Source organism: Narcine bancroftii, chromosome 9 (genome assembly GCF_036971445.1).
Source record: "Narcine bancroftii isolate sNarBan1 chromosome 9, sNarBan1.hap1, whole genome shotgun sequence".
NCBI lineage: Eukaryota > Metazoa > Chordata > Chondrichthyes > Torpediniformes > Narcinidae > Narcine > Narcine bancroftii.
Window position 1 is genome coordinate 98,683,150 of NC_091477.1, and position 72,089 is coordinate 98,755,238.

The following is a 72,089-nucleotide window of genomic DNA, read 5'->3' on the forward strand; positions in this document are numbered from 1 at the left end:
CTCTCCACACAAGCATGTTCCACATCACCACCATGGCTCAGTTGAGACAGGTCTTTGAACCCATTCGGATCATTCTTGGTATATTCCCCTTCAGCAACTTGAGATCAAAAAATAATGTTGTTATTTAAATACTACTGTGGGAGGACTTCAATGTTGGGGTCAACATCTTTTGGATGAGATATTAGTATGGTCTTAGATGGACATGAAAGTGGATGAATGAGTAGCTGAAGGGTTGGACATGAAGACCACAGCTATTAATCTCATCTTCTTGGCCCTTATTTATTAATCAACATTTTCAAACAAATGATGGGATCAGTATCTCACTGTCATCTAAACCTTTACTTCTATTATATCCTACAATGCAGTGCTGTAAAAAGCTTTAGAACCTTGTTCAGAAAGTCATTAGGCATGGAATCCATGGCAGCTTGGCTGTGGAAATAATGTGCTACAAAAATTCACATCATGTTTATCTTTCTTGCAAGATGTGAACTCTGACAGAATATCCAATCAATTACTCTAAACTAGTTTAAAGTCTGTTCCAAATAGGGTGGACTTTTAGCAGAAAAAATTCTGCAGTGTTTTGGGGTTTCCCTGAGCAATAAGCTGAATTTATACTCACCACATTCATTGGAGCGACTTCATCACCAACATCGAAGTACTCGAGATGGCAGAGGCCAACAGCATCGAATCCACGCTGTTGAAGATCCAACTGCGCTGGGTAGGTCACGTCTCCAGAATGGAGGACCTTCGCCTTCCCAAGATCGTGTTATATGGCGAGCTCTCCACTGGCCATCGTGTCAGAGGTGCACCAAAGAAGAGTTACAAGGACTGCCTAAAGAAATCTCTTGGTGCCTGCCACATTGACCACCGCCAGTGGGCTGATATCGCCTCAAATCATGCATCTTGGCACCTCACAGTTCGCCGGGCAGCAACCTCCTTTGAAGAAGACCACAGAGCCAACCTCACTGACAAAAGACAAAGGAGGAAAAACCCAACACCCAACCCCAACCAACAAATTTTCCCCTGCAACCATGTCTGCCTGTCCCGCATCGGACTTGTCAGCCACAAACGAGCCTGCAGCTGACGTGGACATTTTATCCCTCCATAAATCTTCGTCTGCGAAGCCAAGCCAAAGAGAGAAAAGAGAAGATACTCACCACAGCATCATTAAGGTAATAAAACAAGGCAATGTCATCCAACAAGATTTGCAACCAGACCATCCAAGGAAATGAGAGAATAAAGGGCAAAGTTTGGCTGAAAGATAGGTTTTAAAGCTGGAAAGTTCAGTCTTTGGCAGCCATGGGCAGTTGCCAGTATTTAAGCAATTAAAATCCAGGATGTTCAACAAGCCACAATTGGAGAAAAGTTGATGAATGAGGTGGTGGCAAGTTAACAGGAAGCTGTTGAGAGAGGATGGGGATAAGGCAATGGAGTGATTTGCAAACAAGGATGAGAATTTTAAAATCAAATCATTGCCAGTGAACTTGTATAAGCTGGGATCTGTTCTTTTACTTCTTTTGTTATCGGTCCAAAGGACCCCAAAACCCAGCAGCAATAGAAATTCACCAAAAAATTGTTACTTAAACAAAAGTTGCTTTTAATGATCTTTAAACGTGAAAACAGGATCAATATCTAACATTACTATTAACTTATCCCCCTTCTAATTCTAAGCACACGCGTATGTAATGCATATATATAGAAGATTCTTGTTGGTTTTCAGAGAGAGATTTGTCGTTCCTTCCGTTCAGCCATTTCAGTATCTTGCCAAAGAAACTTGCCCCATCAGGGTTTTCCAGATGATAACTTCTTTCTTTCAGGTCACCACAGAATTCCTTTTGGTTTCCCTTAGTTCAATGAAACATTATACAGCCAGTCATCTCCTCTTATATAGACCACAAGGGCTTTGAACAGGCTGAACTAAGAACTCACAACCCATCTTCAAAATGGAATTTTTTTTTCCACAAGCTTGCCAGCTTGTCATCTTCCAGTCCCTGCTGCTGACGCTGAACTGTAGAACTGAATTCATTCTCTCTCTCTCTCTCTCTCTCTCTCTCTCTCTCTCTCTCTCTCTCTCTCTCTCTCTCTCTCTCTCTCTCTCTCTCTCTCTCTCTCTCTCTCTCACACACACACAATGAAAACCTGTTTGATCTCTCTGCTTGCAAAACCACTTGACTTTCCTAGAACAGCAAATTGCATTCAGACAGACTGCGGCACCAGACCTAATCTCACGAGTCTGTTTATCTGTTGCTTTCCATTACCCCACAGCATGTCCAATTAACACCTACTTGTGAAGTCCTTATAGGCATTCTTCAAAGTTTTTGCAAAAGCACTTGGAGCCTGGACTGTCTGGCTTGAGCAGAGCTCTGGCATTTTAAATGAGATCTGTGTTGTGAAGTGTTTGTATCGTTTTGTGACCTAACTTTAAATTAACACAATTTATCTCCTTTAAAACATATTTATATAAAATATATCATAATCTGTCACACTTCCTCTATTAGTCTTGATCTGAAAACTAAATCATCAATAAAACCAAGAATTATCCACAGAATATGTGGACATTTTTGTTTGTTGTGGAGAGAATGAGATAAACAACTGGATGATTGATCCGGGGGCACAGTTGGAATCTCATGACAGCAGCTGGGGAATTTAAATTCAGGCAATTAAATAAATTTTGTATTGAAGCACAAGCTAGTCTCAGAAATTATAAGCATGAAACTGCTGGTTTGCCATAAAAATCCAATGGTTCACTTGTGTTCTTCAGTGAAGGAAGGTAGTTATCCTTAAGTCAACCCTACATGATTCCAGATCAATCAATGTAGCTGATTCTTATTGTTGTTCTCAATTCTGGTGTAATTAGAGAGGGGCAATAAATTGCCAGCATTGTCCATCTCCTATGAATGAATAAAAAACAATTCCATTGGATTTAGCAGATTAATCAGAGAGCAGAGGTATACTTATTTGGAAATATCTATCGCTCCATCAATGCTTAAAACACCAAAGTAGGCTTTGGTAATTTGCTTGCTCATTACACCCCAGAGCACTTTCTCTGCACCCTCCAAATTTTTCTCCAACACATCTGTTCCAAGTATCATTTGGCCAAATTGTTAGCAATGTGATTCTTAACATTTAATTGAGGGAAATCTGAAAGAATGCTTTAAATATTAAATCTGATGAAGTCCTTTTTCAATATTATTTACAACTTTGGATCAGAGAAAGCTTATTTTATATTACATTTTTCTGATGTTCGTGGCTATCCCTCGAGGTCAAGGATGATGGACTTTGTTCTTTTTTTCCACAGAGTGAAGATGCTTATCCATGTATTTGTTTCACATGTACTTAATGTTGCACTCCAAGAATCACATGATACTTCACAAATTAATCCACTAATTCCAGTGGCATGGAAACCACGACAATTGGAGATGATGGATTTGTTTCAGTCTTCCTCCGCCTTCACAGCCATTGAGTTTGAACCAACTTGGTCCCTCTGTTCCACCATTGAAGTCTTGGATGGGTTGTCCTCGGTCAGGGACCTCACCCTTGACCTTACTGCCATGGTTAGCCCTACCAGGAGCATAGCTCCAGACGACATTAGTCTTGGGATCTCAGGACCACACAAGCTTTTCCTCCACGACAAGGTGAGAATCCATGGATCTGATGTGAAAGGAAATTAATTTGGCAATTCTGACCATTTCCAGTGCATCTTATGTAACAATGTTTCTATGAGTTGTTTTCATTTGTTTCATATGTTAATTACATAACATTACTGTTAGAAGGTTCATGGAATTTAAAAAGTTTTAGATAGATGTCAGGCTTTATCCCATCAGCTCCCCATCTGGTTTATTTGGTTAGCATTCACCTCATGCTATCTATTTTTTTCATACAAAACTAAATCAATGACCTCATACTTGATTTTTAATTTACTCCACTGCATGTTGCAGGGAAAACAAAATGTGAGTACATGCATATGTGTGTGTGAATATTTTTACTTAGTTCATCTTGCAGGCAAAACTAAGTATTAATGCAAGAGAAAATATATTGCCCAGAAGCATTTCATTTCAATTACCTGCTATAATAGCACTTCAAATCAATTTGTATGTTTCAGTGGCAGGAGATTGATATTTATTGTTCCTAGGTACGACATTTGCCACTAGCCTAAAGCAAAGCATAAAGTGAACCACCTCTCTGCATAAAACAAGACAAGCTTGAATACTTTTCAAGGTTTTCACTGAGCTCAAGGTTCAGGTGACATTGATAAACTGCACAAGTTTCACTCTTGAAGTCAAAGCTTTTGATGTTCTATTTCCTTGTATCACATTCTCACAATGGGTTAATTGTCTCATTATTTGATACACTTGCAGTAACTTATTGTTAAAGCTATAAAAGCACGTGCACTCATGCTGCTATGTGATGTGATTGGTAGAAACAAAACATGCCATATTGACATGAGTTTAATTAACCTATATATGAGTAATGTATAAGATATTTATTTTAAAAAAAGGAAAACAATATATATGTGTAAAGATATATATATATATAGGTGTATTTATATATATATATATATATATATATGTGTGTGTGTGTGTGTGTGTGTGTGTGTGTGTGTGTGTGTGTGTATATATATATATATGTATACACTGCTTAGTGTCCATAATACATTCTGTGAAATTGAGTGTTATGTGATATGGACGTTGGGCGAACACCATGTTATATATGAGAAACTCTAAGGTACTTTGAACTTTTCATTTGTAAGTAGGAATCTGTGTGGGAACAGCCAAGGGGCTGTGGGGAGAGAGCAGGAAAGTGGAATCAGTGTGGGGACTGACACGGGGATGTGTGGAGAGCGTGGGGACCGATGCAGGGTAGTGGGGACAGCGTGGGGCAGTTGGATCAGTTTGGGTATACAGTACAGGTAGTTTTAACTTGCGACTTATGTGACCTATGCCATAGGTCAAAACATCAAAATTAAAAATATATATAAAAATATATAAAATTTACGTGGTTCATGTTGTATTTGACAATCTATAACAGGGATACAGAGCATGTAAGAGCCAAAATGTACGTACTTTACCTTGTTAGTCATCATTCTGAGGTCCTGGGGCTGGGTGCAGCCATCTTGATTACTGTGTGGATGCACAAGTCTATATGTATACTATTTTCTATAGCTAGCGATCAGTATTTCTAAATTGCTGTGGGCTTGCACAGATGAACATTAAGTGGCACATACGTGTGTGTGTGTGTGTGTGTGTGTGTGTGTGTATATAAATATAAAATTCAATACATATACTGTATATGTGCAATGTTATTTAAGATGCAACAAACCTCCATTATCTTGACAATTACCTTTCAAAACCAAATTATAATTAAATCAAAAATGAAAATTATAAAACTAATAACACAAGAAAGATATTCTGGTGTTAAAACAGATATTAGCACAGGAGTGAGGGCATTCCTTGCATCATTTCATTATTTAGCATTATCATATCTAATCCATTGGTTGGACTTCTGCCTTGTTCAAAGGAAGCTGGTTATGGTCAAGTGAAGTCAGTCATAACAGCTCCAAAACATCATACCATGCATCCCCAAGGGAAATCTCATAATCTCCAATTATTTTACATTAATGACCAATATATATTTTGCTTATCTGAGATGCAATGGACCAATATCCATTTGTACACTCATATTTAAGAATATTATTTTCTTCTTTACTTGCTGCTCTGGTTGGAGTTCTTCAGGACCGATAACAAAGTTACAATTAGAACCAAGATTTTTAAGGCTAGGTAATCAGAAGTTACCAGCTGCATGTACAACTACATTTCCTTTTCACTAGTAACATTTTGAGTGCCAGTGTTAATCTAAAGATAAATTAAATTTGTCATAAGTCATTCTCACTTCTACTCAATTTCACCCACACCTCCTCTCTCCACTCAGAGAAGAGTAACTGTGAAGAGTAATTTATTGAATCCTAAAGCTGGGTTGAGGTTCTATTGTTTTAAATATCAGTTCATTGGATTTTGCCAATTACGATTACATCTAAAGGCTCTGCCTAATAAAATAACACCTAATTTGAATAACATTAAAAATTGAACTTCTCAAGTCTTTGTTATTCATGTAATACTGGCAGTGTAACATTCTTGTAACCTGTGTCATGACCGAAAGATTTAGTTACATATAATTATAATCATTCTCTTTGAAAAGATTAAATAATTTTAAACTTTATTCAGAAGAATATGAAATTAAAATGATGAATATTGAATGTTATATCTCTAAATAAAGATTTAAGGAGTTTCAAGTTCAATTTCAAGTTTGTCAACCGATTTTTAACCAGTACAACCCAACGAAACAAGTTTCTCTGGTCCACAGTGTAGAAGAATGCAAAACACATACAGACATAGCACAACAGACAAACAATGCAAACATACAGTAAATGTGTACATACCTGGATAGTAAAATAAATGTTCTTGATAAATAGTGGGAAGGAGCAGTTCCTTATTGGGTGGTTCTGGTTCTGATGATTCTATGCTTTTTCCCCCACCATGAATAATTGAAAGATGCTGTGTTCGGGATGGTAGGGGTTCTCACTGATTTTGACAGCCCTCTTTAAACAACAATCCTGGGATATCCCAGAGATAGGGGTGGTGTGGAGGGGGAGGGGGAAACTCCAGTGATCTTGTCTGCTACTTTTACGGTCCTATGGATTGACCTCTGATCTAATGCTCTACAGAGATCATACATGTAGCTGGCCATATACTCTCAATAGAGCTCATGTAAAGAGCTGATAGAATGCTGACCAATAGCCTTGCCTGTCTCAGCCTTCTAAGGCAGTATGTGTCCAGAATAGGTCACTTCTTAAGTGGACTACAAGGAACTAGGTGCTCTCTACTTTCTCCACCACTGAGTTATTAATGTGCAGTGGAGGGTGGTTGACCCTGGTCCTCCTAAAGCCTACAATTATCTTATTTGCCTTGTCCACAGTGAGACTTCGGTTGTTATTCTTGCACCTTTTCACAAGATTTTCCACCTCTTCTCTGTATTTTGACTCAATGTTGTTGCTGATAAGGCCAACTACTGTCATGAACTCTGCAAACTTGAGGACTCTTGGAGCTGGTTCTCGTGGTGCAGCCATTGGTCAGTAGCATGAAGAGGAGCGGACTGAGCAAGCAGTCCTGAGGTGCACCAGTGTTCAGAGTGACGGTGCTCGATATTCTGCTGCCAACCCAAACAACTATGGACTTCCCATTAGTAACTCCAGAATTCAGATACAGAGATGGGTGTTGAGTCCAAGTGAGAACTGCTTCTCCACTAGTCTCTGGGGTATGATTGTACTAAATGGCAAGCTGGTCAATAATTAGCACCCTGGCATATGAAGCGCCATTCTCCAGGTAGGTCAGGATGGAGTGTAGGGTCAAAGCTATAGCATTGTTGGTGGAATGTTTCCATCTGTACGCAAATTGAAATGGATCCAATATTTTTGGGAGGAGGGCTTTGATATGTTCCATCACCAAACACTCAAAGGATTTCATAATGGTGGAGGTCAGTGCGACCAAGTGGTATTTACTAAGGCCTGGATTTCTCTTTCTACTTTTCCATTAAAATCACAAGTTCAAATTGTGTTTCCTTTTGAGACCTGAATGTGCTTTTCATTACGCAAACCTTTAATTGATTGGTTATGCAATGCTGCGTTGCTTGCCTGTTCACTCAGATCCGACTCACATAACCTTATATTTTTAACATAAAAGGCAAAAATGTAAAACTAAACTGTTAACAGCAGATTTAAATTGTGCCATTAGATTTACTCCAAAAGCAAACTTGGCCCACCAGTTTTATTAAGGTCCTGTGATATATGTACATCTGCATCAAGTTTTTGGATTTGAGTAGCAAGGTTGAATCCCACAGACTTTGCCAGGGATAAAAGATGAACAAATGAAGAGGAACACAGCAGGTCAGGCAACATCCATGAATAGATAGGGTTAGCTAATATTTTGGCTCAGGACTGAAGTAAAGAAGGTGAAATTACATATATGAAGGGGAAGGAAGCTGGTGGAGGCGCTGAGAGGTTATAGAAATGGGAAAGAAGGTGAGAGAGATGGCGAGGCAGGGAATGGGAGAGACTACTAGGAAGGGGGGAAGAACAGATGGAAGGAAAAGAAGTAAGTATAGGAGTAGGTGGAAAAGTTGAAAAGATGGGAGTGGCGGGTATCAAATTAGAAAACTCCAATAGGTTCAAGATTGTTCAGGAGGAAAATGATATGTTGTTCTTCAAGTTTATGTTTGGCTTCATCCTGACAACAGATGAGGTGAGCAGAGATGTACCTGTGTAGGAATGGCTGGAGAAGTAAAATGGTTTGCTCCAGGAAGTTCAAGTTCAGGATCATAAATGGAGTGAAGGTGTTGGGAAAACCTATTGAACATGCTGTTATGTCTCTTGCTTGATTAGCTCTGCCACCCTCACCACACGCACTGGGCAAACTATACATCACCAAATTGCTGATCAGGAAGAAGAGATCTGATGCTAAAAGTCACTTGGATTGTCATCAAAGACAATTATGTAACATGGCCACACTGCCTCCCACTTAACCAATGGAGTACATGTGTCTCAATTCCCTGTGAAAATAGGAAATATCAGTAATTGGTTCCCTGCCATATAGTTCAATGTTGATTAAAGGATCCTCATTTCATTGTATCATGCTAGAATTATTCCAGTGTCATCATGAATCCATAGGGATGGCTCAGCCACCACTCTAAGATTGATTTATTCAAATCTTTCACTGTGCCTGCAATCTAAATACCAGTGGTCTCAAGTGCACATGGATAATCTTCGAGCAATATTTTGTTATGCTTGAAGCAATGTATCTGTAAATGACATGTTAAAGTGGGCCCGCATCTTAAAGTGGGCCTGCAAATTAAGTTCCCATTGAAGGTGACGCACAGGGATTAATTATTTCCCACTGTCCTCATTTTCTATCCCCTTCAGCAGAGCTGAAAGAGGGAAAGCTTCAGCACTTAATTACCTTGTCTCTGATAAATTTTCTCTTGAACTTGTACAAATTCATTAAATTGAAATTAACCAGCAGATTAGAGTGTTTAATTACTGCAACATTGGGGGTGAACTTCCTTAAGAATTGTAACGTGACCAACTGCTCTCCTTGCTATTAATAGATTATTGGTGTAGAGCTTCCTCAAACTGAAGTCAGGCACGCTTTAAGACTCCAGATAGTTCTGGTCAACACTTTACATGGACAATGTGAATACACTGGAGAGAGTTCAAGGACAATTTATGACGATGTTGCCAGCATTAGAAATTTGAAGCTACAAAGGAAGACTGGATATGCTATCGCCTCCCTGTTTTCTTGGGAACAGAAGTTCAAAGTTCAGATTTATTGTCAGAGATTCTTTATCCTGCGGGTCAGGCAGAATTTCTACCTATCAGTTGTATATGAAAAAAAAAGTACTCAAGAAAGATACAGAATCAAAAGGTAAAAGTATAAAAGGAAGCACAAACTGATTACACAATTTAAAAAAAAATAGTGTGCAAAGAGAGAGTTCTTAAACGAGTCTCTGAGTTTGTCGTCAATTCTTATCTCTGAGCCTTTCCTGTAATTAATACCATAATAGTCAAAGAATTCAGATTTAGATTTATATTATTGTCATGTGTGTTGAGATACAGTGAAAATGCTAATGTACAGTGGCCATCCTGTGCGATTTTGCAAAATAAATATAAAGGATAAAAGGTCCAATTATTTTCTAGGTGTTGTCCTCAGGTAGACTTTAATGCTTCAAACTCCATCACAATTCCTTCCCACAGTCACCTTGGCTCCCATTGTCTTAGAGGCCTTGGCCTCTATTAGCTTCAAAACTGATCCCAACTTAACATCCCCTTATCTCACCGTGGCCTTCCAGATAGACACGTGGTATGAGCGATGAATGGTGCTGTGAGCCTGAGGCCCATGCCATGTTTCGTTCACCCCGCTGCTGCCATCCTATCATTAAGCATCTCTTAGAAGCAGGAGCATAACCATTATTCATGAAAGAAGCCTGTCTTTTTCACTTGGAATAGAGAGAAACCAGGAAAGTTAGTTGTCATTTCCAATGAGTGCAATTACATTTTCACAATGCAGTGACACTTTGCATGATTATTTATCAGATTGTATGCCAAAAATCAGACACAAAATATATCAATATTTCCATATGTAAAATCTTCACTGTATTTCAAGTGGGTCCTCACAGAAGTTCATTAATCTTCATCATGAATGCAGTCCAAAAAATTCTCCTCTATTGTTTAACTTCTTGATCATATCTTTGTTTGATTTAATCTTTCTATTTTCTGTTTGAATCCCTCCTCAAAGGAGGGTGCTGAACTCAGGATTCAAAACACTTCTAGAGACAGCGGAGGTTCTTTCTAATTAGGGTGGCACGGTTGATGTAGCAGTTAGCCCAATGCCTCTACAGCATCAGTGATCAGGACTGGGGTTAGAATCCTGCGACTCTAAGGAGTTTGTACATTCTCACCAGGAGCTCCGGTTTCCTCACACTGTTCAAAATATACCAGGGCCTAGGTTAATTGGGTGTAAACTGGGTGGCAGGGACTTGTGGACAAATACAGCCTGTTACCATGCTGTATGTCTAAATTTAAATTTAATTTCCTAGCTTTCCCATTTCTGTTAATAAACCACAATAATAAACATTACTTTAACATTCGGACATTCCCAGAGCAGGGTGAAAGGTCTGTTATTTTGAAATTGGATTGCAGCTTCTTGGTTTTCAAAAACAGTGTTTCAAGTAATGGTAATGGCAGGTCAGGAGCCAAGAGAAGTGTTGTAAAACCAAATGAATTCATCTCTAAAAGTGCATTCTTGTATTTTTTTGTAGGTTCATAAATCTTGGCAGCAAGCTTGCCATGTTGATCACTGGGGATTGGGGAAGTGTGAAGCAAATAAAGGGGTGGGGTGGATATCATAAAGGTTATTCACTTACATATGTCGATCCAGCTGTCTTCCTGACACCCTCTTGCATCAAGATGTATACTGAAAGTAATGAAGGACAGTCGCAACTGATGTGGGCTCCCTTGGTCCATTATGTGGTCAGGATTCCAGTTCTATATAATAGTTAGGAAAGTCTGTGTAAGTTAGGCTAAGCAAGTATGCCATGAACCACATGGTGGGTCTGAGCAGGTTGGCATGAACCACATGGTGGGTCTGATCAGGTTGGCATGAACCACATGGTGGGTCTGAGCAGGTTGGCATGAACCACATGGTGGGTCTGAGCAGGTTGGCATGAACCACATGGTGGGTCTGAGCAGGTTGGCATGAACCACATGGTGGGTCTGAGCAGGTTGGCATGAACCACATGGTGGGTCTGAGCAGGTTGGCATGAACCACATGGTGGGTCTGAGCAGGTTGGCATGAACCACATGGTGGGTCTGAGCAGGTTGGCATGAACCACATGGTGGGTCTGAGCAGGTGTGCATGAACCACATGGTGGGTCTGAGCAGGTTGGCATGAACCACATGGTGGGTCTGAGCAGGTTGGCATGAACCACATGGTGGGTCTGAGCAGGTTGGCATGATGCATAAAGAGGGACAGGAGGATAAGTCTGAACTAATTTGGGAGCATTTTGTGCCAGGGTGTGCAGTGCATCTCTTCATATTCATATGATAAACTGTGGCCACTTAGCTCAGTATGTTTGATCCACCAAAATGTAAAAGAAGCCCTGTTAGTTCCACTCTCCTGGTCAATTATGGCATGCTAACTCTTCTATTTTATATTTATTCATCTCTCTAAAATTGAATCTGCCTCTTGTTTCACCTGGTTTTCTTGGCCTAAAACACCTGATCTGCTGAAAAAGTTCTCACGTCAAGGCTGGTCCTGTCACCAATCTCCTTCATACTATGTTGCTTGAATATTAATATTTGCCTTAATCGTGCAGATTGCTCATCTATATCCTACTTGATTTTAAACACTTCAATCAGATTTGCTCACAACTTCTTGAATTCAATAAATAAATATCTCTTTTTCAGTCAAACTGAAATCTGTTATTTATGGACTCATCTGACAAATCTGCATCATATTCAAAGCCATCAAATCTTACCCAGAACTGGATGTAATATTAAAGTTATGGTCAAGCCAATCTTTTATAAAGTTTGACTTTGCTTCTTCAAATAACTATGATTTTATTCCAATTATAAATCCCAGAATTCCAGTCACATTATTTCACCATTGTCTCAACAAAAATAATAACACCACCATTGGGTATCTAGTGGTAGTGGGCTGTATATAAAGGGGCAATGAGTCAGCATACAGGAAGGTGTGATAGTACAGATCTATCACCAATGTACATAGTGTATATAGTTACTGTATCTAGACTGTGCTTACAGCGATTGGCTGAGAGCTAAGCCACACCTATTGTCTGGGCCTTAAAGGGTTGTGTCCCTAGCCAGGTCGGATCATTCCGGACTGGTCGGCCACCTGTGAAGAGCTCCTGTCTTTTGCTAATAAAAGCCTTGGTTTGGATCAACAAGTCTTTGGTTCTTTCGACGAGCTTTACAGAAGGAGATTGAAAACTTGGCTGAATAGTGCACCAACAACAACCTCACACCCAATTTCATCAAAACCAAAGAGCTGATAGTTGACTTCAGGAAGGGAAAACCAGAGGTGTACAATTCAGTGATCATTGGGAGATCAGAGTTGGAGAGGTTGAGCAAATTTAAGTTCTTATGAGTCACTATCTTGGAGGATCTTTCCTGGACCCAACACACTCATGCATCATGAAGAAAGCACATCAGCTTCAGGAGTATGACATTGGCAATCCCAACAAATTTTTACAGATGTGTGGTGGAAAGTGGGCTGATCGGCTACATCACAGTCTGGTACAGGGACACCAATATCTCTGAGCAAAAGGTAATGTACACAGCCCAGGATTTCACAGACAAAACCCTCCCCACCATTGAGAGCATCAACAGGGAACACTTCTACCAGAGAACAGCAGCATTCCCACACCACTCAGCACATACTCTGCTTGCTGCTACCATCAGGAAAGAAGTACAGGCACCAGAAGACTTGCACCACTAGATTCATGAACAGCTGTTACCTTTCCACCATCAGACTCCTCAACAATAAACATAATCATTTAAGGGTTTTTCCTTTGGACTATTATTTATTTTCCTCTCTCTATTGCACAGTCAGTTTGTTTACATTTCTTCATTTGTTTATGTGTACAGTCTTTTTTTTGCACTACTGATAATTAGAAATTCTGCCTCACCTGCAGGAAAACGAATCTCAGGGTTACATGTGATGTCATGCAATCAATCTGAAATCTGAATCTGGACTTGTTCTTTTTCTTGACATTCTTCTTTTCAACCTGTGTTCCCTACTTTCCTACTTTCTTTTTATTTGATTTTATTTTTTTTGAAAGCTGTGTTTTACCGGCAAGGCCAGTGTCTATCGCACATCCCTATTTGCTTTTGAGAAGGTGGTAGTGAGCTGCCATCTTGAAATGCTGCAATTCTTCTTGTGGAAATACTCTCACAATCTTCTGGAGAATTCCTGGATTTGGACCCAATAAAAATGAATAATTGGCAATATATTTCTGAATCAGTGTGGTGTAGAACAAGGAGGTGAAACAGCTTGTGGTGTTTTCATGAACTGTTGCGCTTGTTCTTTTTGATGGTAGAACTTGAGTTTGAGAAGCACTGGTGGATAGTAGGTCAGGTACTGCAAGATGCTGCACACTGTAGCCACTACACTCTGGGGGTGGTGGAAATGTGCATTGAGGACTGTCACTAAGATGTTAAAGGTTGCAAAACCAATTGAGATAATGAAATTGGAAAACCAAGTTCAAGGTAGATAAATTCTCCTTGTGGAGATGGTCATTTCCTGGCCTATTTGTGGCAAAAATGTTACTTGCCATTTAGTAACTCAAGTCATAGTCTTGTTACATGTAATCAGGGGGCTGCTTTATTTGTTGAAAATGTAATTCAACTTTGAGCAATCATTAACAGACATCCCCAATTCTCACCTTGTAACAGAAGTATAGTCAGCTAAAGATGGTTGGATCTAAAGTATTCTCTAGCAATGCTGACCTGCAGTTGAGATTATTGGCCTTCAACAACCACAACCAACTTCCTTTGTGGAAGGTACAATTCCAAACATTATTTTTCCTTCGATGGTCATTGATTTCAGTTTTGCAAGGGTGCCAGAGTTGTTTAAATAACGCTTTAATCTCAAGGCCATCACCCTAACCTGAATTCTACATGTGGTTGGATCAAGGCTGTGATGAGGTACGGAGCAGAGTTGTCCAGGAAAATTCCAAACTGAGCTTCAGTAAGGAGGTTATATTTGAGTGCTGCCACAACTTCCCTCACTCTGTCAATAATTGAAAGTGGATTGATTTGGTGATAATGAGTCAATTTGGATGTTTGTCCGCTTTTTGAGATCAGAATATCTCTGGGCACTTTTCCACATTGCTAAGTGGATGCCAATGTTGTAACTGTACTGGAGCAGATGGGTTAGTGCACAGCTAGTGCTGGAGATCTGCCTTCAGGACTACCATATCGTCTGGTAGACCTTTCTGATTGTTATGTGGAAAGTGGGAATGCATGTTTGCCATGCTCTCTGTTTCCATGAGTAAAAGTCTTTTTTTTTGTCTCTGATTGGTCCACTTCCCCTCTGATGATGCCATTCAAGGTATGTGGATTTCATAGGCTAAACCAGCATTTAATTGTCTAGCATTAATTGCTATTGAGAAGGTTGGAGTAATCAGCCTTCTTGAACGACTGCAACTCTTGAGGTGTGAATATACCTAAAATGAGGTTGGTTGGGGTGGGGGGGGGGGGGGTTTCCAGGATGTTTAGCCCAGCAAACGTAACAGAGTTCCATGTCAGGATGGTGTGTGGCTAGGAGACCAACTTCCAGGTGGTGGTGCGCCCATGGTTTTACTGCCCTTTTCCTTTGACCTGGATGGGTCATAGGTTGGAAGGTGCTCTGAGGGCTCTTGTTGTGTTGCCACGTTACATCCTGTGGACAGTACAAATTGCTTCTGCAGTTTATCGGTGAACCTCTGTGGATGGGGTGCCTATAAAATGGGCTGATATGTCCTGTATGGTGAAGATCTTCTTATTGCTGTATTCACTCAGGAAAGTGGGAGGTATTCCATTACACTCCTGACTTGAGCCTTGTAGATGATGGACAGACTTTGGGGAGTTAGGACCTGAGTTACTTGCTGTAGATTCCTTTCTTATTCATGTGCCTATGAATTTGTTTTGAATTCCTTTTATGTTTGCCACCAATTTTTTTTTCTGTCTGTCTTATTTCCTTTCTCACTTCCCCTTGGCATCAGTCCTGATGCAAGGTCTCGACATGAAATGCTGACAATTCCTTTCTCCTCAGAAATATTGTTCAACCTGCTGAATTCCTCCAGCTGTTTGCTTTTTTCTTCCTGTAATATTGGTTCATTTTACATTTTCTTTCTACTCTATCTCATTCTTTCCCTAAGGAGCTGTAGATTTAACTTCCCTGTACTTTTCCCTTATGAGAACACAGCTAGTTTGTAGCTGAGAAACCTTCACCTTTAAATATCCGATTACAGTTTTGCCTACCAAGCTTAGATCCAAATTTATAAGGATTAGCTACATTTAGATTGTCCCTTCTCCAATCGATAGCTTTTATTGGGAGATGTCCACATCTATCTTCAGAGCAATGCTAAAGTTTATGGTATTGTAATCATGATTGCTGTTTCTAGATGATCCTTAACTGATACTTCATTTGTTCCATCTCATTTCCCAGAACTCAATCTAGCAAGACAAACTTCCTTGTTGGCTAGTAACATCAAGATGATGAAATTGCACTGAAAACTTTCAGAAGCTCCTCCTTTTTGCTTCCAATATTACTGTTAATAACGATCTGTTATTAAATATTCAACGATGGTTGAAGTTCCCCATTATCACTATTTCTATTTCCCTACAAATTTATCCTTCTCTCAAATTAAAGGATGGATGTGCAGAACAGGCCAGGTATTCTGGTGTTCTCAACTACTGCACAAGTCAGAGGAACCTTGCTCTGACGCAACATCTCATTCAAAAATGTTGACCATCTCTGGGCCTTTATAGCTGCTGCTTGATTAATTTAGCCCTTCTAGCAGTTTATTTGTCCCTTGTTTTAACTCTATTTCATATAGGGTTGTAGTCATAGAGTATAAGCATAAAGAAGTTATGGAACATCCATTTTAAGCTTTGGTTTGCCATAGTTGGTAAAATAGTAATTCCAATTACTGCACGATTGGAAAGCAAGGGTACAGAGAACATTCAGCAGAATGTTGCTGGTGGTGGCATGTATTAGTTGTGAGGCTGGATTGCTTTCCTCAGAGCATAGGAGGCTGATGAGTAACTTCGCTGAAGGATATAAATCATGATGCCATAGAGAGAGGAGAACCCATTCCAGAGGGGATGTAAAACCAGAAGGCATACATTTAAGTTCTAAGGCTGAAGATTTAGAGGGGAACTGTGGAAGAATGTTTTTCACCCAGAAGGTGGTTGGAATCTGAAACACACTGCCTGAGGGGTGATGGAGGCAGGCACACTCATTACATGTATGTATATAGATGAGGACTAGATATGTCATTGCATAAAAGACTCCAGTCTGAGTGCTGGAAAATGAGAGCTGTGCAGATGGGAATCAAATAGTAGGTACAAACATAAGGGTCTGAAGGGCCTGTTTCTGTGAATCTATGACTTAATTTATCAATATGGCTCTCAGAATTGTGCTTAAAATATGATTTTGATTTTGATCATTTATTGCTTTATGTAGCCTGAAAGAATTTGTTCATCCTTTACCTTTGTTTAAACCAAATGCATGACTCTAGAACTGATGATGTAGTGGACAGTGAGGAAGGATGTCTAAGTTTCTAATAGAATCTCTATAGTTAGGAAAGTGGGCTAAGGAATGGGAAATGGAATTTAATGCTGACAAGTGTGAAGTGTTGCACTTTATTTAGTCAAAACAGGGCAGGACTTGCACAGTGAATGGTTAGATTCTGGTAAGTATTGCAGAACTGAGATCTGGGCATTCAACTGCATAGTTCCCTGATTGGAGTAACACAGTGGATAAGGTGGTGAAGAAGGCATTTGGCATGCCCAAATCTTCACTAAAAGGCACAGGTATTCTGTGAGAAAGGAAAGATTGAAGAGACAATTTTTTGACTCAGTGTGTGGACCTTATTTGGAATTAGTTGTCAGAGGAAATTGTCGTGCGGGCACAGGTTTGACATTTAAAAGAGATTTGTACAAATCTATGGATGGGATGGGCTTACAACATCAATGGTGACCATTTTGATAACATTTGTTTAGCATAATCAATCAAAAGATCATTATATTGGTATAAATCCTTAAAAGATTTTAATAATTTTTATACTGAGTTATGGAAATAGATTTTTAACAACTTTAAAAGGTAACTGATCATATAAAATGTAAATGATTAAAATAGGAAAAATTTCACTTTTATTTAAATTAAGTTTATACCCTGAAAAATACCAAATTCAGTAAGCAAAGATGATGTTACTGAAGTTCTTATAAACACTTAAAATAAATGTCTAACAGTTCCATTAAAAATAAAGAGAGGAAAAAAATGAGGAAATGTGTTAAGCTTTTTCTTTTTGAAATTCCACTATGTAATTTCAGGTCAAAAAAGATTTTTCCACAGAATGTTAGAAGGTAATTTACAAACTACCAAATGGTTGACATTGCTTTTTGTGCATTAGAGATTATGTTCTGCATCAGAAAGTCAAAATGCTTAAATATTATCTTCACAATTTTATCATCAATGTGAAGCTATGGAACTGGAGAAGAATTCAGTTAGAGGATACCCTTTAACTTCTCTATTAGGTACTTCTCTTCCCTCTGCATTATCAAGATTTTAATCCAATTCTCAGGCATACATTAAGGATTTGGTTTCAATTTTGTAAGTATTTTTGATTTAAATAACTTTGTTCGGTCCAGTAAAATTTATTCCAATTATTTTTGAAGACCTCACCTGACTAAGTTTTCACTCGATGGAAAGATAAAGGAATAATATCCTTTCTTAATATGTTTGAAGGAAATTGTTTAATGTTATTTGATCAGTTAGCTGAAAAGTTTCATCTTAGATATTTTCAAAATAGGAGTTTCCTACACTCTTTTCTGCCAAATTTTCCATTTTCCCTTTCAACTAATTTGACTGATACTCTTCTCTAATTAAATCCTTCCCATAAAGGATTTATAGCTAATATTTATAACTGGTTAAGTAATTTATGTCCTATATCCAATGATAAAATTAAAGGTGCTTGGGAACTGGAATTTGAGCAGCTACTTTCTGGTGATTTAGGGGAAAGATTTTTTTGACTTGTCAATGCTTTTTCAATTTGTATCCATCACTCGTTGATTCAGTTCAAGGTATTGCATAGGTCACATAAGTCTAAAGACATATTGGCCTGTATTTTTCCTAATATGAGTCCTATTTATGATAGGTGTAAATCTGAAGAGGCCACTTTGCTTCATATGTTTTGGCAAGGTATTTTTGAAATATTAGCTAAAGTGTTGGACCTAGATTTACAGCCAAACTTACTCATAGCTATTTTTTGGGTTACAGTATTGGGATCAGGCTTTGCACCTGCTTCAACCCAAAGGTAGTAGCCTTTTCAACATTGATGGCAAAGATAACTTACTCAAATGGACATAATGTAGCGAGTTGCCATCTCTTCCTCTCCGTGTCACACTTCCATCTCTCTCCCCTCACCTGCGTCATGCTGCCGTCTCTCTCCCATCTACCACGTTGTGCTGCCATCTTTCTTCCCTCACCCACATCATGCTTCTGTCTCTACTCCTCACCTGCATCGTGCTGCCATTTCTCCAGTCCTCCCCTTGCCCAAGTCTCTCTCCTCTCCCTCAACCCTCGCCTGAGTAGTGCTGCCATCTCTTTCCCCCACCCCTCACCTAAGTCACTCTTCTGTCTCTCTCCCCCACCCCTCGAGTAGCACTGCCATCTCTCCCCCAACCCTCACCTGAGTCATGCTGCCATACATCGCTCTCTTCTCATCTCCTTCCTCTCCCCCGAGTTGCGATGCCGTCTCTCCCCAACCCTCACCTGAGTCGCGCTGCCATATCTCATCTCCTTCCTCTCCCCTGAGTTGTGCTGCCATATCTCTCTCTCTCTCTCTCTTTTTCTCTCTCTCTCTCCTTTTCTCTCTCTCTCTCTCCTCCCCACCACTGTACCAGCACCAGGGGAACAGCCTCTTTCTCGGTTCCCCACGCTGACGCTGGGACAATGGTTTCAGTTGTGTAGGGGATTATGCATAGCGACAACAGCTATTCATCCCACATTGAGCCACCACTGGCCTGACTGAAAGTGCCGAGATGCTGGATGGGCACTAGTATATGGCAATTCAGTGGCGTTTATAAAGTAACAGAACAACAAAGAATATTCCAACGTGAGTTGAGCGAGGGTCATGTTCAACAGGTAGGGTACTTATAAAGTAATGATGCCACTAATTAGCAATGTGGAATTGATATACAGGAGTTGAGCAAAGGTCGCATCAGTTCTCGTTTGGTGCCCAACTCCATCCCAGATGTCATCTAGTGCAAAAAAAAGTACCGGTTTTTGGAGGTTGCCGGTTTTCGGAATCCCAGATAAAAGGTTAGGCACCTGTATTCAAATCATGTAACCTTTATCTTCTACATTCTTCAGGTCTTCTGCTCATTTTGGACAGTGTAGAACCTCATCTTTGACAGTCCCTCAGGATCAAAGGTGACTTGTAGAGACTCCAGTTTTAATGGTTTTGAGATGATAGGAGGGACACTTAAAATAAATGTCTATCAGTTCCACTAAAAATAAAGAGAGGAAAAAAATGAAAAAATGTGTTAAGCTTTTTCTTTTTGAAATTCCACTGTGTAATTTAGGATCAAAGAAGATTTTTCCACAAAATGTTAGAAGGTAATTTACAAACTATCAAATGGTTGACATTGCTTTTTGTGCATTATAGATTATGTTCTGTAATCAGAAAGTCAAAATGCTTAAATATTATCTTCACAATTGGATCATCAATGTGAAGTTATGCCACAAAAAAAAATGATTGCAATAAATTGGTATCCTGAACTAAAAAGGTAAACCGTTCCAATTCCAATTGGGGGGCTTTCGGTTGCCTAGGAACTCTGGCTGTGTCTCATTGAGACCAGAATCAAATTGAAAATCAATTTTTGTGTTGAAGCCCTCAGAAAGTGTGCTGACCAGCTGCCTGAGCTGAGCAGGATTAATATTTAATGTAACAGAAAGGAGGAGAATGTAGATGTTCGGAGAGATGGTGCAGATTTATGAAACGTTTATAATGCAGCCAGAGGGGCTCTTTTTTTAGGATTGCACATATATTTTTGCTTTCACTCACAATGCACAAGCACCAAGAGTCTTGCACCCAGACTTGCAATCAGGCCCATGAAGGCTCATTCAAATTGACATACCAATTCTAACTCTCAAGGAACATTGCACAAAAACCAGCTGACAGCACAAAATACTCTCATCATGTTCAATTTAATTTACCCGAATGAAGAAATATTTTTGCACAGAGGAAATAAGGTCAGGAGCAACACAGAATGTTCATATAATTACTATGAATTAGCTCACCTCTGTGGAATCATACAGCCTGCCTTTCGCATGGAACATGGCTGTTGAATTCCATGATCCTCTCCCTTAGATAATATGAAAATAGACCATGGATTTGTAAAGCATTCTGTTCCTCTTTTTCTTTCCTATCCCATTCTAGAGAGCAAATATCTGTGCAGGATTTACATTTGACATTTTTTTTGCAAGTGCCAAGCAACAATAAACATGTATATGTTTCATCAATGTCTAATAATTATATTTGAAGGGTAAGTGTAGTAGTGGGAGGGTTTCTTTACAGTTAGAAAGGGGTACCAACACTCCCATCCTCGAGAGCCCCAGTTTGTATGACGTTTTAAATTTATTTTGGTGATCTGGCCATCACTGACTGGCAGGGCCAATATTTTACTGCACACCTCTAAAGATGGAAGTGAGCCAACTTCCTGAACACGGCAGTCCAGAAGGTGCTCCCATCGTAAGAAGATCCATGATTCTGATCTAGAGGCAATATAAATCAAATCAGGGCAATCTATGACCTGAAGGCGGTGGGATTTCCGAGCACCCGGTGCCTTGCCTTGATGGTAGAAGATGCATGGAGTAGCCTGAATGAATAATTCCAATGTATTTTTGTAATGATGTATACTATAGTCATTTTGCACCAGTAATGGAAAGAATGAAAGTTTAAGGTAGATGTTCATCCATTATATTTCTGTAATGTATTCATTTCATTCATGACATTGGAAATCCTGGCAAATTTCTACAGATGTGTGGTGGAGAGTATGCTGCTTGGCTGCATTACGGTCTGCTATGGGGACACCAATACCCCTGAATGGAAAGCCCAGCAATAGGTAGTGGACACAGCCCAGGAAAAGCCCTTCCCACAATCGAGAACATCTACGTGACAGAAAGCAGCAGCAATCGTCAAATATCTACTTCACCCAGCACACACTCTATTCTCACTGCTACCACCAGGAAAGAGATACAAGTGCCACAGGAATCACAACACCAGGTTCAGAACTGCTGCTACCCCTCCTCCATCAGACTCCTCAACAATAATCAGAGACTGACATAAGAATTCTTATTTTTGCACTTTATTGCTTTTTTTTCTATCCCTCGCTCTATTGCACAGTCATTTTGGTTACATTTCTTAGTTTTGTTTATTTGCATAGTACAATTGTTCTGCACTATTAATAAGGGATAATTCTGTCTCATTCGCAGGAAAAAGAATCTCAGGGTTGTATGCAATATCATGTTAGTAGTCTGACAAAAAAAATCTGAACTTTGAAAATTGTATTGAGCTTTTTGGGAGCTTTTCATGCTGCACTTATCCAGGCACCTTTAATTATATTCCCTACTTATGACTTCCAGAGGATGGAAAAGTCTTGGGTGTCAGGAGCTGAATTATTTACTGCACTCTACTCAGTCTTCAAATGGATCTTGTAGTCATACTGTTCATACAGCTAATCCAGTTAAGTATCTATAGTGACCCACAGGACATTGAAGACTGGGGATCTCATGATGGTAGTTAGTTTGACTCTTCTCAAAATATTGCAGTTTTGTGGCATGAAGATTATTTGCCACTAATTTTGTGGTTCATGCATGCCTTCTTCATGGCTGAGAAACTGCATATTATGCCATCTTTAGTGAACATCCCGATATTATTGTTGAAGCAGGTGGAGATGGTTAGCCAAGGATACCGTCCTGAAGAACTCCTGCAGAGATGTACTGGGTCTGCAATGATGACCACCTAACAACAACTTGATACCAATTTAATTCAGTGTAATCAGGATGCGTTATTACCATGGTTCATTTAATGTTACCTTAATGTCATGGGCAATCATGCTCACTGGATCTATGGAATTTAACTCTTTGTCCCTTTAACTCCATGTCTTGACCAAATATTTGATAAGGCCTAGAGCAGAGCAACCCAATCAAAACTGCACAGTGAGTAAGTTACCAGTGAGCTGGAGTCACTTGATAACCTGACAGCAGTATCATTGCCTTGAACAATCAATGGAAAGTTGAATGAGAGGTAATTAGTTGGATCAGACTTGAACTCTTCTTTAAAAGGAAACTGGATTTTTGCACTATACCCAGATTGCCCATGCCAGATCTTGACTAGAAATATACTGTATTGAATATCTTGAGACTAATTTCTGTGATGCTGAGAATCAGAGAGAAATTGAGCTGGAAAACCCATTGTCACTTTTGACTGATCATTGCAGTTTCATTAAAGTTAACACCTCAAGATGAAATGACTGAACCCAAGTCATACACACCAATCTAGAACCTGATATCGGTATCTGAGGTCTACATGAGCATTTCAGTACCCAGTGAAGGAGAATGGAAGCAAACCAGCCTAGATCCCATAGGACTGCATAAGAAGAAGATCACAATATAACTTTTTCTGTGCGCCAATTAATTTTGACACAGTACTGAGACACAAGTCTGAATCCGCTTCCTGTGTAATCAATATGATACTGCAAATGGACATAACTTTCCATCTTGTCAACTCAAGTAAGAAAAAGACAAAAATCTAAGTAAAATGTTGTTTTTCTGTCTTTTCTTCCTGAGCATGGAACTGTGTAAATTGGCATTCATAAAGGACAAATGCTTAGCATTCTTTTCTATTAGGTAACATATGTTCATGCTACGAGACTGTGAAGTCAGTCAGATTCCTAATTCTGTGAAAACATTTGTCCAAGAGACTTGTGAGCCAATGGTTGAATTTGGAAATGTAGCAAGAGTTTGGGGAAATTGTCAGATTTCCATTGAAAGGACAATGACCTATATTGTGTGGAGTTCAGGTTATCACAGAAAGAAAACCTCACAGACCACCATTAATTCATCTAACCAAAGGAATGCAAAAAATCTTTTCCTTGTAACGTTGGATTGCTGAGACCCCTTTCCAGATGTTGATGCCTTAGACATAGACTGCACATGGAATTCTGCACTAAAGCGGTTTTATGTAGGTGAATCATATATCATTTAATCAAGAGGACTTGGAGAACCGCAGGGAGGCAAGGTTAGAGTAGCGAGGGAACACGGTTAGTGTTGTGGTTAGCGCTACGCTGTTACAGCTTCAGCAACCCAGGTTCAAAGTCTGTAAGGAGTTTGTATGTTCTACCCATGACTGCCTGAGTTTCTTTTGGACCCTCTGGTTTCCTCCCACCCTTCAAAATGTACAGGGATAATCATTGGGTGTAATTGGGCGGTGTGGGCTCATGGGTCGCCAAGTCCTGTTACCTTTGCTGCATTTCCAAAAAAAAAGATTTGAATGAATTTCAAAGTACAAATGACATTCAAGACATTGATGGGAGATAAGCATATTTTCTGGTTGTTTACTGCAACCATATAGTATGCATGTACAGTTTCAGTAGTCATGTGATGTGCTGCCATATCTGCTGCTATTAAGGAAGCAGTTTTCAATGAACAAGTCATAGGTGTCATGTTTCTTTACAACTGAACTGGACATTATGAATGGAGACATGAAGAGGTTGGTCAAGGACAAGAGCCATTAGACATGCCATGCATTAAATCTTTCCTTAATTAAGCAGACAAACACTGTATGGAGCACTCTTGATTTGCTTTTCTTACATATTCAATCACCAAACATAAAGCAATGACATTTTGTAAGTTTTTCTCACTTGCTGTGTCTGTATTCTAGACTGTTGTGAATCCTGCACAAGGACCCTCAGATCTAACATCTTAAACCTCTGCAATCTCTCACTATTTAATTAACATGTTTATTTATTTTAGTTTTGTTGCCACTGTCGATAATTTTTCATTTTCTCACATTATACTCCATCAGCAGACCTTTTCCCATGCACTTAACCTATCTATATTCCACCTCACTGACAAAAGACAAAGGAGGAAAAACCCAACACCCAACCCCAACCAACCAATTTTCCCTTGCAACCGCTGCAACCGTGTCTGCCTGTCCCGCATCGGACTTGTCAGCCACAAACGAGCCTGCAGCTGACGTGGACATTTACCCCCTCCATAAATCTTCGTCCGCGAAGCCAAGCCAAAGAGAGAGATCCCTTTCTAGACCACCATTTATTGTAGCCTTTTGTATGATAAGCAAAATTTGCAACTGTGGCTTGATTCCTTCATCTGAGTTATTTCTAAAATTGAAGAAACTACAGGCAGTAGCATGAATCCCTGTGGCACAGCACTCATTATGTCATGCCAAGGAGAAAAAGACACATGTATTTCTATATTCATCTGCTTGTTCGACTGCCCATCTTCTGTTCATGCTGTATGTTTCCGACATCAGCTTGAATATTGTGCAATAACCTTTGATGTTGAACTTTATTAAAAAGCCCGCTGGAAAACTAGCTATAGTACATCCACTAATCTCTTCTTATTCACAGTAAATGTTACTTCATATTCACAGATGAGAACAGTTTATTTAAGGAAACCTAGCAGCTTCCATTCAGGCCTGATTTGCTGGTCATGCTAGTCATTATGTTGTTCAGATTCATTGTACTGTACTTAGGCTTTGTAGCAGTGATGCATCATTTAACAATTGACATTTCTTCTGTATGCCCAATAGCCTCATTGTAGCCCAATAGCCTCATTGTAGCCCAATAGCCTCATTGTAGCCCAATAGCCTCATTGTAGCCCAATAGCCTCATTGTAGCCCAATAGCCTCATTGTAGCCCAATAGCCTCATTGTAGCCCAATAGCCTCATTGTAGCTCAATAGCCTCATTGTAGCCCAATAGCCTCATTGTAGCCCAATAGCCTCATTGTAGCCCAATAGCCTCATTGTAGCCCAATAGCCTCATTGTAGCCCAATAGCCTCATTGTAGCCCAATAGCCTCATTGTAGCCCAATAGCCTCATTGTAGCCCAATAGCCTCATTGTAGCCCAATAGCCTCATTGTAGCCCAATAGCCTCATTGTAGCCCAATAGCCTCATTGTAGCCCAATAGCCTCATTGTAGCAGTGATGCATCATTTGACAATTGACATTTCTTCTGTATGCCCAATAGCCTCATTGCATGGGATCATTGTGCATTCTGTATCGCATGATTCAGAGCAATAATTAACACCATAAGCCAATATTACTTGGGAATCAATTTATACCTCCAGAAGTATTTCCATGACTATAGGAAATTGAGGGTTGCAATAGTGTTTCATTCCATCCAGTCTGGTTTAGGACAAAGAAAATAGACCATAGAACACTACAGCACAGCACAGGCCCTTTGGCCCTTGATGTTGTGCTGACCCATATGTTCCTTTAAAAAAAGTACTAAACCCTCTCTACACATAATCCTCTATTTTTCATCCAGGTGCCTGTCTTAAGAGTTTATTAAATGCCCCCGAAAGTTTCTGGTAAGGAATTCCAGGCACCCACAACTCTCTGTGTCAAAAAAAAAAGAATAACAACAAACAGAGGAACGGGGAAAGGTGTGACCACACTGATAGGGTTGTATTATAGACCAACGAGACATGATGCAGTACTTGATCTCCTGTTAGGGAACCAGACAGCTCAGGTGACAGAAGTATGTGAAGGGGAATATTTTGGGTCCATTGATCATTATGTCATTAGTCTAAAGTTAATTATGGATAAGGATAGGCCTGGTCCTCAAGTTGAGATTCTAAACTGGAGAAAGGTCAATTTTGTGGAAATAAGAAAGGACCTAGGATTGCGATAAGTTGTTTTCTGGCAAGGATGTATTCAAGAAGTGGAAGGCTTTCAAGGCAAAATTTTGAGAGTGCAGAGTTTGGTTCCTGTCAGGATTAAAGGGAAAGTTAACTGTCATCGGGAACCTTAGTTTTGAATGGATGTTAGCAATCTGGTTAAGAGGAAGAGGGAGGTGTATAGAGGGTATAGGCAACAAGTAGCTAATGAGGATCTAGTAGAGTATAGAAAATGTAAGTAAATACTTCAGGAAATCAGGAAGGCAAAAAGAGGACGTGAGGTTGTGTTGACAGATAATGTGAAGAGATAAAGGCTTTCTGCAAGTATGTTAAAGGTAAATGGATAGTAAAGGAGAAAATTTGTCCCCTAGAAGATCAGAGTGATCATCTATGTGTGGAACTTCAAGAGATGGGCGAGATCTTAAACTGTTTATTTGGATCAGTATTTACCCATGAAACTGGCATAGTGTGTAAGGAAGGAAGGGGAACAAGCAGTAGTGGCATAGAACATATGGAGATTATTAAAGAGGAGGAGGAGGAGGTGCTTGGTGCCTTACAGTGAATAAAGGTACATAAATTCCTCGGGCCTGACATGATATTCCCTTGGACCTTGAGGGAGACTAGTGTAGATATTGCAAGGGCCCTGGCAGATGTATTTAAAATGTCCTTAGCCAAGGGTGAGTTGCCAGTAAACTGGGAAATTACAGGCTGGTGAGCCTGACATCAGTAGTAGGTAAATTATTGGAGGGTGTAATATGAGAGAGAGGATATACAAGCCAAGGGCATGGCTTTGAGGATGGTAGGTTGTGTTTAACAAATCTTATAGGGTTTTTTGAGGAGGTAACCAAGAAATTAGATAAAGGAAATGCTCTGGATGTTGTCTACATGGACTATAGTAAGACCTTTGACAAGGTCCCACATGGGAAGTTAGTTTAGAAGGTTCAGACACTAAGTATCCATGGAGAGGTTGTAAAATGGATTTGAAATTGTCTGAATAGGAGAAGACAGAGAGTGGTAGTGGATGATTGCTTCTCAGACTGGAGGTCTGGATTAATGTTGTGCCTCAGGGATTGGTCCTGGGACCATTGTTGACTATATCAATGATCTGGATGATAATGTTGGAAATTGGATCAGCAAGTTTGTTGATGACACTAAGATGGGAGGTGTTGTGGACAGCAAGGAAGGTTTTCAAGGATTGCAAAGGGATCTGGACCAACTGGAAAAATGGGCTAGAAAATAGCAGATGGAATTTAATGCAGACAAGTGTGAGATGTGGCATTTTGGAAGGAAAAACCAAGGTAGGACAAAAACAGTAAATGGTAGGTCACTGAGGAGTGTGGAGGAGCAAAGGAATTTGGGTATATAGATATATAATTCCCTGAAAGTGGTGTCACAGGTAGATAGGGTTGAAAAGAAAGGTTTTGGTATCTAGGCCTTCATAAGTTAAAGTATTGAGTACAGGAGTTGGGATATTGTGGTGAGTCCAAATTTGGAATATTGTGTGCAGTTCTGGTCAACAAACTACAGGAAGGAGATCAGTAAGATTGAAATAATGCAGAGAAGATTTACTTGGATGTTTCCAGATCTTCAGGAGAAAGATTTAAACAGGTTAGGACTTTATTCCTTGGAGTGTAGAAGAATGAGGGGAGATTTGATAGAAGTTTACAAAATTATGAGTGTTGTAAACAGAATATGTTTGAGTAGGCTCTTTCCAATTAGATTAGGAGAGATAAATATGAGACCACATGGCTTTAGGGTGAAAGGGAAAAAGTTTAGGGGAAACTTCTTCACTGAGAGTGGTGGGAATGTGGAACAAGCTGTCATCTGACATGGTAAATGAGGGCTCACTCTTAAGTTTAAAGAATAAATTGGATAGATACATGGATGGGAGAGGTCTGGAGGGTTATGGAATGCTTGCAGGTTAGTGAGACAAGTAGAATGATGTTTCGGCACAGACTAGAAGAGCACAGACTAGCCTGTTTTCTGTGCTGTAGATTTCTATGGTTTTAAGGACCTGTTTCCATTCTGCATCTCTAAAATTAAAAAAAAATTCACTGTAGAAATGTTGGATCTGCAAAAATCTACACATAAATTTCCCAGACACAGCAATTTAATAAGGAAAAAATAATCTGCTTTTCAAGATAGGATGAGGTTAAATTTTTGAATGAGGTATTAAATATTTGAACGATGGCCCCTTTGTTTAACATTTCATTTGAACGGCAGCAGCTCACACTCTCCTCAATATAGAACTAGATTGTTGCACTCAAGCCTTTGGATTGAGTCTTAAACCTGTAACCTTCTGACTCAGAGGCAAGATTGCTACCCACTGAGCCACAGCTGACACTTCAATAAGCTGAAATTCTCAGGAATTTCTTTCTTCTCTTGGGTAGAATCCCAACATTATGACAGCAGATGGTTTGAAAATTAATATATAATCCTTCTCTGCTATGTCTCTTCCTCAGACAGCTGCAAAGATGAATTCTGATGGAAGGAGAAGCATGATTTTCATCCTGGTTTCCTCTGTTCCACCATATTAGCACCATTTCCTGCTCTCCTTGTAAGTTCATCAATATAAGGCAGCAACCGATAAATCTAAGTAAAATGCTTGGTGGATGCATCTTTACTGAGGGAATAATTGGAATGTAACACTTGCTATTTTTATGAACTAATTGCAGGAAATAGCATAATAAAACAATTGGATGTTGCATAAAAGGTAGAAGAAGAAAGAAGCTGAAGAATAGAAGGTAGTACTGAATCAGTTACATCAATGGTTTTCAACCCCCCCACCCCCCCCCTCCATCCAACATACATTTCACCTTAAGCAATCCCTATGCCATAAGTGCTCTGAAATTAGTAAGGGATTGCTTAAGGGGGTATGTGAGTGGGAAGGGTAGGTTGAGAATCGCTACTGTAGACTCAATTGTTACTGAAATATTTTGCTTGATAAAAATTGTCATTTGCCCATTTCTTGAAGTTTTGAAACTATGCACATAACGAGTCAAGTAGTTACAATTAAAAGAGTTTTCTTTCCACTCACATATCACCTTAAGAATCCATTATTAATCACAGAGCATTTATGGCATGGGGATTGCTTAAGGTGGAATATGAGTTTGGGTGGGGGGGGGGGCAGTTTGAAAAGCACTGAGTTAAATGAACTATGCAAATAGAAAGCTTGAATGGCCCATGAACTGGCGTGAGCTGGTTTGGGTTGAAGATCTTATTTTTGAAAATTAGTTAATAGCAGTGATGTTCAAATAACAAATGGCTTTTGTTAAAGATAATTTTTCTGGGCTATTAATTTTGTTCATCGGACTATTTCCAGCATTTTTTGGTTTTTATTTTCACTATACTCATACTAAGCTGAGGCCAATTCTTTGTATCCTCCGATGTCATCAAAACCAATGGGTTAAATTATGCAGGTTGTGGCAAATTCCACACAAAGACATTGCCAACTTTCATGGACCCTCTCTTAGTCTGAGCTTTACTGAGTGACATATGCAGCTGTGGAATCCAGTGGTTCTAGTCATGAAATAACAGCATTTATGCTGTGGAATTGCTTGTCTGATCCTGTGCCAGGTTAAACCTCACAGTATCAGAGAACCCATTCAATGAATGCAGATTCTCAGCACTGAGATTGGGCAGCCAGGTTATTATTCTCATTAACATGATCCCTTAGTGTAATGGTTATCTTGAATGTTTAGTGTTTTAATATGTTTAAGTTAACTATATTTATTGTTTTAAATATATTTTAATTATTTAGATCACATTAAATCATTTCTATATTTCTTCAAAAATCAGAGAAGTTTAAAGGCTGTTTAAATAAAAGGACCCTCAATGTGCAATGAATAATGATTGTCAGAATATTGTGGTGGTAGAGTTGAAGCTGTCACCACCAGGTGTCTATTCAGCTCTGGGGATTTGCTAATTTTTGCTGCCCCACTCCTGAATGCAGAGAATTCACAAGATCAGTTCTCTGCATCTGGCCCAGGTTAAGCATGGATGGACAGAAACTGTGGCTGCTAATTCTCACTGGCAGATTGAGTTCAGGGCAACTTGGTGCAATGTCGAGAGAAATTTTAGGCAAAACTGTTTGATGTGCCAGTCAACTTACTCAACATTGGGTAACCTCTCCACATCTTATCTATTTTCAGTTTTCAGAAAGCTGTTTCCTCATGAATTATTCTGTTCTCAATATTTCAATCTGCATTTGAATTGATTATGGGTACACAAACAGTATTTATATGTGCAGTCTTTGTCTGCTCCTTTGCTTCATGACTATCTTTCTCAGTTACCTAGGTCAGATTTGGAGAATGTAACACAAGAATGAATGACAGATTAGAATGTCAAGCATTCTTTGAATTTCAGTTAATAATCAGAAGGTCATGAAGTGTGCTTCTCAACCCTACATTAAGTTGAGCGTAGAGTACTGAGCTTTTAAGGATTTAAATGTTCTTTGATGTAATTGCATCAGGATGAATAACAGATACAGAGAAAATTTTAAAGGATACAGGAATTCCTAAACAAAATGAATTCATAGGAAACAGGATGCAGAGATGAGCATTTAATCTTAAATGGAAATATAACAGGTAGTGAATCCAATTTTCTTCCAATATTGAAGGGATGCAATATACATTCCAGCTTGACCCACCTAGAGAACAATGCCTCCTTCGAAAATCTGTTATACGTTGACTTAAGCTCGGCTTTCAACAGTCATAGAAACATAGAAAATAGGTGTAGGAGTAGGCCATTTGGTCCTTCAAGCCTACACCGCCATTCATTTTGATCATGGCTGATCATCCACTCAGTACCCTGTTCCAGCTCTCTCTCCATACCCCCTGATCCCCTTAATCACAAGTACTAAATCTAACTCTCTCTTAAATATAGCTATGGAACCGGCCTCAATCACTTCCTGTGGCAGAGAATTCCATAAATTCACCATCCTCTGAGTGAAAAAATTCTTCCTCATCTCAGTCCTAAAGGACTTGCCCTTTATCCTTAAAATGTGACCCCTGGTTCTAGACTTGCTCAACATGGGGAAAAATCTTCCTGCATCTAGCCTGTCAAATCCCTTAAGAATTTTGAACATTTCTATTAAATCTCCTCTTAATGGTCTAAACTCCAACGAGTACAAGCCTAGTCATTCTAGCCTTTCTTCAGATGCAAGTCCCACCATCCCTGGTATCAATCTGGTCAACTTTTTCTGCACTCTCTCTATGGCAATGATGTCTTTCCTCAGATAAGGAGACCAAAATTGAACACAATACTCCAGGTGAGGTCTCACCAAGGCCCTATGCATCTGCATCAATACCTCTCTGCTCCTGTACTCGAATCCTCTTGATATGAATGCCAACATACCATTCGCCTTTTTTTCTGCTTGCTGCACCTGCTTGCCCATTTTTAATGACTGATGCACAGTGACACCGAGGTCTCTTTGCATCTCTGCTTTTCCAAATTGGATACCATTAAGATAGTACTCAGCCCTCCCATTCTTTCCTCTAAAGTGGATAACCACACACTTATCCACATTATATTGCACCTGCCATGCATTTGCCCACTCACCCAACCTGTCCAAGTCACCCTGCACACTCTTAACAGCCTCTACACAGCTTACAATCCCACCCAGCAAACTTGGACATGCTGTTTTCTATTTCCTCATCTAAATCATAAATATAACTCAGAGACTGGTGGATGAACTGTCCTCACTGGGACTCAGTAGCCCTCTCTGCAACTGGATCCTGCACTCCTTGATTGAAAGACCACAGTCTCTCTGGGTTGGTAGCATAACATCAATCCCATCACACTGAGCACTGGTGCACCTCAGGGCTGCATGCTCAGCCCGCTACTGTTCTTGTTGCTAACTCACCACAGTTCTACCAGGTTCAAGTCCAACGGAATCATCAAGTTTGTGGATGACCCAATGATGATTGGCCTCATCGCCAACAATGACATGTCATCTGACAGAGAGGAGGTTGAAAAGTTGCACAGAGGTGCAAGAGCACCAACCAGATTCTCAATATGGACAAAGAAAAGGAGATGATTGTGGACTTCAGATGGCAAAAGGCCATTCCTTACTATGTATCACTGGCTCTGTTGTAGAGAGAGTGGGAAGCACAAATCTTTTTGGTGTCCATTTAAAAAAAAAGGACCTATTCTGGACCAACCACAGATCCTCATTAGTCATGAGGAACCTCACTTCCTAAGAAGGTTGAAGAGAACAAGGCTACTGGTCATCATCCTAACAATGTTCTACAGAAGCACAATAGAGAGTATCCTGGCTGCCTGAATCATGTGGTAGCTGCACTTTATTGATTTTCTTTTCTTTCTATATTGCACAGTCAAATTGTTTACAAGTCATTATTTGTTTACATGTATTTGCTGTGTACAGTTTTTTTGCACTGCCAATAAGTGGTAATTCTGCTGTGCCTGCAGGAAAAAAAGAATTTCAGGGTTGTATTTGATGTCATGAATATACTCTGACAATAAATCTGAAATCTGAATCTGAAATTTGAAATCTAACGGTGGAGGTCAGTGTCATAGGTCAGTAGTCATTGAGGCCTGTCCTTGTCGCCCTCTTGGGTACTGGGATGTTGATGGCTGTCTTGAACCCTACGGGAAGGATGGACTGTTGCAGTGAGGTCAGTATGGATATGTGATTATAAGTGCTGAGAGGATCACTGGGGTCTCCCTTTCTTCTATCGACAATATCCACAGGGAGTGGTGCTTAAAGAAGGCTCGGAGTACCATCAAGGACCCTTACCATCCAGCCCACAGTACCTTTGAGACACTAACTTCAAGGAAGAGGTACAGGAACATAAACATTAGGACTGCCAGGCTGCGTTATAGATTCTTCCCACAGCCAATGAGACTGTTGAGCAATTCTAGAAGCCTGTAAATTATTTTCATATAAATTTATCTTGGTTGCTATGTATATATGTCATTTGTGTGTCTGTGTGCATGTACACTTTGGTCCAAAGATGTGCTGTTTTGTTGGGTTGTATATGTCAGGAAAGAGATATAGGAGTATCACCACCATACTAAGCAACAACTTCTTCCTACGGCCAGTGAGAATGCTGAACAACCAAAGGAACTGGGTACACCAACCATCCAAGAATCTCATAGTTACGAAACAATATTTATTTATTTATATGTAAAGAAATAAACTGGGTTTGGTACGAAACCAGAAACCCTGGAAAATTTCTACATATGTGTGGTGGAAAGTGTGCTGACTGGTTGCATCACGGTCTGGTATGGGGACACTATTACCCCTGAGCGTAAAGCTCTCCAAAAGGTAATGGAAGCAGCCCAGGATATCACAAGCAAAACCCTCCCCACTATTGAGAACATCTAAACATCTACAGGGAACACTGCCATCAGTGAGCAGAAGCAATCCTTAAGGATCCACACCACCCAACACACACTCTATTCTCACTACTACCACCAGGAAAGAGGTATAGCTGTCACATGACTCAAACCACCAGGTTCAAGAACAGCTGCTACCCCTCCACCATCAGACTCCTCAACAACAAACTCAATTAGGGACTCGTTTAAGGACTCTTACTTGTGCACTTTATTGATTTTCTTTTCTTTCTATATTGCACAGTCAAATTGTTTACAAGTCATTATTTGTTTACATGTATTTGCTGTGTACAGTTTTTTTGCACTGCCAATAAGTGGTGATTCTGCTACGCCTGCAGGAAAAAAAGAATTTCAGGGTTGTATTTGATGTCATGAATATACTCTGACAATAAATCTGAAATCTGAATCTGAAATTTGAAATCTAACGGTGGAGGTCAGTGTCATAGGTCAGTAGTCATTGAGGCCTGTCCTTGTCACCCTCTTGGGTACTGGGATGTTGATGGCTGTCTTGAACCCTACGGGAAGGATGGACTGTTGCAGTGAGGTGTTGAAGATTTCCATGAAGACCTCCATTAATTAGTCTGCGCAATCCAATATGTTGCCTAACATGTACCCAAACAGATATGGTATCTGGTCCCACTGCTTTGTGTGGGTTCACCTTGGATAGGGTTCTCTTTTACTCAGCTGTGGATATGCAGGAAGCCTATTCATCAGGGGAACACAGAGCTTTCTTTGACGTCATGCTGTTCTTCTCATCAAACCGCATTGAAGATGTTCAGTCTGCCAGAAAGAAATGTGTCATTGTCCTTAGCTCGCAAAGTTGACTTGTGATTCATTATAGTCTTGATCCCTTGCCACATGTGACTCGTGTCACACAGCTGTCTGTGGATATTCTGTACGTACCCCTCACTTTGCATTCCAGATAGCTTCTGCCAGCACATGATTTAAACCCCTCCATTCGTTGCATAAACTTGTATCTCTCTAATAGCCTCTGCTGTTGTATCAGCTTCCATCATTACTCCTGACAGCCCATTTCAGCACCTACAACACTGCGTAAAAATAAAATTGCCCCTTCACAATTTCCTTTAAACTTTCACCTTAAAGACCAACTAGCATATGACATTTTTACTCTTGGAAGAAGATTATGATTATCCATGCCTCTCATAATTTTATATATTTCTATCAGACCTTCCCCAACCCTGTGCTCCAGACAAAATAACCCAAGTTTGTCCAACCTCTCTTTATAGTTCATGCTGTTTAATCCAGGCAGCATCCAGGTGCCTCTTCTGTATTCTTTCCAAATCATTCACATCCTTCCTCTCATGCGGTGATCAGAGCTGCACACAATAATCTGAGTGTGGCCTAACCCAAGCTTTACATTGCTGCCAAGTAACTTCTTCACTCTTTCACTCAAAGCTCTGCCCAATGAAGACAAGCATGCAGTATGCCGCTTTACTGCCCTGATTATGTACATGGTTACATTCAGGAGCTATAGATTTAGACTTGCAGATCTTTACTGGTGTTAATGCTCCTGCCATTAACTGCATAATTTCCCTCTACATTTGATCTTCCATAATACAACACCTCTTACTTTTCCATGTTGAACTCCATCTCCCATTCCTCTGCCCATATCTGTACCTGATCTGTATTTTTTGACAGCCTTTTACACTGACCACAACTTCATCAATTTTTGTTATCATCCAATATTATTTTTTCTTCACCAATCTTTCCTGCTCATGCCTTGCTAATTTTTAAAGGCACAGTCAACAAAACTGTCATGGATACCCATCACACATGCATCTGTAGGTTGTAGCAAAGTACAGGCATGCTTATTTCTTGGCAAATTTGTCAATCAGAATTAAAATTTTGAAGTATGATTACAGATTTGCAGACTTGTTCTCTTTAATATGTGTAGAGTAAAGCCCTTGTTATCCAGAATTCAAGCAACTGGCATAAATTGGTAAAAAAATATGAACATTTAAAAATGGTGTGCCTCGCTGTTAGTTCACTAATCATACAACACAAAGGTGATGTCGAGTCCTTTGTTTTGTTCTCTGCACTTGGAGCTGTCTGAGGGCAAAGACCATGTCAGTAGTTCCTCTGTTTGCGCGAAAGCCGCACTGTGATTCTGGGAGAATATTTTCGACGACACTAGGTATTATTCTATTTAGGAGAATCCTAGTGAAGATTTTGCCTGCAACGGAGAGCAGCGTGATTCCCCTGTAGTTTGAGCAGTCTGATTTCTCGCCTTTGTTTTTGTACAGGGTGATGATGATGGCATCACAAAGGTCCTGAGGCAGCTTTCCTTGGTCCCAGCAGAGCTTGAAAAACTCATTCAGTTTGGCATGCAGAGTTTTGCCGCCAGCCTTCCAGACCTCTGGGACCTCTGGGATTCCATCCATACCTGCTGCTTTGCCAATTTTCAGTTGTTCAATTGCCTGATATGTCTCTTCCCGGGTGAGGACCTCATCCAGCTCTAGCCTTAAGGGCTGTTGAGGGAGCTGGAGCAGGGCGGATTCTTGGACTGAGTGGTTGGCACTGAAAAGAGATTGGAAGTGTTCTGACCATCAGTTGAGGATGGAGATCTTGTCGCTGAGGAGGACTTGGCCGTCTGAGCTGCGCAGTTACATCACATTTGTTGACCTCACCAAAGCCTTCGACCACGTGAGTAGGAAAGGGCTTTGGCAAATACTAGAGCGCCTCGGATGCCCCCCAAAGTTCCTCAACATGGTTATCGAAAACCAACAAGGTCGGGTCAGATACAGCAATGAGCTCTCTGAACCCTTCTCCATTAACAATGGCGTGAAGCAAGGCTGCGTTCTTGCACCAATCCTCTTTTCAATCTTCTTCAGCATGATGCTGAAACAAGCCATGAAAGACCTGAACAATGAAGACGCTGTTTACATCCGGTACCGCGCGGATGGCAGTCTCTTCAATCTGAGGTGCCTACAAGCTCACTCCAAGACACAAGAGCAATTTGTCCGTGAACTACTCTTTGCAGACAATGCCGCTTTAGTTGCCCATTCAGAGCCAGCTCTTCAGCGCTTGGCGTCCTGTTTTGCGGAAACTGCCAAAATGTTTGGCCTGGAAGTCAGCCTGAAGAAAACTGAGGTCCTCCATCAGCCAGCTCCCCACCATGACTACCAGCCCCCCCACATCTCCATCGGGCACACAAAACTCAAAACGGTCAACCAGTTTACCTATCTCAGCTGCACCATTTCATTAGATGCAAGGATCAACAACGAGATAGACAACAGACTCGCCAAGGCAAATAGCGTCTTTGGAAGACTACACAAAAGAGTCTGGAAAAACAACCAACTGAAAAACCTCACAAAGATTAGCGTATACAGAGCCGTTGTCATACCCACACTCCTGTTCGGCTCCGAATCATGGGTCATCTACTGGCATCACCTACAGCTCCTAGAACGCTTCCACCAGCGTTGTCTCCGCTTCATCCTCAACATTCATTCGAGTGACTTCATCACCAACATCGAAGTACTCGAGATGGCAGAGGCCGACAGCATCGAATTCACGCTGCTGAAGATCCAGCTGCGCTGGGTAGGTCATGTCTCCAGAATGGAGGACCATCACCTTCCCAAGATTGTGTTATATGGCGGGCTCTCCATTGGCCACCGAGACAGAGGTGCACCAAAGAAGAGGTACAAGGACTGCCTAAAGAAATCTTTTGGTGCCTGCCACATTGACCACCGCCAGTGGGTTGATATCGCCTCAAACCGTGCATCTTGACGCCTCACAGTTCAGCGTGCAGCAACCTCCTTTGAAGAAGACCACAGATCCCACCTCACTGACAAAAGACAAAGGAGGAAAAACTCAACACCCAACCCCAACCAACCAATTTTCCCTCGCAACCACTGCAACCGTGTCTGCCTGTCCCGTATCAGACTTGTCAGCTACAAACGAGCCTGCAGCTGATGTGGACGTTACCCCTCCATTAATCTTTGTCCGCGAAGCCAAGGCAAAGAATACAACATATAATCTCAAGCAACTGGAAATTTCACTTATCCGGCATCTGTTAATTCCCATAGGTGCCAGATACCAGGGGTTTACCATATATCTGAATTACCTAAAAAGATTTCATAAGCTGGAAGTTAATCATTTGGAGTAACTTTATCAATTTCTGTTACCTGTGTAATTCCTGACCATCAATATTAAAAATGAGGTAGCCTTAAAATGCAGTTTAAAGGTGGATTGAGGTAGCTACATACTTAATGATACATCCCAAAAAATTGGAATGTATCCAATTCACTTAAAATTAGTCATGTATGGATTTAGACCTATTGCCTCTTTATCAATGTTTCTCAACTGATTCATTAGAGGATGGAAAATACTTAAAGTGAAAAATCGATGGCCAACTCATCATTTCTCTCTTTCACCTCCTCCAAGGCAACACAGAGCAATATTGTTGAATGCTGAGGGTTAGGTCATTCCTTTTGATTCTGATTATATTTTGTAATTTTAAAGTCACCACAATTTGTTGAATACTCCATAACCTTTTTTTTTGCTTGGATATTTTGTTACCTGCTTAATCTATGTTCCAGATAATGCTGACATTTGATAATTATTGTGTGTGCTATTTGGTGAAATTTGACATTTATATAAATGCTGAAGAAAAGATTTGCCATTTTTAAAGTTTGTGTTCGACTTACCATTGATAAATTGAGTACTAAATAGAAACATGTTAATAAATGAGGCATTAGAAAATACTAAGGTTGACAAGCACCTGTTTACATTGGCTTTAACTCACCAACTTGTAAATCCAATAGGCATTACTGGATCACAGTAGAAATCCAGTAGAGTATATTATGTACAAAATTTATTGTACTTCTTGAGATTTTACATTAAAGTGCTTGAGCATCTGCATTTTTATAATGGACCTTTTTAAAATTGGAAACAAAACAGTAAAGATTTTGTGAGAAAAAGTTATTGCTTATTATTTTAATGGTCTTTCAAAAGAATAACTATTAAATAAGGTGGCACAAAGAAATGAGAGAATCTGCAATGGAACAAATGAACATTTGACATTTTTCAGTCTGGACCAGTACCAAAAAGTAATCTAAAGCAACAAATGCATTATGGTTTTGCTGATACCCAGACTTCAGCTCAAAGCAATTTCTAAATTCCCAAGAACTTTTCCTGCAATTTAGATATTATGTCCTCTTCATCTTTTTTTTCTGTGGTTTTCCATTTTGGTATCTCCCTCACTCTCCATTTATTCTCTGTTTCTTAACTCACTTTTTCTATTTTCATGAACTGCATCCGGCATTTGTCACAAGATAGAAGTCCACAGTTAATCTGGAGACAGGGACAAACCAAACCTATCACCAGCTGCAGGATGTAAAACTGGTCCAGTAAGACCAGAGGTACAGAAGAAGAAGAAAAAAGGGTTTGCAAATTCTGCAATCTGCAGAAACACTGAAAGCAGAAAGTGCTCAAGGGACATCAGTGGAGTCAAAGGGTCAAAGATGATGTTTTGGGTTAAGACCCTGCATCAATATTGAAAGGAATGAGGGAAGATTTCCAGTACATTGTAGTACAAGCTAGAGGGGGATGGGGGGGGGATGGGGCGGGGGGTGTTGGTGCCAGAGGTAAGGGGTCAGGAATGTGATGGTGAAATGGAAGATGTTTAATTGATACATAAACCAGGCAGGCAGGGGATGTTGAGCACATGGAACCTGGGTGAGTGAGGAGATAGGAGAGATGAACAAAGGGTAAACAAAGGCAAATGAAAACTCGGTGGAGAGGCGAGTCAAGACAAGTTTATTGTCATCCGATTGTACAAGTAAAACCTGACGGAACAGCATTTTCTAGTCCTCACTTCAAAACATGCAAATACACAACTAGACATACATACAGACAAAGAATATACATGGAGACATTGCATGGAAGGAGAACACCAGTGCAATCAGTTACATGAAACTGGAACATTCAATGTTCATACCATTGGGTCGTAAGCTAGCTGAATGGAATATGAGATGTTCTTATGTTTTGTGTTTGGTATCTCTGCAGCAATAATGAAGGCTGTGGACAGATAGATCAGTGTTGGAGGCAGGAAGGAGAGCTAATATGATATGGAGTAGAAGCTTGAAATTATCATCTGGACAGAGCACAAGCACACCTACTTTGCCCTTGGCTATGCAGAGGTAGAGAAATTGTTTTGAAAGAATAGATACCCTTCAGAAGAAAAATGAGGAAAAAAATCAAGTGTTTCTCATGAACATGGAAGATGTTCATGTTCTGAAACTTGTTTCAGAACTACTTTCAATTCACCTCATTAGATTTTCAAAGCAAGCTGATTTGACACATTATACTTAAACTGTATTACATCAAGATGTGGCTCTTAATATGGAATTAGAATAATTAATTACATAATTGTTGACAATTATGTTATCATTGAGGTAATTGAATGTATGAAGTCTCATCCTGATTTCTCAAAGGAATTGTTAGTGACAAGTAGATGCTTATTTCATATTTTGGATGATACCTGTTGTGACAAAACTGTATTGATTTGTGGTTTTGTAGAAATATTAACAAAATATAGTTGACATTCCAATTCAGGTGTCTCATGAAGAAATTCTAATCCCAACACAAAATTATTTCTTGGAGTAACAGTGTCATCCACCTCCATCTTTTCAACATTTACTGTTCTCTTGTTTCCTCTCTTTTTGCATATTCATGCTATTATTCACAAATGAAAAAAAATAAGAGCACATATACCATAGGCTTCAATTTTTAATTACTTAATGAAGTGGCTATTAAATTTAAATAAAAAAAAATCTTAGACATACAGCATGGTAACAGTTCATTTTGGCCCATAAGCCTGAGCTACCCAATTTCACCCAATTAACCTACAAACGGTGGGAGGAAACCCATGCAAACACAGGGAGAACATACAAACAGCATGGGATTTGAACATGCCAAGGCATGTCACTAGCGCTGTAACAGCATTGCACTAACCACTACATTAACCATGCTGCCCACTGATTGAATCAAATATCTAGAGCAGCCATTCTTAATGAGGGCCCTATAGCTCCCCTGGGGGAACAGCATTTTTAATTTTTAAGTAAAAACCTTGTTTTCTTTTCATTTCACATAACATAAATATTTTTTATGTAGTCAGTAGGAGAGAAGTACAGAAGAATCCAAAACTCAACTGCTTCATACAGAAGAGGGCCCATAAACTATGAGCAGAGTCCAGGGGAGTCCGTGACTGAAAAAAGATTGAGAATGGCTGGTCGAGACTAGAATATTTAATATTTACCCATTGACACTAACTAATGAGATAAAGGAGATAAGTAGAAAATGATTTAGTGTCAGGTTATAAAGTAAATGTTGATAAAAGTGAAGTGATGACTATTGTTGATATGGATTATACACAAAATTTTAAAAAATGACAAAATTTAAATGGCAAAAAGAAGCAATTAAATATTTAGGAATAAAAATGAGGAATTTTTTTAAAAATGGAAAGATTTGTCAATAATTTTAATAGGATGGGTAAATTGTGTAGAGATGAACATTTTTCCAAGAATAGAGTATTTATTTCAATCATTACACATCCAGAGAAGTTTTTCCAAGAGCTAAATAAAATTGATTTGGAGAGATAAAATGCCAATAGTAGCTCTGGAAAGACTGACTTGGAAATTTGAACAAGGAGGATTAAGATTAACGAATTTTAAAAATTATTATGAAGAAGCTCATTTAAGATTCTTATCCTCCTGTTATCAAATTTAAAAAAAAACATTGTGAGTTGACATTGAAATTAATAAAACAGGAGAAATCAATCCAGTTTTTGTTTGTTATCGATGGAAAGATGTTAAAACAAATTCAGTTTATTTCTTTTACTTTGAATAAACCTTTTTTTGGGGTATTTGGTTTACAGAGAATGAAAGATTGTTTTTTTAGGTTCTTTTTTATGAAATCTTTTCTCCATTGTATTCCAATGTATTGGAATAACATTGTTATACGGAGGGTCACCTGAACTCTCGAACAGGAAATGGGTTGGAAGTCACCTCACCTGGCAATCATGGATTAGATCCACCCATAAGTAAGACCACCATGCAATTGGTTCTCCAAGGACATGTGGGCATACCTAGACTGGCTCCTCCAGACTCAATTGGTCCTCACAAATCATTTTGGTGCACTTGGGCTGGCCCTCAAGCTGGCTGCAGTATAAAGCTTATCACATTGAGCAGCTCACTCTCTTGTTCCCTCAAAATGATCCCTGAGCTCTACTCCAGGTGACGGGGGGCGGGCAATGCTAGAAGACTGACTATGAAGGGTCCAATCCTGGGTGATGTTGGAGATCATGTGTGCCTGTACTGGGTGGGGGCTTTAGTAGCATGGTTTGTAATTAGACCTGTTTCTCTATCCATTTGTGCATCATGCTTGCATATTGTAGAGTAATGGCAAATATTGTAGCATAACACTTGCGTATTATCAGGAATTATGAGTATCTTTGACTAGCATCTGATGCATATGAATTGTATGTTGCTGTTGTGTATGTGTGTGTAAGTGTGTTCCCTGTTGTAAATTCCCCTGCGTTTAAATAAAGATCATACTTTTCTCTAAAGTTGTATCCAGAATTTGTTACTCTTTGAACCTGTCGAACCTATTCTCTTGTATGGAATAAAGTTGTAATATTCTGTTCATTTCACAAAGAGAAGTTATTATCTGAAGAGAGATTCCACTTATTGGAGTTGCCAACACCAAGAATTTATACAGTATATAGCATAAATGAAGGACAAAAACACAACATATTTGTATTTGATATAGAAAATTTTCATTCAATTAATGACATATTTAAGATGTCAAATTATTCAGAAATTCCAAAAGAAGTTCAAGTTTATTGTCATCTGATTGTACATGCATACTGTGCATATATAACCCACGAAACAGTGTATCACACGACACACAAATGACATAAATACATAGCAACTCAAAATATCTAAAATAAATATATTTAAAAATAATTTATAAGTTTCTTGAATTGATCAGCAGAGCCCCAGCCTGCAGGAAGAAGCTGTTTACCAACCTGGCAGTCCTGCTTTTTATACTCCTGTGTCTCTTCCTGGAAGATAGTGTCTCTAAGATACTGTGGGTTGGATGTTAAGGATAATCAATGATTCTCTGAGCCCTCTTTAAGCACCTCTCCCGGTAGATATTGTCAATAGAGGAATGGGAAACACTAGTGATCTTCTCAGTGCTTTTAATCACCCTTCATACTGACCTCCAATCTGACACTTTACAGCTACCATACTGATGCAGCCATTCAGTATACTCTCTATTGTGCATCCATAGGATATTATTAGGATGGTGGGCAGTAGACTTACCATCCACAACCTCCTCAGGGACCTTGGGCACTGCTACACCTTCCTGACTAATAAGGAGGTGCTGTGGGTCTAGGATAGATTGTCCTTTAAATGGACACCAAGGAACTTTGTGCTCTCAGTCTCTACAACAGAGCCACTGATGTGTTGTGGAGAGTGGCCCTTGAAGCTCCTGAAGTCTGCAATCATCTCCTTTGTCTTGTCCTCATTGAGTCTCAGGTTGTTAGTCTTGCACCACTCTACTCGCCTTTCAACCTTCTCTCCGGAAGGCGAGAAGGCCAACTGCTGTTGTGTCATCTACAAATGATGATGCTGCTGGAGCTGAACCTTGCAGTAATGCTGTGAGATAGCAGCATTGACAGTAGTGGGCTGAGCACCCAGCCGTGAGGTGCGCCAGTGCTCAATGTGATGGAGCTTGAGGTTTTGCTGCCAACCTGGACAGACTCTGGTCTTTCAATCAAGAAGTGCAGGATCCAAAAGCAGTGAGGGGTCCCATATATACACAAGGACATTGAATATTCCTTTTCTACAATAAAATCAAATGTTTCAATTTGCATCCTTAAAAACATACTTGTTAGGGGCTCCTTGCAAAAAAGGGATGGTCAAATGAAGTTCAGTCTTTGCTTCTCTGCTGATTTACATCTTAATGTAGCTCAATTATTATAACAATTTCCACTTTAAAATATTTGTTTGGAATTACAATGGATAGTACTGACACTTCTCAACTTGATAGAGTGTATAAAATAATCAATAAAAGATCTACACTGATCAGGCCAAATATGATATTTCATTAAATTTGGAATATCCCAACAATCTGGTGATGGTGATAATTTTTTTCCACAATCTAGGATAGTTGCTTGCGTTTAACTGAATGAGGGAAGATTAAAGTGTCCAATAATCAATGCCTTATTTTTCTCTAACATGGTCATTGTACCCTGAAGTTATTTATCAAATCACTGAGAGGTCAAAAGGACAGCCAGGAAGGATAGAAGGAAGCCTTCATAGTGAGAGATAAGGTGACAAATAGAGGAATTCTCTCAACCCAATAGAAATCTGATAGGCTTCAGGCAGTGAAGAATATCCATTGTTTTCCACTTCCCCCTTATTCAATCTTGTCACTGTTTTGAAGGAGAATAAATGTTGTGTCCTTTTCCCATTAGTCTGCTAAATCAAGGTCAAATTGTACACGCCATGACATAGGCAATTTAGGCGTTATGTGAAAGAAGCATTGTTTTAAATGGTAGCATTTTATTTTTTCACTTTCAAAGAGTATTTTTCTGCAATGTAGGTCTGAAAGGCAGAACATTATTTGTTTTAAAATATTATGCTTAAAATGTTGCTGTTGTGTTTTATTGACATTAATTGTGACCCCCTTTATGTGCTTCTTCTTAAATGCTAAAATATTTAATTGAAGCTTGTTCTCACGGTTTACTCCAATATTTCTTATTCCAAATGTTTTGTGAAGGGTTCCTGAAGGTTACTCTTCAATAGTAAATTGCATTTAAATCGTGCTTTCAATATAGAAAGTATATCCCGAGGTATGTCACTGGCATATGGGAAAAATATGGATGTTGAACTAAATAATATATTACCAAGGATAGGTAAGAGAGAATTATCAAAGAAGAGAGGAAAGCTAAATAGGGTGGGGTTTTATAGAGCATTCCTAAACATCAGATCTAAAAGTTAAAGGCAGTGCTATGAATAATGGAACAGAGCAGGGATGATACATTTGTGATTGGTATCAAAAGAAAAAGCAGGGATGTTCAGGGCTAAGAGATAAGGGCAAGTAGAGAAAAAAAAAGGCAGATATGAGAATTGTGAATTCAAAACTTTCAGGGCTACAAATTCAAGCAAGAAAAGTGTGATGAGTGAGTAAAAAAAAAGGTTGGGATAATGCATTGGCAGCAAAAGTGAATAGTTAACGATGAGTATTTGAAATTCTACCCTTTGGACGTGGGGGAATCCAAAGGAGGGCAAATGTCATTTAAAATAATGGGCTAAAATATTGGCCAAGTGACTAAGCAATAAAAAGGTTATTGCTGCCAGTGTTTGCATTTGTAAGCAATGTTACAGCCAATTAGGATGCTGCAGTAAAATAAATAGATTTGCCACAGTTATATTTTGGTCCAAGCTGGAATGCCAATCTCATCACTTCATGTCGTAAAGGATAAATGCCTTGTTCATGAATAAATGGAGATGTTTGAGTAAATTACAGAGGAAAGATCCATTTGAAGATCTTTGAGCTGAGGTCAAAGGTTGGCGGAGGATGGGTCATCAGGCACTATTGGAGAATTTCAGCTCATTCAGAGGCAGATTTTTAAAAATGGACTTAAAAGGTGTTAATTATCACCAAGTCTATATCAGTAATGAGTGCATTGGCAATACATTTATCTCCTGACCTTGACCATATAAGAGGATTTGTCTGACCGTGTTTTAAATTTGAGTGAATCTTTCATCTTAAACACATCACCTTGGGTTGTGCTTTTCTCATGCAGGATGTGTCATTTGCTGAAAATGAAAAAGTATTATTTCAATCCTGGCATGTGCCCCTGGTAATTGTCAGTTTCTTGACCTCAGAGAGAGGTGTAATTTACTGTGTCATTGATTACAATTAACGGTTCTGCAATTACAAATTCTTTCCGTTTGACTGCAAGACATAATTAGTAGAGGTAAAACCACTTCCATTTTTATTAATTGATTTACTGTTACCAAAATTAAAATCCTTCGCAATTAATGAGAAAATTATAATTTTCCTTAATTTGTTTAAAGTTTAGTCTCTTAATTTTCGAAGGACAATTTGCATGGTTTGAAGGAACTCAAAAGCTTTCTGGCCAATTTCTTTAGGCAATTCAAAGTTGACAATGTTTGCCTGGGATCCCTGGTCAGACATTTCATTGTCTGCCTCAGAATGCACGACTCGCCTTCATTCTATTCACCTGCCATACTGAGGCACTTGTACTTGTAAAATTTCAATTATGAACTACATGCTGTACGGAATCTGAGCTGCTGTATACTGGGGAAAGTTGAGTGATGGTGAAACCTCTAGAGCATCATTATACGGTAGGTTCAGGATCTAGATGGAAAGAGAGAGGGAAAGATTCATAGTGGTATGCAAAAGCAGAAGCAGGTGAATGCAGAAAAAAAAACAACCCTCCATCATGAAAAGTGCATGATCACAATATTTCAAGAGGATTGATTTCTTTAGAAGCAATGGTACTAACTTAACTCTTCCCTGTGTCCTTGACCGCTTCTTCCAGAGGACATTTGAAGTTCATGGATGTCAATCTATCTCGTTTATCTGTCCAATCCTCTATGACTATGAGATAAACTAGTCATACGTTAATATTTATTGAATGAAAAGGATTTGAAGATGTGTATTCCAGAAGAAAATAGTTAGTGCATAAAAGGAGGATGTAGGGGAAGTAATAATGGAAAGAACGGCACATGTGATGTCTTACAAGTGAAGGTTAAGTTGGTGAACGTTGTCTGCGTTACAGCAAGGCCCTTGATAAAGCTTCGGGTCTTAACCTGGTTTGCCATTTTGTGCCTCTTGTTACCAGGATACACTATTGCCATGATTATTTCTTTACTTGTGCTGATGCCCTTCATCATGTTCTTCCCATAGTGAACCTGTAAAATAAGAAGCTCTTCCAATATTACTGCTGTCAACCATTTCACTGTGAAGGTGATTGTACATTCAAAAGAATTCTCGTTTTGAAAAGTACCAGCTGAGTATTTCTATCATCTCCCCACAATCTGCCAACACCCATTTCCAGAAAACACCAGTGGTGGACAGTAATTCTGTCCAAGTGAACTCACTTGATGACAAAGGGGGACAGATGGATATGGCTTTTGAAGAGGCTAATTTTGACATTTCTGAGATGTTTTTAAATTAGAGCCATCAGATCACATTTCATTAATAAATCTGATGTGATTTCAAAAGTTTAAAGGTTCATTTTATTGTCACCTACATTAAAAAAAATATATAAAATATGTGATACTCCTCAGCTTTTGACTGCCATAAGGCAAACACAGAGTCACTACGAACATTGTCTTGTGCCCCTAACAATAGGAGAAAGTGAAGCAAAAGAACGTCCCTTTACTCCACTCCTCCTTGGAGACTCCAGTTCAAACCATCAGCAGCCTAAACAAGAACCAAACCTCTGATCCAATCAGGAAGCCTTCAATGCCTGAGGCCCTTCAGGAGCCCTTCATGCTGGCAGCACCCACTCGAATCCCATGAGCTGGTCTCCAGCTGCTCTCATCTCACGAGGGTTCTTCGGCCACTGAGGCCCTGGCTGGTCCGCTGCCATGGCCACGATCCTGTAAGGCCGTCACCTATGCTTCTCCTTCTCAACAGGAGGTGTTCTCCCTGTTTCTCGTGCTCTACACCCAGCGCCGGATTAACATAGTAGTGAGAGTAGCAAATGCTACTGGCCCTGTAATTTCAAGGGCCCCCCATACTTATGTATTATGAATTATGAAAAACCTTTTCATTTTCATCTTTCTGCAGTGGCTATCAGATTCCACTAATAGTCTGTGGTAGCAACTCTGATTAAAGGTGATAATTGGCTAAGGCCACTAACCTTTATCACCTTTAAAGGGGGTTTTATTAACACAGTGTATTGTAATTTTTTTCAGTGCCAGCAACTTTGAGAAACCACACTCGGCTTTTTCAGGTCCATTCTACGCTAATAATGCGCCTGAAGATGCAGAAATGGTCCTTTAAATTGCCATTCAGGTGGTAGCATTTAAAACACAACGCTGGCCTCCTGAAGGACACAGCTGCACAGGATGCGGCTCTGAGCACACTCCGGCTCCTGCCCGGTGTCATCTGTGATCAGCAGCCTGACCCTTTAACATCCGCTTTCAGCCAGCTGCATTCAGGTGGCTGGGGGAGCCACTGAGCTGAGCTGATTATCCCTCTCGGAGGAGGGTTACATAGCTCGCCTCAAGAGTGCCTCCTGCACATTCAGCCGGCCTCAAAACAGCCGCATTTGCCTAAACATGCGGCTTTGCATGCGGGGCAATTGGCCACCTGAAAGTGTCTAATGATAGTCTGTGTTAATAACCCTAATTAAAGGTGATAATTGGCTAAAATTGCTAACCTTAAATTTAATCGGGGTTATTAACAGACTATCCCTGGCAGCTCACGCGACAGCTCAATGCGGGAGCAATGGACATCCTGGTTACCCATAATCCCCCACACAGCTGGAACTGCTCTTCCAGTGTCAGCGCCAGGGAAATGCAGAGTGGTTCCAGCTGTGTGGGGAATTATGGGTAACCAAGATAGCCATTGATCTCGCATGCCACCAGCCACCACCACAAGTTTTGTTTTAACAGGGAGAGGTCGCATCTCCTGGTTCAGTCCCCACTCCCGCTGGGCAAGGAGAGGTCCCCATCCCCTGTCGAGGGGAGTAATCAGTGTAGGCATAATAATTTCAGTGTAGGTGCTTCCCACTCACTGGGCATGCGCCAGCCAGCACTATTTAGAAATGCACTGTCTGCTCCCCTGGAGCTATTACACAGGTGCCATCATCTTAGACACAGACGTTGCAGGAGATTTTTTTCAAAAAATACCGTTGTGTCCTTTCAAAGATCATCTAAAGACTATATGGGGCTGTTGGAATTATGACCAGATGGCCGGATCCTGCGAAGCAACGATGTGTCTCCACTCCCTACTTTCCCGTGGCAGTACTGCCATTACAGCAGTTCTGGCAGTGAAACTGGGTGGAAATTGAATTTTGACTCAGCAATAGAATAAAGCCACCAAAACCAGGGGGAAAAAATTCTTGCAATGTAAATTCAAAGCTACCTTGCCCTTGTATTGACTACAATTGACCCTGTAAATAGAAATAAGAATTATTGAACTGTACAGAAGAAGTCACACCTGTGTTCAGAACAATGAGCCCTGTTTGTATGCTCCAAACCCATCTTCTTAAAAAAAAGACAATTTGGCTTTTCCAAACTGTCAGAATCAATCCTGCAGTCTGAAGCCAGGCTGCCAATATGTAAAGAAAAGAGATGCTGACGGTGTTTAGCAATAATGCAGGTGTGAAGGTTTATAGGGGCCTGGGGCATTGGTTTTGACCTTAAGGTAATAAGGAACTGGCCTAATTTCTTGTGAGTGGGGGCTTAAAATGAGGATACCTAAAATAATAGTGCAGAGAGAAGTTTGACAGATATAACCATACAAATAAAAATGGGAAAAATAAAGACTTGGCTCCAGAAAATTATTGACTTTGTTTTCGAGGTTCAACAGATTGCTGCAAATTAGATTTTGTAGGAGAGATGAGTTGTTCTTGAAGTTTGGATGAAATTTATAGTTTGATGTGACCAGATATATGAATTAAAGGGACTTCCAATCTGTTCTGCACATTAGAATCAAAGGACATCTGTCAGTGCCATGTTATTCTTGTGCCATGTTATTCTTGCACCAAGGCGTTGAAATTATTCTGGGATTCTAACTTACAAATGTTTGAAGTATTCATTGTTAAATTCCACCCTCAGCTACTCCAGCTGCACTGTTAACTTCATTTATTTTGTGGAAATAACGGGTCTTCTACATTAAGAAGTGAGTCCACGAAGCATTGTTTATGCTGGCATCCTTTTAAGATCAAACCTTCTAGCACCTGTCCTTTTCGTAATAAATGGAAGCTGAAGAGTGCAACAAGATGGGTGATATCTACACAGATTTCAGAGCCTTATGGTAAATCAATGGGTCCTGAAGAGGTACTGAAGACATACATCGAAGGGGTATGCTTTAAAAAAAAAGTACCTCCCTGATCATAGAGGCAAGAAACCAAAGATGTTTCTGTTGGCTCAACAATGAAAAAGTGCACAGGTGGTTACGGTTTTCTCTTTTTCCTCTCCTCTCCCAGCCTTCTCTATTGTTGAATTAGTTGCACTGTTACCCCATCACTGAGAATATTTACAGTGAACACTACCAGAGGAGAGCAGCAGCAATCATCACCCAGTACACACTCTGTTCTACTGCTACCATCTGGAAAGACTTATACGTGCCTCGAGACTGGCAGCACCAGGAACAGTTGCTACCCTTCCATCATCAGATTCCTTAATAACAACCCAATCAGGAACTTATTTAAGGACTTTTACTTTTGCACTTTACTGATATTTTTCTATCACTCTGTATTGCACAGTCAGTTTGTTTACATTCATTATCTGTTTACAGTTTTGATTACATGTTTACACTGTGTACAGATTATTTTTTGTTATGCCAATTAATGATGATTCTGCCATGGCCATGGGAAAAATAAATCTCAGGGTTGAATTTGATGTCATGTATGTACTCTGATAATAAATCTGATATCTGAATCCTCTTACCTATTACTCCAAGGCTCCTGCGTGAATTTTACCACAGCCAATGTTTTGACCAAAATATCCTGAAATTTGCTGTTCTGAAAATGCTCCCCTTTTGATACAACTCATGTATGCTCCATTAACTTATCACAATTGGTGTAACTTTAAACATTTGTCATGCCAGGAGGCTGTCACACTAAGTTTAAACCTCATGATGAAATCTAGTATTAGAAAATGTTATCCTACAATACAATTAGTCATTTGGTTCCCAGTCACACGGGAGGGGGGCCTGAGAGGAAGAAAAAAAAGGTATAATTGAGTGTACAGGTGAGTATTTTGGATGACATTTCAGTCCTTTTGCATATATGTTTTCACATCTGGATTATTACAAATATTTTGTTTTCTAAATTAGGCTCCAAACATATAAACATTTAGAAGTAATCCTTTTAGGACTTCATACTGCAGCCATGAGATTGTGTTTACCTTGACGACGTTATTACGTCACGAGTTGGTGTTAACTAACACGTATAGTGGGTTTTTTAATTTTTAAAAAATTTTTCACACTATGAACCATATCAACCAAAATATGTACAAACGTTTCTCATTAAATTTACACAGTGGTCTTTTCTCCCCTTTTTTCCCCTTTCCCCCCCTCCAAAACCCAAAAATATTCAACATATACAATACAATAAAACCATAAAACAATATCTTCGTATAAAGGAAAATAAACAAGAAAAATGTGTCATCTATTTATTACACACTGAATCTAGTCATTTTGTCTTCTTATCATTTTCATTCTCATTTTAGGGAATGGAAGTCAAACGCAAGCTCTCTTTGATGTGTTCCATTTACGGTTCCCAAATTTGTTCAAACATTGTGACTTTATTTTTTTAAATTGTATGTTTTTTTTTCCAATGGAATACATTTATTCATTTCCATTGCTGTTTACTCAGGCTCTCTTCCATTTTCCAAGATGACATTATACATTTTTTTGCTATCGCTAAGGCTATCATAATGAATTTTTTTTGCACTTTATCCAATTTGAAGCCTAATATTACTTAAAAGAAATATCTCTGGTTTTTTGGTAAGTTATTTTTTGTAACTTTATTTAGTATCGATTTAGTTCTTCCCAAATGTATTCACCTTCGTACATACCCAAGTTGCATGTAATGTTGTTCCCATTTCTTTCTTGTGTTGAATCCCATTTTTTTAATTTTTGAGGAGTAATATATACCCTGTGTAACCAATTATACTGTATCATGGATAACCTTGTGTTTATTGTATTCTTCATAGTTCCAGAACATAACTTTTCCCATACTTCATTTTTTATCTTTATGTTTAGATCCTTTTCCCAATTCTGCTTAGGTTTAGAGTTTATTTCATTTTCCTTATCTTGCAGCTTAATGTACGTGTTGGTTATAAATCTTTTAATTATCATTGTGTCTGTAATCACATATTCAAAGCTGCTTCCTTCAGGTAATCTCAAGCTGTTTCCCAATTTATCCTTTAAATAAGCTTTCAGTTGATGATATGCAAACATTGTACCATGAGTTATTCCATATTTTTACTTCAACTCTTCAAATGTTAATATTTCCCAAATAATAATTTTCTATTCTTTTGATTCCTTTTCTCTCCCACTCTCTAAAGGAAAGGTTGTCTATTGTAAAAGGGATTAGTGGATTTTGCATCAATAATAATTTTGGTATTTGGTCATTCATTTTTTTCCTTTCTAAGTGGATCTTCTTCCATGTATTAAGTAAATGATGCAGTACTGGTGAATTTTTATATTGCACCAGTTTTTCATCCCTCTTATAAAGTATATGTTCCGGTACCTTCTCCCCTATTTTATCTAGTTCTATCTTAGTCCAGTCTGGTTTTTCCCTTGTCTGATAAAAATCTGATAAATACCTTAATTGTGCAGCTCTATAATAATTTCTAAAATTTGGTAACTGTAAACCACCTTGATAATACCTCTCTGCTAATTTATCTAACGCTACCCTTGGTTTCCTCCCTTTCCACAAGAATTTCCTTATTATTCTCTTTAGTTCATTTAAAAAAAAATTCTGTTAAAGGAATTGATAACATTTGAAATAAGTATTGTATCCTTGGGAACACGTTCATTTCAATGCACTTTACCCTCCCTATCAACATTAGCGGTAATTCTTTCCAATGTTCTAAGTCTTCCTGCAATTTCTTTATTAGTGGTTGATTATTTAGTTTGTACAAGTGGCTTAAGTTATTATCTAACCTGATCCCTAGGTATTGCATTGCTTGTGCTTGCCATTTAAATGGTAATTCTTTTTAAAATTCTGTTTAGTCTGCGTTACTCATTGGCAATGCTTCGCTTTTATTTGCGTTGATCTTGTACCCCAATATTTCTCCATATTCCTTCAATTTCTTATGTAATTCTTTTACTGATACCTCTTGTTCTGTTAAGAATATGATGATGTCATCTGCAAATAAGCTGATTTTATACTCCTCCTTTATTTTTATCCCTTTTATTTTATTTTCTATTCTTATCAGTTCTGCCAAAGGTTCTATTGCTAAGGCGAACAATGAGGGGGATAATGGACATCCTTGTCTAGATGACCTACTTAATTTAAAGTGACTCGATACATATCCATTTACTGTTACCTTTGCCAATGGTCCATTATGCAATGCTTTAATCCAATTTATATATTTTTCTGGTGGATTGAACCTCTGTAATACTTTGAATAGATAATTCCATTCTACTCTGTCAAAGGCTTTTTCTGCATCCAGAGCAACAGCCACTGTTGGTTTCTAATTTCCTTGAATGTGGATTAATAAGTTTGCAGACATTGTCTGCTGTTCATCTTTTCTTAATAAATCCAGTTTGATCTTGTTTTACTATTTTAGGTACAAAATTGGCCAATCTGTTCATAATTTTGCTATTATCATATAGTCTGAGTTAAGTAGAGATATTGGTCTATATGATGCTGGTGTTAATAGATCCTTCCCTGTCTTTGGTATTACTGTAATTATTGTTATCTTACAAGAATCTGGCAAGTTTTGTGTTTATTCTACCTGGTTCATTACTTCCAGGAGAGAAGGAACTAATAACTCTTTAAATGTTTTATAAAATTCTTTTGGAAATCCATCTTCTCCTGGTGTTTTATTGTTCGGCAGCTTTTTTAATATATCCTGTACTTACTCTATTTCAAATTGTTTTATTAGTTTGTTTTGTTCCTCTTCTTGCAATTTTGGCAGTTCAATTTTAGCTAAAAATTCCCCTCATTCTCAGTTTGATACAATTGTTCATAAAATTCCTTAAAATTTTCATTAATCTCTGTTGGATTATATGTAATTTGTTTGTCTTTTGTCCTTGATGCCAGTATGATTCTTTTAGCTTGTTCTGTTTTAAGTTGCCAGGCTAATATTTTACGTGGTTTTTTTTTCTCCCAGTTCGTAATACTTTTGTTTTGTTTTCATTATGTTCTTCTCCACCTTATATGTTTGTAATGTTTCATATTTCATTTTTTTGTCTGCCAATTCTCTCCTTTTCATTATATCATTCCTTTTTACTAATTCCTTTTCTGTACTTACTATCTCCCTTTCCAACTGCTCTATTTCCCGATTGTAATCCTTTTTCATCTTAGTCAGATAACTTATTATCTGCCCTCTAATGAAGGCTTTCATTGCATCCCATAATATAAATTTGTCTTTCTCTGATCCTATGTTCATTTCAAAATATGTTTTAATTTAGCATTCAATAAACTCCCTAAATTCCTGTCTTTTAAGTAGCATAGAGTTTAACCTCCATCTATATGTTCTTGGTGGGATGTCCTCCAGTTCTATTGCTAATATTAGGGGTGAATGATCTGATAGTAGTCTAGCTTTATACTCAGTTTTGCTAACTCTCCCTTGAATATGGGCTGACAACAAAAACATATCAATCCTTGAGTAAGTTTTGTGCCTACAAAATAATATGAAAATTCCGTCTCTCTTGCATGTTGCCTCATCCATATATCCATAAGTTTTATTTCCTGCATTGATTTAACCATAAATTTGGCTACTTTATACTTTTTACTTGTCTTTTGTCCAGTTTTATCCAACATTGGGTCCAAATTAAGGTTAAAATCCCCTTCTATCAATATATTTCCTTGTGTGTCTGCAATCTTCAAAAAAATATCCTGCATAAACTTTTGATCCTGCTCATTAGGTGCATATATATTGAGCAAATTCCAAAATTCTGAGTATATCTGACACTTTATCATTGCATACCTCCCTGCCGGATCTATTATTATCCTCTATTTTGATTGGTACATTTTTGTTAACTGGTATGGCTACACCTCTAGTTTTTAAATTATATGATGCTGCCATTTAGCTTGTTATGTTCCGCTTCAGTTAGATGTGTTTCCTGCACAAATGATGTATCTATTTTTTCCTTCTTCAATAAATTTAGTAGCCTCTTCCTTTTAATTTGGTTATGTATTCCATTAATGTTTATAGTCATATAGTTCAACATGGCCATCTTGTATCTTGCTTACACCTCTTTTCCACCTCTTCACCACCTCCATCCCCCTTTTCCCCATTTTCATCTCTTAGTTTTCTCTTATTACACTTAATGTACGACAACACATTTCTTTCTTTGGCTTGGCTTCGCGGACGAAGATTTATGGAGGGGGTAAAAAGTCCACGTCAGCTGCAGGCTCGTTTGTGGCTGACCAGTCCGATGCGGGACAGGCAGACACGATTGCAGCGGTTGCAAGGGAAAATTGGTTGGTTGGGGTTGGGTGTTGGGTTTTTCCTCCTTTGCCTTTTGTCAGTGAGGTGGGCTCTGCGGTCTTCTTCAAAGGAGGCTGCTGCCCGCCAAACTGTGAGGCGCCAAGATGCACGGTTTGAGGCGTTATCAGCCCACTGGCGGTGGTCAATGTGGCAGGCACCAAGAGATTTCTTTAGGCAGTCCTTGTACCTTTTCTTTGGTGCACCTCTGTCACGGTGGCCAGTGGAGAGCTCGCCATATAATACGATCTTGGGAAGGCGATGGTCCTCCATTCTGGAGACGTGACCCATCCAGCGCAGCTGGATCTTCAGCAGCGTGGACTCGATGCTGTCGACCTCTGCCATCTCGAGTACCTCGACGTTAGGGGTGTGAGCGCTCCAATGGATGTTGAGGATGGAGCGGAGACAACGCTGGTGGAAGCGTTCTAGGAGCCGTAGGTGGTGCCGGTAGAGGACCCATGATTCGGACCCGAACAGGAGTGTGGGTATGACAACGGCTCTGTATACGCAACAATGAAGACGCTGTTTACATCCGGTACCGCACGGATGGCAGTCTCTTCAATCTGAGGCGCCTGCAAGCTCACACCAAGACACAAGAGAAACTTGTCCGTGAACTACTCTTTGCAGATGATGCCGCTTTAGTTGCCCATTCAGAGCCAGCTCTTCAGCGCTTGACGTCCTGCTTTGCGGAAACTGCCAAAATGTTTGGCCTGGAAGTCAGCCTGAAGAAAACTGAGGTCCTCCATCAGCCAGCTCCCCACCATGACTACCAGCCCCCCCACATCTCCATCGGGCACACAAAACTCAAAACGGTCAACCAGTTTACCTATCTCGGCTGCACCATTTCATCAGATGCAAGGATCGACAATGAGATAGACAACAGACTCGCCAAGGCAAATAGCGCCTTTGGAAGACTACACAAAAGAGTCTGGAAAAACAACCAACTGAAAAACCTCACGACAACACATTTAAGACATAAAGTACCCCCGCAGTTCCCACATCCACTAATACCTTAACCCCAAAAGTTCCCCCCCCCCCCTGAGTTACCCCACATCCCTTGCCGGGCAACCACAACTCCCCTTTTAATTTGGATTGCGATCTTGTTCGCAGCGTCAACTGATTTTGCAGTGACGGTTATTCCCCCTCTACCCAGCTCACTCCAGAAAACACTTTTTTAACACATATAACAAAGCTCTCTCTCTTCTTTTCCCCCTAACTCCCTTCCTTCCCTTCTCTTTTCCCTCTTTAGTTCTTTACATGTACATTGTTTTTACATCTTTATATATTCTTTATCGCCATTCTTCATTCTTGTTACATCTCTTCATCACTTCTCCTGTCCTGCAAACGTTCTGTGAATTCTTGTGCTTTCTCTGGATCTGAGAACAGTCTGTTTTGCTCCCCGAGTATAAATATTTTAAGCATGGCTGGACGTCTTAACATGAATTTGTAACCTTTTTTCCATAAAAACAATTTCGCTATATTAAACTCCTTCCTCCTCTTTAAGAGTTCAAAACTTATGTCTGGATAAAAAAAAAATTGATGCTTGTATTCCAATGGCTTATTATCTTCTCTAACTTTATTCCTTGCCCATTTCAGTATATTTTCTCTTGTCGTGTATCTCAAAAATTTTACTAAGATGGATCTTGGTTTTTGATGTGCCTATGGTTTTGGAGCTAATGCTCTGTGGGCCCTTTCTATTTCCATTTCTTTCTGCATTTCTGTCATTCCCAGGACCTTCCTTTTATAAATTCTTTATAAAAGGACATCCTTTTATAAATTCCTTCATGACTGTGCCTTCTTCACCCTTCTTCAGGCCCACTATTTTTATGTTGTTTCACCTATTATGATTTTCCAACATATCAATTTTCTGAGATAACAACTCTTGTGTCTCTTTTTTTTTGTCACTTTCTTCCAATTTATCTCTTAAGTCATTTACTTCCATTTCTACAGCCGTTTCCCACTCTTCCACATTCTCTCTATTCTTTCCCATATTTCTGTCATTACCAGTTCTAACCTTTGCATTTTATCTTCTGTTCTTTTCATTTTCCTTTTAATTGCATTAAACTCTAATAACCATTCTTTTAGTGATCTCATTTGTTCTTCAAAAAAGACTTTATCTATATTCTGTCCATCAGTTTTACCTTCTATTTCTCTGCGAAGATCTTGGTCTTCTTCTTCCTCTTCTTCCGTGTCTGTACCTGTGTTTGTGTCTTCTTCTCTTTTTTGTGTCTGTTTCTCTTCTGTTTTTCCTGATGAGCTGCTTGAATCTCTTTGTCGGGACTCTTCTTGCTGGGCCTCTTGTTGCTGGTTCTCCCCTCCTGGGCTGCTCATCTGTTGTGCTTCCTGACATTGATGATCTTGTCAGTCATCCCTCTGTCTATCTCCCACTTCTGTTTCATCGCTCCCTCTTCTGCTGCCTTCTTCATCCTCCAGCTGAGCGCCCTGGTGTCGGGCGACCCTCAGCTGTTTGCGCTGTGGCAGCCTGCTCCTCTGCTGAGCCCCCCTCCTGCCAGTGTCCTCTTTCTCCTCACCTATGAGCAGTTGCGCACTTTTGTTTGGCTCCGAGAGCTATTTTTGCAGTCCACCGGCTGGTATGTCGTGACTCGGCAGGGCAGGCACTGACTCAAGGGTCGGGCGCTCCTCACCACCACAGCATCCTGTTCCTTCTTGCAGGTAAGACCTTCTTCTTTCTTCACCGGTGACTTTTCTACTTTTTTTCCAGTTGTTTTTACTTTCTCCTTCTTGAAAGCCATCTTCTTTCTCTTCTCTGTATCTTTATCTTCTATTTCTTATATTTTATTTTTGTTATGCTTTGCTTTTTCCTAACTTTTTTCCTATTTTCCTGGAGGGGCTGGTTTTCCTGACTGGCCACTACTCCATCATATGACTCCACCAACATACATGTATACTGGTTAAAGACAGGGAATGAAGCCTGTTGGATCATGAATGCCAGTATTGTGAAATCTATAAAATATGACAATAAACAGAAACGTTACTTTGGTATGTCCATGTTTTACTGCTCCCTTATAAATCAGGAGAAATTGAGTGTGCTGTTCTCCAAGCACAGGTAAGATAAGGTGTTCTGTTTTAACTACAAACTATTTTCAAGTGAAGGCCATTCTTGATTACTTGACAATACCAGTTGAATGTGATTATGTGAAAGCACTTATGGAAACGGTTCTTGCTACAATTAAATTTCTTGCTTATATATGTAGCACATTATACCTACCACAATGATACAAGTTATTTAATGTAACTTAACATCACTTTATTCCATTCAATGAAGGGTGGGCTGAGGGGGGCAAGGTCAGGGGAGCCGATGGGCCCGGGTGATTGTTAATCCGCCACTGGTCCAACTTCTTCTGCAACTGTTTTAATGCCCTAGAATTAAATAACACCAGTACAACAAATACTTTTCTGCCCAATTAAATAAATGATATTGGAATTACCAGTTGTACATCAGAAGACACAGCAGAATAGAGATTAGGTCGCTGAAAATATCAACTGATCACGCTGTTATTGGGAGAATGTCATTAAGTTTAAAAAATAGATTTACAAAGACATTACTGGGACTGGGGGATTTAGTTAGAAGAGAGATTGGATAGAGTAGAGATCTTTTTTCCTTGAGTGTAGGAGACTGAGGGTGACCTTGCCGGGGTATATAAAATCTTGAAAAGTATAAGGTGTGTATAATCATAGTCTTTTCCCCAAGGTATTTGAGTCTAAAACTAGAGCCCTAGGATTAAGATGAGAGGTAAAAGATTTAAGAGGGATTTGAGGAGCTATTTTTTTCACATTGAGGATGATATCTACAGTATGTGGCACAAGCTTCCGGAGGAATTACTAGAGGTGGCTACATTTAAAGTATATTTGGACAGGTACGTGGATAGGGAAGGTTATGGGTCAAAGACATGCAAATGGAGCAAGCTCAGAGAGTAATCTTGATCACCACTAATGATTTTGGGCCTGTTTCTGTGCTGTTTAACTCTATGACTCCATAGAGATTTTGAGAGAAAAATAATCATAATTTTCCAAGAGGAAATAGCATAGAAATAAGGATTATTTCAAAGACATGCCAAAATATTTCACTTTTTATTAAATGGTTTAATTATGATCCCATTGTTTTGTCGGGTGATACTGTGCCTATTTCCAGATGGAAACATTCCAATAATCACCAATTGAATGTTATATCCAATTAGTCAATCTCTTTTTTACAATGAAGGAGGAATGTTGACGAAGACGCATATTTTCTGATTTTCATCAAATGCAATCTTATACACATATACAGACAGAACAATAGTTTAATAGTTTACTCCAAATTATGGCACTTCAGACAATTTAACACCCCATCACAATTGGACTGGATTGATGGTCTGGATTCAAGTCCTGGAAGAGATTTAAAACCACACTTACCTTACTTCAGCATTGAGTGGGTGGGCAGTTGAATCCAGAATTTCTCTTCTGCTTGAAATATGTTCCAGCACACATGTCAGCTGGTAACAATTAATTTTTTATATCTGCAAACCATACTAGTGATGCAATAATGTGGGAAGAAAATTCCACATGCAGGAGAAAGGATGATCAAAGTTTGCCAGTATTCTGCAGCTATTTAGTGCTTGCACGCAAGAACTAATGGTGGTGCTGAACCAGCCTTGATCATATTATAAACCTGCAACCAGGCAACATTTGAAGGGTGGATCCCAGTACGAGAGACTGGTTCACTGTTCTTTCATTGCAGCTGGGTGAGCGGTCAATGCATGATTCATGTAACATCCTTAATGATCACCACATGATTAAATTACAATTAGAATTCGGATTTCGTCCTCAGTTCTTTGTACCAGCTGCTTTCAGATGAAAAAAAGAACTGTTTTGTTAGATCTGTTGTGTTCAACTAATTACAAAGTGGCATTCCTTATGATGTCAGAGACATTGCTCATGAAGTTAAGGTCGAGAATTGGATATGTTTTGTTTTGATAAACACAATGAACAACAATAGATTCATAAAGTCATACAGTATAGAAACAGACCTTGGGTCCAGCATCGCCATGCTGACTATCCAGTATTTATCTATACCAGTAGTTCTCAACCTTTTTCTTCCCCACTCACATACCACTTTAAGTAATCCCTATGCCATCGGTGCTCTGTGATTAGTAAGGGATTACTTAAGGTGGTGTATGAGTGGGAAGGGAAGGCTGAGAATCACTGGTCTAGACCCAATTGGTATGGAAATATTTTGGTTGAGAAAAATTTCCCATTTCCTTTGGAGTTATGAAACCGTGCACATAATGAGTCAATTAGGTACGATTAAAACAGTGGTTTTCAAACTTTTTCTTTCCACTCACATACCACCTTAAGCAATCCCTTACTAATCACCGAGTACCAATGACATAAGGAATACCTAAGTGGTATGTGAAAAAGGTTGAGAACCATTGATCTATACAGTACTATAGATCCATTCATTTGGTCCATGACTCCATACATGGTTTGATTAAAGAATTAGTTTTAGCATCAATAGTTCATTGATTTAGTAATAAAAGCTGTCTATATGTAAGCCAGTGAAGAGTAATATGTCAAAATCCAAAAGGATAAATAGACACAGATCCCTTTTATTGCCCTCCATGGCTATCTATTCTTTCTTCTTCTTTGGCTTGGCTTCGCGGACGAAGATTTATGGATTGAAAAGATCATATACTTGTGAGGTGGTCTGGTTTCTTCACACATTTCAGTTTTGAGATGAATGGTTTACTTCAACTTGCTCTCATGTGGGGGAATCAGACGAGCATGTGAGAGAGAAGAGGTCCCAGGGAGATGAGTGCGGAAAAGGGAATGATGAAAGTGAGAGCTGGCATGGTCTCAGTGAGCTAAATGAATTCCTTCAATGTCAGAAGAAAATATGAAAATACTGGGAATCAAAAAGGAACTTAGAATAGTGTAATTTCTTTTTTTTTTATTTTACAAAAAGATCCAGAATGTGAAAGAATTGCTCTTGTGTTTTATAGCCATGAGCAAATATAACAAATCTTCCATAAAGCAGATGAGAAAAGCTTTGACTCAGCTTTGCCATCTGTTAAAACTGTCAAGTCTCTAAAAACATACATTTTATAAAATGACTTGCATCATAGCAAATACAAAACAACTACAGTATTTCATATTATTCTTGACTTTTTTTTCTTGGAGCCACACAATTCATTTCAATTGAATGATTTCATGGATGTTTCATCCAGCAAGAAACCCATCCCAAGTGCTGGGAAATCTCTGAGGAGTCCAGTGATTGATATGCTATCAGCACTCAGTGTGCAGGTTTAGGATTTTCACATTTGAATACATATGCACTGAAGCTCTGACCTTGCTGGATTTATTTGGTTATGTCAGTAAAAATTATAATTCTTAACTCTAATCTTTACTATTCCAGTGCATTCCAGGCAGACCCCTCTAACCTGACACCATAAATTTCAGATTATCCAAATATCTGATGCCTGTGGTTTAACTCTCAGCAAATTCCATTATTTGGTAGCTTGCTGATTTATAATGGCTTCTGGATAAGCAGCATCTCTCTTTCTCTGTAATCTCTTCCACCCCATAACTTTCAACGCCATCCACTTAGAATTCCCTTCAAAATAGATACACTCATTTCCATTCTTTCAATACTCCATAACATCCTGATCAAGTCATGGGTTGCATGTTAATTAATGTTCAATTTTGGTTTGATAAAGCTCTAATCTTTTAATTTTTTTGCTATGCTTTTGTTAATCTGGCAGTTTTACTAATGTTTCGATAGGCCTATAATTATTTTTAAAATGTCTGAATTGGGAATTAGCATTTATTGACAATAATTTTGAAAACAGACTGAAAATTCTTCTAAGTGCTCAGTATAAGCCAAAATAGGATCAGTTCCTTGAGGTAAGTTCAAGAAGTTTACAAAGCCAATGGATACATTCTATTTGTGGTGTATTTTGTATGGTGTGCATTTTTACAGTTATACATAAAGTACAGGTGAATATGTCAATTTCAATCAATAGAAGCGCTCTTCTCACTGGCATGTTCCAATATGAATTTGATTTTTGCTTGAAGTCGTAGGTAATGCTTGCTTGATAGGTAAATTGATATTTATTGTTTTCATCATTAATTTAAGTTGCTAATTTTCTCTGAATATGATAATCTTGTATTATATATTTCAGTATATTTGTAATGTACTTCTGATACTGATGTACTGTCAGTGGCAGTGAAATTGTTCACATCCTTTACGAGATATGGCCAATAATCTGCATGTCTGAAATGGTAATCTTTTACATTTTGGAATGGCATGAGAAACACATCAGATCATGTTTTTAAAAATTCCTATAAGCACCAAATAATAATCAATATAGAAAATAATAGCCAGAAATATGTTCACATAATATGTCAGCAGAATCACAGATGGCAAAGAGGAACCATACAGAAGGGGATAGATCAGCTGGTTGAGTGGTGTCACACCAACAACCTTGCACTCAATGTTAGGAAACCAAGGAGATGACTGTAGACTTCAGGAGGCAGTCTGGAGAACATAAATGATCCTCATCCAGAGGGCAGCAGTGAAGAGGGTCAAGAACTTCAAACTCCTGGGTGTCAAGTATAGATGAGACTTTCCAAGTTCTAGTATTTCCCAATTTCAAAATGTGTCACTTTCAAAGAAATGTGAGGGACAATATTCTGAATTATTATCTTATTAATTCAATAAATCAAGCATCATAGTTGCAGCTGTAAATAGCTTTAATTTGTTGATAAAATGAATAAAGAGTTTGCATAACTTCACATTGAGATTTTCATAATGATGAGTAAACAAAGCATATTGTATAATGATCACGATATTTAACTTTAAACAAATATAAAAGAAATAAACAAAATGAGATGAATTAAGATGATATTAAGGTGAATTCAAAGAAAAGTATTTCGATCTTCCATTCTCTGTCGTGATTGTTCGAGGAATGAGATGCAAACTCTCACTCCGCTCAGATAATATGACACATGACATCATTGTAACTATGGTAACATTACAAACAACAATTTTTCTTAAAGGAATAGGCAAAAAGTTAACAAAAATCAAAAACACAAGGTTTTAACCTTTACATCCTGGACCCTAATTATTATAATAGACATTAATGACCAATATGTAATAATTATCATTACAGATACAAAAGTTAATATGCTAAGTATAAGATTAGAAATTAAAGCTTACTGCTTCTTGTAAAAGACAGATTTTAGTAATAGGTCGATTTAAGTAACCAGTCTTGGTTTTAATCCGCAATTGCCAAATGAAGCCATTTTTGTCTGGAACTGTTTCCACGATTTTCCATAGCAACCAAAATTTTCTTGCTGCAGAATCATCCATGATAATTAAAATGTCTCCGCATACAAAATTGTGCTTTGCTTTAGACCATTTTTGTCTTTCTTGTAATAATGAAAGATATTCTTTAACCCATCTTTTCCAAAATAAATTCACAATAAACTGCACTTGTCTTCATCTGCGTCTTGCATAAATATCTTCTTTCTGTAACTGACCAAGAGGCATTAAAGGTTTAGATTTAAGAAGTAAGAGATGATTTGATGTAAGTGCCTCAATATCATTTGAATCAACAGACATTTTTGTTATTGGATGACTATTTAAAATAGCTTTGATTTCACACAATACCGTGTGAAGATGGTCATCATTGAGTATTTGACCATTCAAAATGGAATTAAGAATTTTCTTGATTGATCTAATCATTCTTTCCCAAATGATGTGATCCAGTGGGTGGGTTAAATATCCATCTAATTTCTTTTTGAAGTAATGCATCATGAATTTGATGTTGATTTCAATTTTGAATTGCTTTTTGTAATTCTAGTTGAGCTCCTGTAAAGTTAGATCCATTATCAGAACATAATTTCATGTCTGGTGATAAAACAATGAAGAACATTGATAAAAGAGTCTGTATCAAGTGATGACGCTACTTCAATACAAATTTCTCTCATAGTAAAACAAGTAAAAAATAGATCCGCATCGATTTTCAACACTTCTTCCTCATCTTACTTCTAAAGGACCAAAATAACCAACTCACACGTAAGTAAATGGGGATTCATCAGGTAGAACTCTATCTTGTGGTAAATCTGCCAAAGATCTAGCATTTGCACATCGACAATTAACACATTTTGATATAATTATTTTGATTAATGTTGAAGCACCAAATATCCAATATTTCTGGCATAATTCTGACAACACATGATTACAACCACTGTGACCTGTTTTTTCATGTATATGTTAATCAATTCAGAAATATGAAATTCCTTAGCCAATATAATTGGATGCTTCATTTCTTCAGGCATTATTGCTTTCTCCAATCTTCCTCCTTCTCTCAATACATCATTTACAAGAATAGGATTTAGCTTGTAAACACAACTTGCCTTTGTAACATTCAAATCCTTCTTCAATTTTGATATCTCATTATCAAAAGCTTTTTCTGACAAAAATGAATAATCTCCAATTCAGCATTCACCAGTTCATCAGCTGTTAAGTAACAGCTTGAGATTCTCTTTTTGGATATGATGTGAAATATAGTTTTTAACCTAAGAATCCATGATACTGCCTTTTTCAAACAAAACCATAAAGAATAATAGCAAATTAATTGAATAATCGGATCATTCTCATTAGATATTTGAATGGTATTCACATTAGTGTTTTGGATTTCTGGATCCTCCATTGAAATTCTTTCAAGTCTTCTGGGTTTTCAGGCTGTTCTTCTTGAGATTGGAAAAGAGACACCCAAGTGTTGGCTCTTTTCAGAAATGATTGAACTTTTGATCCTCATGAAGCCATATCAGCTGGATTATCCACTGTTTTAACATATCACCATTGATTAGCATGCAAAACCTTTTTGATCTCATTAATAGTCACAAAGGTACAAAACCTCATGGTTTTGTTATTAATATATTTAAGCACTGACTTACTATCAGACCATAACATAGAATCTGCTAACTCCATCTATAATTCTCTTCTTAACACGGTGTCAATTTTGCTCGCCATAGTAGCGGCAGTCAATTCCATTTGAGGTATGGTGACTGGCTTTAATGGAGCCACTCTGGGTTTTCCCATTACAAATCCACAATGTACTTGCTCTGGTTATTTCGCAGTACTAAATAACTGACAGTACAATAACCACCTTCGCTTATGTCAGCAAAATGGAGTAACTAAGCAAATGTGGCAATTCCAAAGTCTGTTGGTTTAAAACATCTGTTGACTTCAAAACTTTCCAACATTTCAACACTCTCAATCCAATCTTGTGTGATGGAATCTGGTATAGTTTCATCCCATCCAAATTTTCTTTTGCAGAATTTTCTTGGCTATTAATACTATTGATGCCAATATTTCCAAAAGATTGTATATTGAGCTTACAATCAAAAGAATACCTCTTCTTGATAAAGGTCATTTTTTCGAAACAATTTTGAATTTGAAAACATCAGATTGAACACACTATTGCACTCCTAGAATTCTTTCGACAGGTAGAACATCACAATCCAATCAAGATGTTTTATCTCCTTTGCTCTTTCTGCCTCAGGAATAACAACCAACACAACTCGACTGTTGCAAATCCATTTCATAAGGAAGAAACTTCCTTTATTACAGATCGTTTATAACTCTTTTTCTGAAACCACTGAAGACAATCATCAACATATCAATGATTTCTGATGATGCTTATAGTTTGAGAACTAAATTGCTTTTCATTATCTTTAGCACATTTCTTGAGAGCAAAATTTGCACAACTTGGTGACAAAGTTGCTCCAAATAAATGAACTGTCATTCTGTATTCATCATAACTTTACTGTAATCGCCATTAGGCCACCATAACAATCGTAGAAAATCATGATCTTCTGATGGTACTTTCACTTGATGAAACATCGCTTCAGTATCTGCAATTATAATAAGCTCTTTACAAAATCTTATCAGAATGCCTATTAAAGTACTAGTTATGTCTGGACCTTGTAAAATTTGAGAATTCAATGAAACTCCTTGAAATGATACTCCACAATCAAATACTACATGTAGTTTCTCCTTTTGTGGATGTATAACTCCATAATGCGGTAAATACCATTTTCTACCATCTTTACATTCCAAGATATCTTCTGATACCTTTTTCACATAAACCATGGTTATCATATCCAACATGACATTGGCATATTCCAAATGAAAGGAAGAATTTCTTTTGAAATTTCTCTTCAAATTCAGCATACACTGTTCTGCAATTATTTTATTGTCTGGCAGACAAATTTCCCTTTTCTTCAAAGGTAAAGCTATACAGTAATGACCATCAACATATTTTACAGAACTTGAAACTAAATCCAGAAACTGCTTGTCCTCTTTTGTTTATGTTCCACATGAAGAAATCATCTCAAAATGCCCCACGTAAGACATATGAAATGTAGTAATTAGGTCACATGAATGGTGAAAGTGCATTACATTTATCTGCAAATTCATTCCAGAATGTGGAGATGAATATCTTCTTCCCTTGTTGTGAAATAAATTTGGTAGACTCCATGGTTTTGACTGGATTTGTCCTTGAAATACCAAGGCATCCACTGACATGGCCAACTGGAGTTCACAATGTCATGAGATAATTAAAAATGTGGAAGGTTATCAGTCCTTAAATTTTGTTTATTATTCAAATGGTCAATTAATTCCAGAAATTATATCTACCTTATTCTTCAACCTGGACAGTTAGCTAGATACTGCAATCTGTCCAGATCTTGAAGACATTAACTGAATGCATTGTGAAGGAATGAAATAATTGTCAACAGGCTACAATCAAAATAATGATTGAGGGGTAGGTGGGTAGGGATTCAGGAATTAAGTCACTGTTGGGATCCATGGAATAATCCTTTAGTAAAAAAAAATGTGTTTGAATGTCTGAAGACAAATAAAAATGGTAATTACCTGGCGCAGGTTATAAATGCAGTGCAAGGCTCCTTTATTTCATTTTGGATTAGTGCAAGAAAAAAACCTGGTGTTAGAATATCCCATAAGGAAAGTCAAAATGCGAAAAGTTGGATCTCCTGCCTATGTGACCTTTGCATCGAAGCAGCAGATGGAATAGAAAGTCTCAGGAATTGAAACTTGTCTGATTTTGGAGAGGCTCTCACTGTTTTGAAACACATATGACTCCTTTAGTTTTTAATGTTTTTGTTTGAGTCCGTAACTTCAGCTGATCTGAGAAGATACATGTTGCTCTTTTTCTGCTTGGCGATGTTCAATGCACTCTCCTGGCAAAGCCTGATCTGCATATTCTAAAAATGTTGAATTTTTTTTTCCTGTACACCTGGATATGCTGTTTGCTAGAAGAGCAAATTTAAGTTGTACCCCGAGGCTTCAATGAGTTGAATAAAATATTAAGGAAGCAGAAGGATTACTTAATGCCTGCAACATTTCATTCATGCATTTTATTCAGGCTGCGGCAGTCACCTATTTTAACAGCTGTTGGAATTCAAGCTGTTAAAAATTACAGCATTCGGTAGATGCTTTATCAAACACTTTTGATCATCATCCAATTCAAAGCTATTTCAAAGCATTAGAATTATGGAGAGCACACAAGAAAGTGATGATAAATGATCACATGTGGTATTCTACTCATCCCTCAAAGTAAGCAATAAACAACACAGGATTTTCTCTCCATTTACATGGAATTGGCTAATCTTGCAACTAACAGAATGTTCATGCGTATTAACCAAATAATAATATTTTTGCATCCAAATTGGGATTGAAAATAATCATATTTTACATTCAAATACAGAAAGAGTTTTCCTGGATTTCACCATTTCAATTAACTTAGTTGTTTTGTGTATTTATGAATTCAAAATGAGAATGAGAGTATGTGGCCATTATGCATAAACAAAAATAATTATTTAGGGAATCAAATAAGTCATCCTAGTACCTTGAAAAGTAGGGTTAGTCACTGAAGGGACATCTTGCCAGGCTCTGACTAATTACAGAGAAATACAGGAAATGCAATTAGTTATTTTAAAACATAATATTTTCCAAGTTATTTGCTTGGAAGCAGAATTTGGATAAAGCAGAGAGTGAATCTTAAACAGATGTTTTGTTCCATTGTATGCTAAATTTCAACACATAATATTTCAGTTTATGTTAACATTAATTACTCTTGGATGGAATTGAGCTAAAGATCAAATGAAGAGGCTGGAAAATCTTGATTAAGCTAGAAAGGTTAGTTCTAAGGTGGAAAGACTCTTTCCTTTCCCCACGGAATAATTTCCCAGAGGAAGATTATTTTGATAGGTATAATTCAAAGCAAAGGCCATCCAAAGGACTATTAATATTGTGTGCCATTACTCCGAATTCAATAAATGTTTGGAAAACTTCAGCTTGTGTACCTTTATTCTACTGTTTTTGACTATAATAGAGTCTCCAGATTCATTCTGGAGAGCATTAACTTTGTGTGCTGGAGAACATAATAGGCAGGAAGAGGCAATTTAACAAATGCTTGCTTTCAATCAAGATTACATGGACAGGAAGAAGGTTTTGTAAAATAATGTTAATTTTACAGACCTCTAACAATCATATATGTATATATATATATATATATATAAAAATAAAAAACACAACAATATATTACTACAGCAGAGTTCTGAGAATGAATACTTAGTTAATACTCCTAAAGTTTGGAATATTATATTAATTATTGTTGTCACAATTGCTTCTAATCATAATTTTGATGTATTTGCATTTTACATTTTTAATCCCTTCAGAAAAGACTTCATTTCAGACAAATAAGGCTCTCTCAATTTGAATTTGAACATTATCTTCCCATACCTGTGATAACGCGAAATGCATCTGAGGCAGATTTAAATACACACAACGCGAGTTTTGATATAACGCAGTCGGTCCCCATCCTGAGTGGTCGCTCACCATCCCACAGGTCCCGTCCCAGGCAGTTACTGTCCCGAGCGGGCAGTCACCCTCCTGAGTGGTCCCGTCCCGGCCAGTCACCATCCCTGGCCGTCAACATCCCAGACAGTCACTGCCATGATCACCTGGCTCTGTCATCTGTGTAGCCGTGAGACTGCTCTCACCTCCACCCCCTCCCCCTCCTCACCTGACGGATCATGCACGATTAGCCTGTGGGTTGAGTTTGCCAGAGACAGGCATAGGGAGCTGGAACTAAAGAAGTGCAAATTAGACAAATATTTTTTAAAATAAACAATGTTCACTTATTGCCATCTTTGTCATTTTTATATATCCCTTTTTTCTTTCTAAATATTTTTTAATTAAGTTTTACATAAGTAAACAGATATATCAAGAAAATGTATAAAATACCCAACAGAGATGTCAAATATAAAGAAATCAACAAAGTTGTCTAATCTACAGAGTACATCTATAAAGTAACAGAGCATCTTATAATTTTATCTTGAATATTATATTTTTATTTTCTCCCCCATCTCTTAAGTCCATTATACATTCCTTTTAAATATTTCATGCACATGCTTGCATAAGAGTTCTAGGTAAAAGAATAAATAATTATAGGATTGGATCATATTATATTAAAGTATACTGTAATAATGCTTTAACAGTTCAGTTTTCCATAACACTGAACTTTGGAACGTACAGGGAGTCTCCCGGTTACGAATGTCGACTTATGGACAACTAGAACTAAGCACAGCTTCAGCGGTTCATCAGCTCGAGGAAGGAGAATACCATCCGCCATTTTAAGTCAGATCGTGGTTATTTACACTTGTTACTATGCCTCCAAAGCATAAATCTGATGCAAAAAAAAGCACTGTACAAACCTACCTAGATGCCTACTTCAAGAAATTTGACTGACGCTAAATAAGAACCGTATGTACCTGTTCCAACCTACCTACAAATTTAACTTAAAGACAGACTGAGGAATGGATCTTGTTCATAACCTGGGGACTGCCTGTATTAACTGTGTTATACAAGGTATCCCTGAATAGGCTTTGGAGCTTGATGTTTCTTGAAGCCATTCTGATGATAATAAATTTATTGTAATTTTCATTTGCATTGAAATTCTTACTTGCTGCAGTTGAACAGGTAATTAGTAAAAAAAATGACAATAGCATACATTAAAATTGAATAAGTGATAATAAAAACAAAAAATAGATCATAAATATTCACAGTTACCAGAGTGCAAAATAAAAAGTGTTACAGTGGTAAAGACAGGCCTTTTTGTGATGTCAGAGTAGTTTATGATTAGTGTAGTAAGGGGAGTCAGACTGATGGAAAGAAACTGGTCTCCAAGCTTCTGCACCTTCTTCCCAAAGGTCGCAGTGAGAAGAATTGATGGGGTTATTTATTTCACTGGGAGTGTCTCAGATACATGTCTTCAATAGATGGGATAGAAACACAAAGCTGGAGAAACTCAGCTGGTCAAACAATGTACTTTATGTTGCAAAGATAAAGATACATAACCAATGTTTCAGGCTTGAGCCCTTCATCAAGGTAAAATGAAGGTATCTTACCTTGATGAAGGGCAGAAGCCTAAAATGTTGGTTATGTATCTTTATCTTTGCAACGTAATGTTTAACCAGCTGCATTCTTCCAGCATTGTGTTTTTACCTCCAACATGGTGTCTGCAGACTTTCATGTTTTACTTCATTTGGATGGGGAGTTGGAACCCGTGAAGAACTTTGCTATGTCTGCCACCTTCTGTGGTCCTTGACCCTTGAATATCAAACTCGTCTGTAATGCAAGCAGTCAATGTTCCACAATACATCTGTAGAAGTTTGATACATTATTATTCCAAATCTCTTCAGGGCTCCTAGAAAATGGAAATGTTGGTGTATCTGATTCATGGTTGCCTCAGTGGGCTGGTTCCAGGAGAGATCTTCTGATATATGGACTCTCAAAAGCTTGAAGGTATTAACACTGACATGGTAAGCTAAATCTTACAATATTTTATACCACTGAATTACACAACATAACATATCACATTTGAAAGTGTGGATTCAGACAGAATGCTTCCAATTTTGTGGAAGACCATATCTAGAGGCTCTCAATGTCAGATGGTCACGAAGAAACCCTGCAGACCATTCATAATTTTTTTTTACCCAAAATATGGCAGAAATTGGAGCCTTCCGCTCAAGTGAAATGTATAAATGTTTAAGAAAAGACATGTGAGACAGAAGAAGGTAAAGAGTCACACTCATAGGTTGGATGAAGGATAGGAAGAGTGTTGAGAGGAGATAAAGGTTTGAACTGAATGGCCTGTCACTATACAGACATCATATATTTGCACATTTCTAACTACAGATCTAAATTAAAGAAATGACTGCTTTGAAGAATCAAAGGAAAGGAGGTGACTTAATAGAGGTATATGAGATTATGTGAGGCTAAGACAGGGTGAACAGCCGGCACTTTATCCCAGGGTAAATATGAGAGGTCTTCCTTTTAAGGTGAGTGGAGGAAAGTTTTGGAGACATATCAGAAGTAAGTATTTTACACAGAGGTGGGTGCTTGGAATGCATTGCTGGGGGTGGTGGTGGAAGCTGGTACAATAGGGACATTTAAAAGACTCCCAGATAGGTACATCGATGTAAGAAAAATAGAGGGTTGTGGCTGTAAGGTTAAGAAGGTTTAGATTGTTGTTGAGAAGTTTTACGCAAGTTGACACTGCATTGTGGACTGAAGGGCATATTCTCTGCTATTCCAAGAGCGATGTTCTATGTTTTGTTCTTTTCTCACTTTTATACATTGGAGCACTTTGAGGTATGTTACTTGAAGTATAATATCTTAGGGTCATCATGCCAAAAGTTTGTTAATAAAGCATATTTTTCCAGAGAAATTGATACAGGGCTGCCCTGTTACAACTTAATTGTTGGGGTCCATAAAATGTCATTGAGAAAAGTAGTGGGGTAACACTAAATCAGGGCTCAAGAAAAATCAGCTTTCAAACTAACCCATTGCTGACCTAACATCCTTAAAAAAAACATATTTTCCCCAATCTGACTGTTTTTTGTATGTTTACCTTCTGGCAAGTAAATTACCTATGCATTAAAGAATTCTGCAAATAAATCATTGTTTCAGTTG